The sequence below is a fragment of the Hoplias malabaricus genome, chromosome 1 (assembly GCF_029633855.1).
Source record: "Hoplias malabaricus isolate fHopMal1 chromosome 1, fHopMal1.hap1, whole genome shotgun sequence".
NCBI lineage: Eukaryota > Metazoa > Chordata > Actinopteri > Characiformes > Erythrinidae > Hoplias > Hoplias malabaricus.
Window position 1 is genome coordinate 42,034,108 of NC_089800.1, and position 72,089 is coordinate 42,106,196.

The 72,089-nt window shown below is 38.2% G+C and overlaps 2 protein-coding genes across 3 annotated transcripts in view; both read right to left on the minus strand.

Moving 5' to 3' along the window:
* Positions 1-5,585: 5,585 nt before the first annotated feature.
* Positions 5,586-24,269, minus strand: drd2a (dopamine receptor D2a). The gene is made up of 7 exons (XM_066678119.1): positions 23,966-24,269; positions 19,118-19,227; positions 14,836-14,972; positions 14,194-14,393; positions 11,378-11,461; positions 8,768-9,113; positions 5,586-8,157 (listed from the first exon to the last, which is right to left on the minus strand). The coding sequence occupies exons 1-7, from the start codon at positions 24,242-24,244 to the stop codon at positions 7,970-7,972; spliced, it is 1,344 nt and encodes a 447-aa protein (XP_066534216.1). The 5' UTR covers positions 24,245-24,269; the 3' UTR covers positions 5,586-7,969.
* A 47,137-nt stretch (positions 24,270-71,406) lies between these two features.
* scn3b (sodium channel, voltage-gated, type III, beta) overlaps positions 71,407-72,089 on the minus strand; it is a 15,176-nt gene continuing 14,493 nt past the window's right edge. For both annotated transcript variants that reach the window (XM_066662765.1, XM_066662756.1), the window contains one exon: positions 71,407-71,438. In XM_066662765.1, coding sequence (XP_066518862.1) covers positions 71,432-71,438 — 7 coding nt within the window. In that variant the 3' untranslated portion in view covers positions 71,407-71,431. The remainder of the gene's footprint in view (positions 71,439-72,089) is intronic.

Genomic DNA, 72,089 nt, shown 5'->3' on the forward strand with positions numbered 1-72,089 from the left:
GGCCAAGTTTCGACAGTTCAAACTTGACATACTTTGAATTGAGAAACAGCTCGTGCCAGTGCATGTTTGAATGGCGCGGGAAATGTTCCGGAGTTTTCCCTGCACGCGCTGTGCATCATGCCTAAATCACGTGTTTCATCTCCCGCTGGTAGAGCACGCCTGAGGTAGAAAATCTCCCGCTGTGAGCTGCATGCGTGAGTGACCGTTCCAGTACATCTCCAGACCGATATTCCGGAGTGCGTGTGTGAAGGGGGCAACTAATAGAGGAGTGAGTGAGTGATGGAGAAATTTCTGTTAAGCGGGAAGTTTCATTTCAAAACTTTGTCTAACCTTAATTTGACAAGACAAAGGTTGTTTGCATTTATTGTCAGGCTGAGTTTAGCTACTGGGTTTGATGGAGTTGGTTTTTGCATGCACTATGCATTCAGTGAGATTTCAGTATGCTTTAATACTGTAGTATGACACTACATGTCTTTAATGAAGTCCGACTTTGTGCAATTTATTTTTGTTTGCGCAGTACTGTGAAGTCCTATATGCTGTGACTGAATACAACTCCAGCAGTATCTGAACACACAGTAGTATGTGACTAGATGTCTTATATTTGAGACTACAGCTCCCTAATCTATTATAAATCCAATTTTGTGTTTTGTAGGTCCAATATTACTGCCAAGTATGTGAGTGAGTAAAGTTTCCTCTTGGCCCAGCAGGTTTTAACATAAATACATTTAGCATAAAATGTGTTCACCATTTTAATTGTAACAATTCACTTATTTTCTATAACATTTGCACACACAAATAATCACTTTTCTTTTTTTTAACTATGTGAAATTCTGAGATTAATCGCGGTAAATATATTTTATCGTTTGACAGGCCTACTTTTAAATAAACATTATGAAGCATTATGACTGTAAACATCAGAAATTCAGCATTGTATGGAAACCCTCAATACCCCTTAGGCCTCAATAATAAAACCCAGTGCAGATCGATGGATATTTTGGCATTCTGGGCAGATGAGGTAGGAATGCTATGAATCGATGCTATTTTCTGAAATGATGGTCTCACAGGCTGGACAAATTGCATGTGTTTGTAATGTGTGTCAGTGGTGAAGTGGTACATGAAGAAGCGCTGCAGTGTGGCTGGGGTGGAGTGAGGACCATGGTCAGCTGGGCGTCAAGAGTGGGTTATTAACACATTAGAAAAACAAACACAGCACCTGCCTGAGGCTCAGCTGGTCCGGACTAATTGTCTGTAAAGTTGGCCTCTGAGGGGGTGAGCCTCACTGAGCATGTGATTACAGCCACTCTTTTGCTCTTCCTACCTCCACAGGAGCAAAGTCAAGCTGTGTCCCACCTCAGGAGCTCCATCCCCTAATGCTACACTTTGCTAACTGATACTGTTCTCCAAGGAGAAGTGTCACGTGCTCCTACTCAGAAGAGTCTTGAATTGATTCTGCATGGGAGCAGCTGGAGGTGCAGTTTAAGAGCAAAAACATCACTTAATGCTAGTCGGGAAAATCAATTTAAATAAAAAGGGTTAAGTTAAATCATGAGTATTTCCAGATAATAATTCAAACATAGAATGGGAGTCCTAACAAACACGTCTAGCTGACCACCAAAGCTCTCCCCTTCAAATAAATAGCTTGCAAAGCCTTCAACCTTGGGAGAAAACAAATCAAAACAGGGGTCTGAAAAAATGTCTAGCTTTCCAGAATATGATGATGAAACTGAAAAAAGAAAATAAGTGCAAATCAATAAGAGAATCCTCTGATTATCTTAATGCCATGGGCTGGCTGTGCTAGAGCCCAGACCTCGGATATGTTTGAGATTACTTGGATTACTCCTCTTCTCCCTTGAACATCCTGCCTCAAGCTGTTGGCCATCACATAGATCCATCCTATAAATGGTACACCTCATCAACTGTTACTGTCCCCAAACTATCACATGCACCTGTTTAAACAAGGCAGGAATTAGATTTGCATTGAAACAGTTGAGCTGCAATTTATGGGCCAAAAACACCAGTTAAAACTAGTGAGATAAAACAAAATTCTTGTTCCAGCCCCCTCTCCACACCTCTTAACCATGCATGAAAACATCAACGGTAATATTATCCGAGCAATAGAATTTATCCCTTTCCCATGCCATGCTCCATTACCTGCTGTAGCTGCGTCTGGATTACTGCAATTTTCTACTCGACTGCACTCTTTCAGATTCTTTCAAACAGGAAATTCTCTGGCTTTGAAAGGTGTTCTGACAAACAGTGAAATCTCTCTTCAGTTCGTCAATTGGCTTTCCACATTGAGGAGTGCCGCAATTTAGTCAGCGATTTTGGAGTCCTGGCTTTATCAGTCAGGTCTCATATGCCCTGTCTCAAGTAGAAGCTTTGTAGCCTCATTGCTGCATTCACTAAATCATTTGGCCAGACTTTGTGGTGGCTAATTTTCAGGTGAAGGACCTCATCTTGCGATAAGCCGCTTAGTTCTCAGGTTTTGTAGTCTGCTTAAGCACTGTTCACTCTCTGTGAAACAAAGAAATGACACTAGGCAGCTTTGTGATTAATGTAGTGTCATTTTTCCTAAAGCTACATGACTCGTATATAAAATGTCAGCCAACTGAAAGCTTAAGGTAGCTTTAAGGGGGAAAAAAGGTTCAAGTTTACATGCTGACATTGATTTTTTTTTTTTGTTTTTTTTTTTTTTTGTGGCATGGGCACCATATTGGGTCTGATTTCAGAGTGCAGCAGTAATGTGTACACTTACAGCTTCCTTTAGCCATGAAGTGACCAAGGGAAAATAGATAATGTTAGATTTTACCACACCTAAAATGCCTCAGTGGCCATGAGCAGAGCTGGAGTAATACACAAGGAAATACTGGCCATGAGTTTCAAGATGGAGGCAGCTGAGAAGACTACAAGACAGATCCAAATTTAGCTAATTTGCTTCTGAAGTGGTAAACAAGTAATTTCCAAAAAAATAGAGAAGAACTGAAAAGAGAGAAAAACTATGTATAGCTATGTATGAATAGCTTTGCATGATTAACCTTTTTAAGGTGGAATGGAGAATTCAAGCTGGCGAATAACACCAATAATAGCTTTTAACTAGGGTAGGTAAATGTTTAAGTAACATGATATACATTTGATTGTGTGTCCTAAACAGATAAAGTGTGGAATAATTTTTTGCTTCGAAACAAGCTATTGCTATCTTTACCTATTGCTTCAAAAAAGATGCTAGCACTATCTTTAGGTGAGGTGGAACAGAATTCTAGTAAGAAGCTGGTGAGTAATGCCAATAAAATTCGTAAATACACCCATTTAATGTGGATTGCAAAAAGTTTTAATAAGAAGCAAAGACAAATTCTCATCTAATTGAAATCTTTAAGCTGGATTTAGACAATAAAAGCTGTGCAGGGAAAATGACACTTTTTTCCGCTTTCCATAATGTAAGTTGTTGTTTGAGTGAGATGTACAATTTTCTTTGTAAATATGTTGATTATGGCACATTCTATTTAGCTCTTATTAAACTTGTCTTACACTCATTCATGTAAGTTCAGTTATCCTCGAACTGCAACCTGGTTGAGCTTTGCGTCTGGGGAGGAGGTGGAGGGGAAACAAACCTCTCCTCTGTTTTGAATGTGTATTGTGGTTCCCATTTTGAATTCTTGCTGTCAGTATTATAGATTGCTGTTATATAGTAGTTGTCCACAAATGTTTGTCTGTAGAATGTAAATTTATAAATGGTCTAATTAAACTTAATTTGTGTTTAAACAAACACTTTCTTTTTTGTTAAACCGGTTTGTCTTAGCAGGCTGTGTTATATTATCAGTGTTATGTCACTGAGCTACAAAATCAGTGTCATTGTACCCCAGAAGGTGTCATGACACACAACCTGATGTCAAAAAAAATCACTATTACATAAAGTCAAATTAGTGTTACACCAACTTGACATCAACGCTGGCAAATGCAACCTTAATCACAAATGACACCTATTGGTGTTCATAAATGTTTTTGTAGATCTCTCAGTTGTCGTCAGTGTTGTCTCTACCTGATACATATTTTGAAAAGCTGCTTAGGAGCTTGTGGCCTTAAGGGAGCCCCTTAACAAATTTTACATTATTATCTTACCTGACAGAGTGAAATAAACAAATGGTTAATCACCAGGAACCACAAAATGGAAATGAAAGAACACACTTTTTATTAACCCCAAAGCCTTAATGTAATGTAATTTGTTTTGCCTTTTGGTCAGACAAAAATGTGTTTATCAATACCCAACTCCACTAATGTTCTTGGTACTGAACACCATTGGAATCTTAAAGAAATGTGCCAACATATAGTTTAAAGTCATCCCAGAAAAGTAGAAGATATTATTTCATCAAAAGATGGGCAAACTACTTATAAAAGGTGATGCTTATATTTATACACATTTGAGACATTGAACTGAACACATCTAGGTCTACTCAAAGGCACCTCAGTTTTTATTTTAACACTTAAAGATATAACATTGTTTTGTTCTTTACAAGTGTGATTCAGTTTGTTTGCTCCTTCATGGGTCATAGAATGAAATGACATTACTGCAGCAAACTCTTTTGGTTAAAGTAGCTGGTTCACTTGGAAAAAGCAACATGAGGGGCATTGCTGAGAGCAGTTGAATGCATTTATATGATTTAAGAATGAGACAGTTAGAACAACTGATTTAGCCTCCTAGCCTGCCTTTTCATGAACAAGAAGGGCAAAAATGCTATTGCAAGGAACATATGTCTGCATCAGAGTGGGAATGGGTTGTTGATTTATTTAAATTGACTCTAACAAATAATAAAAGCTGTTGGTTTTAGATGCCTATTGTCCATTTTTTCAAAACCTGTCATTTAAATCACTTCATTACAGTTCTTACTTTGTTCTTTCCTGTGGATGATATGCAAAATCTTACCTGACCCATTATCCCCACAGGAGTAAACATGAAACACATTTACGGGAAAGAAGGGCAAAAAAAAAAAAAAAAAAATTGGGAACATAATATGACTGCAATTTTCTTTTCATTTCTCAAGTAGGCTATCATTATTGCTGTGATTGTATTGGCAGCAGCTCAAAGCCCTCAGAAATGAGAAGAGCAGCTCTGGTGTTGTATTGCAAGATTGGTTAAGAGTTCAGGTGACTTGAGGAAATTAAAATTTTATTTTTTAAATTCCTTTTTCTTTCATGGTAGCAAAGTTACGGACTTCAATGTTTACAGTAAAGCTGGTGAAGCATATCTCATGGAGTGAAGCAGTGTATTAGTGTGTGTGTGTGTCTGTTAAGCATTATTTTTACTCCCTAGCCATCTCTCTCACCACAGATGGTTGCCATGAGGCAAATGACATTGTGCTGTCCACAGCGTACACATGCTAATCAAGCTGCTTCTTGCCACATTAGCTCGAGACCTGCCTCAGGCCCTTAGAAAACTGAAAAACCTGCCTCTGAAGCATGCCTTACGCTCCATGTGCCTTTACTATAAAGTCATCATCAAAGCAGAAACCATGCTTGGATTAGCACAATTCCACCACTGAAGCATATTAACATCTGAATAGCTTAATTTATTCATCATATGTTTATTCAGCTTTTATTTTTTTTACATTTAGTTATTTTATCAGCTTAGGTCTTAGTGCAAACATACAGCTCATGAGAACATAACATGCGCTACATTGTGACAGCAGGCTTATCACATTCAACAGATGTCAGTTAATAAAGCACAAATATAGTAAAGCTGCGTTCAACCCTGGTCTTTGAATGTCCTGTGCCTGACAAGGAAAAAAACCCAAAGAAAATGACACCTTAACAGGAAGATCCAAAAAATTGGGATTGTGTTCTCAACTCCTCTCAGATCAGCCTATAGAAGTAAAACAAAATGGCTGCTCCCTAATTGTTAGAACTCAAGTACATTTTCTCTGCTTTCAGATTACAGATTTCAGAATACTGTCAACATACAGATAGTGGGTTTAATCTGTAACATTTACCATATGTTTGGATTTGAGAAAATACAATGTCAACTTAAAGTTTTATCACACATATCACTAATGTTAGCTGGCTAGCATGGTGTTATTAATGCTTGACCTGCCATGTATTTTCATATTTTTAGCTCAAAAATGACATAATCACTGAATCACACTTCCCACTCACAAGCCAGGTCGAACACAGCTAAAGTATTTAAGTATAATCACAGATGTTTTTGCTTATGTTTTTTTCAAACTGGCTTGATGGGCTGTGCATCTGTTCCCTTGGATACTGAATGGTGTGTCGTTGTCACACAACTTCCGCACAGGGGCTCAACCTTCCAGGTGATCTGGACTTTGGAGCACAAAATCTGTTTTGCTTCTTAAAAGAAAGCAAATGAACACATCTCCATAGTGAGACTTAGAATACAATTGTTAACACTAATATATTTTTGCGATGACCAACAATTTACTGCAATATTTACGCTCTCAGAATGTGCTTTGTACTTCTGTACATATTGCTTATTTTTAAATAATGATAGAATTAGTGTTTACAGAAATGTTGTTGTGTACCTGTTACTCATAGTTGATTAAGCATAATCACTAACACTGAACCAAACAGAGACATTAAAATATGCCGTTTCAAATATTTCATTACTTGGAAACATTCATTTTGACTTTGCATGGCTGCATGTTATCATCACTATGAAAACTGCAATATTTTCATTTTGAATAAAGCTTTCTTTTTTGACTGTTTAATTAAAAAAAACAGTATACTTATTCTTAATATAGTTAATATTCTCAATCATCCAGTGAGTCTGTTTTACAAATCCTACCAGTTCCAAAAAAGTATATGAATTTCATATCAAAAAAGGAAAGCAGTGATTTGTAAATCCTCTTTGATCTGTTTTAAAATGAAAGCAGTACCAACACATTAACATAATCATTGATGCTTGTTACATGTTATATGAAATAGCTGGGACAGGGACATTAAAAAAAAAAGTCTTATTAATTTGGATATGATGTAGTCATGTTTAGGTATAAAATGATCTCACATTAATGGCTTAATCCTTTAAGAAATGGTACTGATAAAACTCAGAAAAAAAAAAGCTCACATATAATCCAACAACTTAAGATCATCCTACTACATGCAACTGTGTTCCCTGAATCAAAAAGTAAAAGATTAACAGGATAAACAAATTCCTGAGTCTGCCAGAGTGTAGTGATGTGTAAGAGCCTATGGCATGGGAAACATTTGTGATGGCACTTTTAATGCTGAAAGACACATTTGGAAAAACATATTATGTTTTTAGTCATAGCCATTTTTTCAAGGATGTCCATGCTTGTTGGCTAATGAAAATGTTACAACATGGCTGTTTCATCAGAGAGGTTGGAAGACTTGGTCTTCCTGCTGTCCAGATCTAACTTGTGTTGAAAATATATGCCTCTAAATATGACAGTGAAGAGTGTGCTTGCCTTCAAACTGGCATTCATTAGTATAAAAAAAGGGGGCAAAACATTTCCCTTTCAAAATGGAATCAAGTGCTGTCTGCAAAACATTATAAAACATTGCTAAAAGGAAGTGTTGGATGTAAAACGTGTTACATAAATGTTTATTTGTTCCAGTAGCCATCAAGTTGGGAATGAACCAAAGATAAAATCTCAAATATTCAATTTTTGTACTGTTTTCAATCTAATACAGTTAAAATAATGTTAAAATCACTGCTTTCTTTTTTTAGTTGCATTTGCGTATACTGTCCCAGCTTATTTGGAACCCAACTTTGTAGATACTGCTTAAAAAAGTGAAACACACCATTCTCCTGTGATGTGCAGTGTCTTAACTGTTGTCCTATATGACTGGAAAAATTGTTTGGTCTTATTATACATACATCACATTATTTACATTCATATCACTCTTCTTTAAAAATGAACCAGCTTTAAGTCCACCATTTTTGCAGAGTCCTAACAGAAGAGCCAAAGGCTTTCCAGAGCGGTTGTTGATAAGTCCACTCTCAGCAGTGCAGGATCTTAATGAAAGCCTTGCGGAACTCAATGTTGAAGGTGGTGTAAATGATGGGGTTGACGGCACTGTTGACGTAGCCCAGCCAGGTGAAAGCTGTGTAGAGTTCTGCTGGGACTTGGCAGTAAGTGTTCACGATGTGCGTGATGAAGAACGGTAGCCAGCAGATGATGAAAACACCTTAAGCCAACAGAAAGAATTTATAGGAAAAAAAGTATATACAACCATAAAACCATTCAATTTGAACAATGCATTTTGGTCTAGAGCTTATCAAGTTGACTACAATGTGGTTAAATTTGATTTTTAAAGTAATATGGTTATATATGTATTGTACCCAATGGGATATCTACAATCTTTTGGGTTTATTCATTGCTTTAATCATTTGTTGTAACCGCTTCATCCTGTTTAGGATCATGGCAGGTCCAGAGCCTACCTAAAATCACTGGGAGCAAGCCAAGAACACAACCTGGACAGGGCATCTGTCCACAAAAGGGCACCCCACACACTCAGACCTATGGACACTTTTGAATAGCCAATCTACCTACCAGCATGTGTTGCTGGACTGTGAGAGGAAAACGAGGACACACACCAGTGAACTGAGGAGCTGTGTGGTAGTAACACTACGTTTTGCGCCAACAATGTCACACATTTGGAATGTACAATGTACCTAATTTGTGAATTCAGATATATTAGCAGTGCATACTGCAATCTACATTGTCTAAATTCTCACACAGATACATCTGGCCCATCACATTCTCCGAAATATACATATAGTCTTAAGTCTGCTTACCAAGGACAATAGCCAGCATCTGAGTAGCTTTCTTCTCCTTCTGCTGAGAGATTTTACGCTTGTTGAAGGACTTAACAGATGTCTGCAGTTTGCCACTGGGTGAGACCTGTGTCTCAAAGGCTTTTGTCACTTTGGGACCCTCACTCGTGTTCCCGTTCCTGGCCAGTTTGAGGGGCGGCTCTGGAACTGCGGGCAGCACGTCTGTCTCGCTGTGGGTGGAACCCAGCAGCAGACCATGCTGACTAGCACCTGTCTGATCTAGTGTCCTCTGGTTTGGAGGCTCTGGGTTTGTAACTTCATCCACTTGAACATTGTCTCCATTGTTGACCACCTCCTTTATGAAAATCTGCATAGAGAAGAGATGATTAACTTAACAATGGGATGCTCAAATGATCCAAATTTTTAATTATTTATGATGGAGCACCACAGCAAGCAGAAATGTTCAGAGATTCAGCGAATTAATATGGATTGAATACAGTTTTCTGTATTGTGGTGACTGATATATAGATGAAGCTAACAGTCACACTTATTACTTTATTCTGTGTGGGGAGTCATTAATCTACTGCTTTACATACTTCTCCCAGGAGCTAATGAAGCTTCGAAGATAATTTAAATTTATTACTGAATAGCTCTGCTTAGGCTTTAGTTTACACTCAAAGTTCTCTGGCTGAACCACACAGCAATCACAGCTCTTTTTAGTCCCCCATTTTCAGTTGACCATAAGTAATTTGACAAATTTGCTACTCAGTTGTTTCTTTCCCAGCTGTGTTACTGCATCATTAATATACACACAACAGAGCTAATAAGCCTACAGCTGACTGCAGATGTGGTAGTTGCATATGTTGTTGTTTGTTTCTGTTGTCTCTAAATATAATGACCAAAATTGTCATTGCCCACAAAGGTGGAAAAATAAATAAAAATCCATCCATCCATCCATTATCTGTAACCACTTATCCAATTTAGGGTCGCGGGGGGTCCAGAGCCTACCTGGAATCATTGGGCGCAAGGCAGGAATACACCCTGGAGGGGACGCCAGTCCTTCACAGGGCAACACAGACACACACACATTCACTCACACCTACGGACACTTTCGAGTCACCAATCCACCTGCAACGTGTGTTTTTGGACTGTGGGAGGAAACCGGAGCACCCGGAGGAAACCCACGCGGACACGGGGAGAACACACCAACTCCTCACAGACAGTCACCCGGAGCGGGAATCGAACCCACAACCTCCAGGCCCCTGGAGCTGTGTGACTGTGACACTACCTGCTGCGCCACCGTGCCGCCCATAAATAAAAATGTAACCAACAATTTTTGTTGCACAAGAATGCTAAACAGACAACCTGGCAGACTACGAAGGAACAGAGTGGTAGGTAATACCATCCATTAAGTGTGTCAGAAATTCATAACAGTCAAAAGAGAAACAGCAGGTTACACGTTGTTTAGAAAGTACATAAAATGCCAGTAGAGTACTAGGACAACATGAACGGATGGGATGAAAAACAAACCAAATCTATGAAACACCATGATATGGACATGTTCTTCTGCCAGAGGAAATGGTTTCCTGGTCTTTAAAGATGATGTGCGTGCTGATGGCAACCACAGGATGAATTCTAAAATGAACAGAAGGCTGCAAAGTGCTCAGTTCTAAGCAAAAGCCTTAAAACAGTGAATGGAACATTGCAGCAAAACAACAACCCAAAACATGCATCTTAGGCAACTACTGAGTTGTTCATGGCGAAAACATGGAATATTCTTGATGGTCCAAGTCAGTCACCTGCCCGTAACACTATCAAGGATAGAGCTCCAAAGCACTCAAACCAAAACTGACAAAAAGTCCAACCTGATCGCAAGTAAAAATACCCAGCATAACATAATGCAAATGATTTAAAACATGCAACATTTAAAAGTCCCCCGTTGATACAGTCAACATAAGAAGAATGTTAATATCAATTAATGTTAATAAGCTGCAAAATAGGCCGTTTTGAACATGATACAAAAATTGATTAACTGAATCAGCCTACTTTAGTTCGCTCACACCCGTTATTGCAAAATTTATGAGGAATCTTTTAGCATGGACTACGTTTTGAATTAGTTAAAACAGAGGGCAGCCAATGAGAACAGAAGTCATTTACATATTGAGCCTCAGTTTCCTATATTGTCCAGACAATGTAGATATAAATATGAATATAGATGTAAATCGAATCAAAACTGACATTTTGCATTCATGACCTTGTAGTTAGTGCTTCATTTCTAATTCAGTGTGATGGAGTACAGAGGGAAAACAACAACAAATTGCTTTCAGAGTGCACTGTATTTCCAGCAGAGAGTAGTTTCTCTCCTCTCTGACTTTAAAAACAACACACACTGGCACTTTTCTACGAATGCCAATCTTAGCCAAAGGAAGCAAAAACAACCAACCAACCAAAAAATAAATAAACAGCAAAGTTGCTAAATTTCCTTACATTTTAATAACAACCCTCATATATCCTTTAAAGAGTCAAAGTCAGAGCTGCAGCAGGTGAATGGGATGGGATGACAGCTTCCTGTCAGAAAAGGCTTCCCTAGGGAGAGTTAATTTTTAAAAGAGACAAAAAAATGTGACACACCACATTTTTGTTATTAACGGGGAAATTCCCATTGGACTTGACGATGACAGTGCACAGCTTCACATCGTCAGGGTGAGTGCATTTCTGAAACAGAACAGAGAAAGGAGCACACGGTCACTAGTCTGAGTGATGTGTTTAAAGGACAGGGCAAAACGTCTGACATTTTCTTCTGCAGCTGGCTCTCCACCGCACACAAAAATAACCTACAGCACCTTGTCCTGCTAACGCTTCACTTTCATTTACAAACATGCTGCAGTTAGCAGTCCGCTCCTGCAATCAAAGCAACATTTCAGTGTTTTATATATAAAAGGGAGATATTAGTCCTTCATCCTGCACTGGAGAATTATAAGAGAACATGCAGTAAACTACCACTTAAGGACAATAATATTTGTCTGTAAAGGTAAATCATATCTGCACAAGTGGAGCTAGTACAAGATCACAGTGATTAACAAACATTAAGTTGAAATAATCAAACTGCAATCCATTTCATTTTATAGGAGAAATAAATGCAAATCAGATTAGACCGAACCAGCAGAATAAATCCCAGAAATATAGTGATTCAGATTAAATTTTAGAGTTTAATTAGAGCATAGCCATTTAGTAAATATTTTGAGGTTACATTTGGTCAGGAGTAAAAATAACAGAAGAAAATAAGGAGGACACCTTATCCTCTGGGTTTCTTACCTCAAGTTACCTTAATATACAACAAGAACTGACTCATTAAAGGTAGATTTTCTCATGTGATTTCTGACACTGTATGACACACTGTTATCTATGAAAATGGACAAAGCACACAGGAAAGCCATTCAGAGCAGGAGGACATTTCCATCCATTGTTATAGATAAGAGTGTCATACGTTGTCAGGAACCTACTTAAAAGAAAATCTACTTAAGATTACCTAACAACTCAGTGTGAGTAATGTGTGTGATGGTTCAGGTCAGAGACATTATAAAGGAAAAGGGGATAGATCACTGGTGTAAAATGAATAGGAAAGCTAGTAAAAATTGGGTTGGGTTATGAGCAAAGTCTTAGTTAGTACATAGAGGCAATTAGCCTTTGGTAAAGCAAGATATACCATCATTGTAGACATATACATATGTGCAGTAGACAGAATATGCAACGAATGATAAACTGTGATATATTTGAAACAAAAGCTATCCTAGAATTTGGTCCATGGGAAAAGAGAGAGAATGAACAACACTAAAAAATAGCTAATAAAAATAGACTAACTTTATTTACGGTAAGGGGGAATTATGCAGCAATCATTGAACTTTTTTTTAAAGGGGTCATACTATGAAGAAAAATAACCACAAACAAACAAACAAAATAAAAATCCTATTTAAATGCATTAGCAGCTTCATTTTGGGATCTGGAGCTCCTACCAACGTAAAAAAAAAACATAAAATAAAACAACCCAGTCTCTTTTTGTGTGTCATGGATAAACACTGGATAAAAAGAGTCATTCCTGCCCCATCGTATGAGCCTCTCCAATCACAGCGTGAGAGTGCAAAGGTGAGGTTAAATGGAGCAAAACAAACAACAGACACAGAGAAATAAGTGTACTGATGTCATATGAAGGAAAAAAGAATGGAGAAACAAGAGAATCAAGCTGCTGACCTGTCTGGCAACTGGAGTATACAGAGGCTCATTTCCATTTAAAGAAAAAGGCATGGAAAACATTTCTTTTTCTAAATAGGGCTATTTATATAGGGTGATAAATGTGCTGTGTTGTTTAAATATTGTTATTTTGGAAAATAATAAAACATGTCACAGACTTTTTATGAACGTGCCAAAGAACTGTGTTAGCTTATATCCACACGGTCATCATCTTGAAATATATATTTTCTCCACATATGTCACCCACAAAATGTAGGCTGAAATTAGACAATTGGCAGAGACAAGTAAATATCACAAACAACAGATAAGAGAAAGCAAATTTACCAATGCTGGAAAAAAGCAGCTTTCACAGAAGTGAGAAGTTTATTTATATGTTGTTATATCAATTATTATTAAATTGATATATGTATCAATTTATCTAGTCTTTCACTGTTACTGTTAGTTGTATTGTTTCTATTTTTGTTTTTATTGTACAGAGTTGGCCCCTTCATAGACCACATTCGGTCAAGATTTTAACCTTGTTAATATGCCCGTGTGGTGTTGTTTATATGCTAATAGATGGATCATGATCAAAATAAGCAGTCAACACCATGGCTGAGCATTTCCATTTCAAAACTGCAGTGTTCCAAAGACTCAAACCGACAGATTCATAAAGTAGGGGTGTCAGACATCATAAACCTAAGAAACAAATACAGTCAACTTTACGGTTAGGCATTCTGAGCTGCAAGTGAATGCCAGAATGTGGCCAAAATATTTTTTGACATTTAACAATGTGTAAAAGATAAGATAATTTAAAGGCATTTTGGGGAACTTTTGGAAACAATTGTTAATCATGCAGTTCTGATTCAGAGATGAGATTTTAGGGGTTTCATTTATGAACAGAGGGGAATTTAAATATCAGTTAGAAAAAATCTGATGATATGATAATGTAATTACATATGATATGTAATGCAATTTAAGCAAAGAAACATTAGAAGTTCCTGAGAGGAGCCATCAGTCATGCAACTGACCACAAACCATGAGAAAAGTTCAAGATAGATTTCCATTTATAAAGTAATGAATTACAGAAAATGTTTCCCTTGAGACAGTCACCACCTTTAAAACAGAGGAGATCACTGCATTGGCCTTTGTTTAGAAGTAAAAATTCAGAATCTCTAAAGTTGTGGACAAACCTCAGTGAGTGCTTAAAAGGTCAGTACCTTCAAAGTGGTGCCCGTATCCTGGTTGGTGCTGGGATACGTGCGCTTGGTGCTAACGCGTTTCCGACGTTTGCGCAGCACCACATAGATCTGCACGTACACTAGAAGAGTAATGATGAAGGGCACATAGAAGGACACAATGGAGGAGTACACTACGAAGGCAGGGTTCGCGATTACACACAGTGCATCATCACGGCTCTCTGCAAGTTCAAGAAAAAACAACATCATCAAAAATATCAATGGCACATCAACAAATTTGAGGATTCCTCTGCTTTTTCTGCTTCACTGTATCCTCTGAATAACTCTGACTGCACACAGACACCCTCAAAGTTATTCGATTATCTACTATAAAGAGCTTTTGTGACGCAGTCTTGCCAGGTGTCCAAATACTGAAGGAGATAAGAGAAGTCACTTCAAACACATGCTGAAGTGGCTTTATGATGTCGCAGTTGATTAGCAGTTCATTTTTTTTGCCATTGCTCCTTATCTCTGTTTCATTTTGCTTCTTCCCTCTTCTTGACTTCTGCACAATTCCCAAAGGTAGGAGAGAAGCAGTAAAAAATGAAGAGGAGGAAAAGGGCAGTAGCAACATTGTCTGTTTGTATCCTAACTGATCAAGCTAAGACAAAGCCTTCAGACTACCTGTGTTATTGAGTCCAAACAGCAGGGGGCATGATATGGCAAAGGAGAGGATCCACACCACGGAGATCATGAGCGTGACTCTCCTCTTGGAGCTGTAGCGTGTATTATACAGCATTGGCATGGCAACCGCTGTGTACCTGGAGGGAGATAGAGTGGACTATATCAGCAGAGTGTTGTGCTATTAATGTCAGATTCTGAAGGCTAAAATGCTCACTACCACTACCACAAATTTCCAGACCTCCACCGCTACCAAATGACTTAAACTGTCTCATATATTCAAAGTTCTCCAGAATTAGGATCCTTGTAAATAATATAGGGGTAAGTCCTCCTATATCCCTCTATCCCATGCAATATTCCAAGTACAATACTCATGTTCATTAGAGCTTCTGATATTTCTATTTTTTATTATTTTTTATTTATAAAAATATTATTTATGTTTATAGTTATTACTACATTTAGTCATCTTGTTACTTCTTTTTTATTACTGAATCCTTTACTGTCCCTTTGCTGCTGTAACACTGTGAATTTCCTCACTGTGGGACTAATAAAGGATTATCTTATCTTATATTATCTTATTGAGAGATTCTCATCCCGCAAGTACATTCTTTCATAGCTACTTATGCAAGGTTGGACAAGCTTTAGTGAACACAGGCAAAAATGGTTGCATAAGGCATCAAAATGAGAATGTGTGTTTGGATAGATATTGATGGTAACCTTATTTTAGTTAAATTATATCATTTCATAGCTTGATTTCCTTCAAAGGGCGGCACAGGGGTGCAGCAGCTAGTGTCGCAGTCACACAGCTCCAGGGACCTGGAGGTTGTGGGTTCAATTCCCGCTCTGGTTGTGTTCACCAAAAACACATGTTGGTAGGTGGATTGGTGACTCAAAAGTGTCCGTAGGTGTGAGTGTGTGTGTTGCCCTGTGAAGGACTGGTGCCCCCTCCAGGGTGTTTTCCCGCCTTGCACCCAATGATTCCAGGTAGGCTCTGATCCCACCACAACCCTGAACTGGATAAGGGTTAGAGATAATAAATGAATGAATGATTTCCTACAACAACGTAGTGTAGCTTGATAGTATAGTGTTTTATAATACAATCTTAACATTCATTCATTTTCTGTAACCACTTTATCCTGTTCTGAGTCATAGTGGGTCCAGAGCCTACCCAGAATCACTGGGACACAGGGCATGAACAATTTAATTAATCATCTAATTAAAGTGTGCTACCATTTCTGTTTAGTGAAAGGTGTCCAACAGTTTAAAGCTTGTCCATCCTGGTAACAGTTGCTATGAAAGACTTTTTTGTGGGAGGAGCAATGATTGACTAGTTACCTTCTGGAGAAACTCCAGACAATTACGCAATACACGAGAGGGAGTGCTATAACATGAGATATTGGCACAAAAATCAGTACACCAGTGCCAATATCTTATGTTATAGCATGAACCTCGAGTGTATTAATGCAATTATACCACAGTTCGTCATCGCTGTTTATTATTAGGTTTTAAGATAAAGAAGACCATGAAAACTAGTTTGTTTGTTTATCAATCTTCCATGAGGAAAAATAGTTCCATTCCGTCAAACATTCCTTTTGCTCCTTTCAACGAACTCTAACTTGTGCGATGTTGAACCAGTCTAAATCAGGACAGAAGCAGATAATGCATCAAGTCAATAAAACGTCATGAATTTACCATTGTTTACAGTGGATTCAGATTGTAGTGATATCATACACTAAATGATGACAAGTTCTCTCTGTTTAAGTTAAAAGTCAGTATTTTAGAGTATCGCTCCAAAGCCGTGCTGCTGAGTGGTGAATGAGAGCAGCTGAGAAAAAAAACGCACTTCGACTCGAGTTAAACACACTAACAGAAATCACATAGACGAAGCAATTTAGGTTTTTTTTTTTTGTTTTTTTTTTTCCGATCGTTTCTTTACAAATCAGAAAGCTGAGTCCACTGTGCCATAACTCTTTACTGTGTTCAAAAAAAGGTGCACAAACGGAAAATGAACCAGTTCCCTGTTGAGTGAAAAAGACCAAGCACAGCTCTGTCTTGTAAGCAATGGCATCGTTGCTAGGTTACATGTATTTTGTGGAGTGATACTTGAAGAACTTCGGTTGAAATATAAACACTGACTTTGTGGTACATAAACCAACAGAAATATCCCAAATATATTTCAGGGGAAAAAAAGAATAACTACAACCCAGGATTTAGGCACTTCAGGGCTCAGATAGTCCAATTTTAGGTCAAACATGTTTTAATGTGTCTGTACACAGTCAAATGAGGACACTGGGTTGATAGTACTTGCCTAGAATTTCATATAACCAAAGTAATGAAAATACATGATCCTGCAAATAAATATTCACAGCTCAGTCTCAAACTAAACACTAGGTCCTGCTGAGGCCCATTAATTTGTGTTAAAATATACAGGATATTGAACTCATCAGTGTTCATGAGGATGCTGTTTGAAAGTACAAGTAGATTTAGTCCCATGGTAATGAGCAGAAGCATTTACCCCTGCTGAGCTTTAAACTACAACTTCTTCTCTTGAAATCCTTATTAAAATATATTTATTTGTCTAGGCAGACTGGACAAGTGTGGTTTACGCAAACTGTGAAAACAGCTCATTCACCCAAATCCATCTGCAGTATTCCCATTGCACTAGTCATAAATTAGTGCTTAGCTTCCAAAATTGCGGTCTGTCTCTGTTCCGTTTATTTTTATTGATCATTATGATTTAATTATCTGCATTAACGTATATGTCCATTCTGTAATCATTTTTATGGGATATTTTATTTGGTATGATTAGCACTTTTATTGAAATTGTAAAAATAAATATCAAATGTATTATATTTTATTTGTACATTGTACATTTTTTGTATTTGATCTACTGTCAAAATCATTTATGTCAGCACCGAATATACCCCTGCATTTTTGCATATATTATTAGCAAAGTTATCTGTTTTTGGGTTGGTTTCCCAGACAGAAATTAAGCCTAGTTCTGAACTACATAGCATTTTGTATTGTGATTTGTCCATCAGAAGTAAATTGAGAATTCATGACATTCTGTATTGTACTCAGTTACCAGCCTATAGTAAAATATTTCCCCATCTCTAACTGTGACATTTGCATTTCCCAAACACATTTTCATCCCTGCTTTGTGTTTGTAAAATTCTGGAACATGATCATGTCCATGTGGAAGAAGAATATCAAAGATGTCTTTCATTCTCACTGGCTTCTTATTTGCATTTTCCATTCCACTATGTTATTGTGCTCTATGATGGCTGGGTGAAATGAAAAAGCAAATAATCCTTACCCTGTATGCCTAACTAAAAATAATTCAAGTGTTTGGCCATGAAGCTTTGAGAATGTTTTGAATTCTCACAAACTCACTGAAGCATTTTTAATAAACAAATCATATATGACATATTTGCATAACTCCGTTTAGACCATTCTCAACTCTGCAGTGACACTGATGTGGTGGTGAGTGGATCAGACACAACAGTGCCGCTGGAGGTAAACATTGTACCTGCTCACTGGCCATGCTCATCCTCTGGTCCTTCAACAGTGGTCAGGGGATGCTGTTGGCTGGATATGGTTGGTGGACTATTCTCATTTCAGCAGGGATGCTGAGGAATTTGAAAACTCCAGAAGCACTGCTGTGTCTGATCCACTCGTACCAGTGCAATACACACTAACATATCTCCACCACATCAATGTTACTGCAGTGCTGAGAATGATCAACCGCTCAAATCATACCTGCTCTGTGGTAGTCATGTAGGGGTCCTGTCTATTAAAGAGAAGGGTGAAAGTGTGCTTACAAAGTACGGAGAGCCACATATGGACTACAGTCTGTCAATGTAGAACTACAATGAGAACCAATATGGTCATGGAGCTGCTACAATGGACATAGAAACAAGAAGGTAATTTTAAAGATCTGGCTGATGGGCATATATGATCCACTAAGCTGTTCACCTCAGTTTCTGTTTATTTTCTTTGCTTGTTTTAAAGTGTTTCATTATGAAACACTGGAGGCTATCCAGCAAAAACTCAATAGAGGTTAAACCTTAATGTGCTCCAGCTGGAAAAGCAATATGCTTTGAAAAGGACGGCATGAGGCATTTCAAGCTTTAGTTTAGTCCACCTTAAAGAGATGCAAAAGGAACATTTCACTTGAAGCTTATTTATGAAGCTCTCTGGAAATCTCTAGGACCTGGTACTCATTTTTCTTCATTAATGTTGAGCCTCTAATGGTAATAAGGGAGATTATCACAAAGAAACTTACCTATCAATACTAATGGCACAAAGATTAAGGATGCTCGCTGTGCACATCATCACATCAAGGGTGACAAATATGTCGCAGTGGATTGTGCTGAATCTCCACTCTCCCACCACCTGTAGAGGAAAAAATAAAACTCTTTCACACAGGTATAGGGGCAAAAATAAGTCCAGGACCAGGGTTTACATACAGTCTACTGAGATTCTAATTCATATTAATAGGCATGTCTGTATCATTTATGTTGCATTTCTATATGTACCTAACTACTAGCAATACTAGCATGTTAATTCACACCCTGGGGCAAACAATGTGGACATTTAACATTACTGCTAGAAAGCCAAAGGTCTTATTGAAGCTGTCTCTTTGTAGTAGCTCAGTTCAAATTATCAATGGAGAGAATTTATCCTTTTCTCTGGCTGGAATGGGAAAAAAACTTGTCCCTGTTATAGGCACAAGGAAATGAAAATTTATTAGATTTATGCAGTTTCTGATATTTTAAATCTGGATATGTCCTGGATATGTTGTACTATTTTAACATGGTAAATACTGGTTGCAAATGCATTGCATACGTTTTTTTCCATATTGAGCAAATTAGACTCCCATTACCATATATATTCCCCTCCACTGAAACTGCTGAATCGAAGGTGAATGATTTCTGTGAAGGTGCCAAACACAGCAGACTCAGTGGATTTGCAACTGTGTAAGTCCGAGACTGTTTAGCTTGGCTGCAGTTATGTGCCATAAACTTGGCAGGGAAGTAATCTAGCTCAGGTCAATCTCATCCCCATATCCTGTCTCCTGAGCTGCCAGCCAGGGTTCTCTGTGGCAGCTTCTGATTAATGTGTGTCCTCAGGCAAACTGTGGGGCTCAGATCCCCACGTGATGGGCCCGCATCCTCGCCTTTGGAGTTTGCATCTCGTCCATTGATTAAAAAATTATCTGACACCTCTAATGAAAGCAGCTGTGGGTTGTCGGGATCATTTCATCTACATGTTTTTTTAACTCAACCCTAATGAGGTCCAGTATTAGCGCACCTTTCTGAGATACTGCTTCTGATATAAAGCAGTCAAAAAGGGAGTTTTATGGACTAAGAATTGAAAGAAAATCTGGAGAGGCAATGCAATGTTTGATGGAAGTCTTTGATGTAAAGCCAGCATATGGCTAGGCTTGTTATATTAGTAAAATTTTAGCTGATAATTAATTCAAATGTATATCATTCATTCATTCATCTTCTGTAACAACTTCATCCTGATCATGACTGATGTGGGTTCGGCACCTACCCAGCATCACTGACACAATGCAGGAACACAACACGCACAGGGCGCCTGTCCTTATCTATATTCATTCATTCATTCATTCATTATCTGTAACCACTTATCCAGTTCAGGGTCGCGGTGGGTCCAGAGCCTACCTGGAACCATTGAGCGCAAGGCAGGAATACACCCTGGAGTCAGTCCTTCACAGGGCAACACAGACACACACACACACACACACACACACACACACACATTCACTCACACACTCACACCTACAGACACTTTTGAGTCACCAATCCACCTACTAACGTGTGTTTTTGGACTGTGGAAGGAAACCGGAGCACCCGGAGGAAACCCACGCGGACACGTGGAGAACACACCACTCCTCACAGAGAGTCACCCGGAGCGGGAATCAAACCCACAACCTCTAGGTCCCTGGAGCTGTGTGACTGCGACACTAGCTGCTGTGCCACAGTGCCGCCCTATTTATATAATTATAATTAGCAATTGAATTATATTTGCATGAGTTATTAAAGTACACTAATAAGTGAACTAAACTCATAGGCTTCAGATTTTAGCTCCCAACTGATGACAGACACAGTTTGAACTGAAGTAAACCAATATCACTCACCACTTGCTCTCTGCAGATGTTGAAGCACCAAGACTGAAAGTCTTTTGTTGTGTCTTAATAAATGTGCTTTCTTTCATTTACATGTTTTTGCCTAAATTTAATGACTGAAAACAAACCCAGTCCACCCAGTGGGATCCTCCTTTCAATTAGTGTATTCGGTTATTCAATGTGCTCCTTCAACACACAGCTTGTTTAACTTCCATAGAAAAAGTACTGGAAATAAAATAGGACACTCTGTACTGGCTACACAAAAGCAGAAGATCACCACTCTCAATACCAAGCATGGGCTTGATGGGTACAAAGCCCCCAGCTTTCCAATCTGGAGCACTGGAAATGTGTTCTCTAGCGTAATGGTGCTCCATCCAATACCTTCGGGATGAGTTACAGTACTTCGCCTGAGTAATGCTCTTATGCAATTAAATTCTCACTGCAATATTCCAGCATCTAAAGTAAAGCTTTCCCAAAATAGGCTATAATTGCCATGAAGAGGAATATATTAGCAATCAGCTCAAATCATTTGTAATTTTGTAAGGCCTACATTTGACACAATAGAAAAACAGTGTCAAGGCACTCTGTGAATAAAATATATCAGAAATATGGTGAATGATTTGACCCATTTCAATAATTACCCTCAGTCCAGCGTAACTCAGCGTTATTTTCAGGGCCATTAGTATAATTGCTGAAATGCATTTGCATAAAATTTAATTAAAAAATCAAGTTTGCCAGGACATGTCCAAATCATGCTTGTGAAGCATTTAAAATATTTTTTTATGACCATCAAGCAAAATGTGATCAAGAGCATTGTGCTGTTTTCTACTTAGCTCGTCATGACTAGCTGTGCTGCCACACACTTAAACATAACAATGTGGGCTTCACATTATATTCAATGAAAAATAGTGTTTTTGTTGCCCTTGCTCTGCCAGCAAAACGTAGAATATTAAAACTGAGCAGACATTGCAAAAGGAGTCCTCTTTTTAACAGCACTCTGTGAAAAATACACTGTTATCATGGGTCACCCGTTGGTCACAGTGCCATCGTCAGTAAAGAAAGCTATTTCTTCTTGCTGCACTAATAAACGTGGAAGGATGCGATCTAATTTGAGCCGTTTTTCAGCCTTTTTCCCACAACGCCCCTGTAGTGTCTTCTGTGGCTGTGCCAAGCTGAACAAAGCATAAAATCTAATTTGTTTTATGTCTTGAACGACTTCCTGAAAATAAAATCACTCAGTCTGTAGCGTAAAACAGTTTACAGTAGCCACTGTGGAAGTCGTTATTGAAATGGTATCTTAAATATCATGCAAAATGCCATTTTTCTAAAGAGCTCTCAACAGTACACTCAGACACTCTGTCTTGAGATTTAAGTCACAGCAGAGGCCCCCTAACATGAATGCACCTTGCTTATGGGTTTGCCGGGTAATTTGATCACAAATCAGAAGGGCTTAGCGAGATTCACTTGGGAGGCTACTCCTCTGCAGCACCAGATCCAAAATAAACAATGTAAACCCAAGAATGGCTAAGAATGGATATCTCTCAGAAGCTCTCCTTACCACAAATAGCTACTAGGCCAGCTTACAGCCCACGGAAAGCTGATCAGGGTTAGCATACAGTTAGTATCAATGAAACACTACACTAGGTGTGCTATTGGAAGTCTATAAAGAACATAGCACAGTGATATTAAATCTCACTATATTTCATTTGGCTAGCTATTTTCTATTCTGCTGGTTTGATGCTCTGGGAGGCCAGCCATGTGATTAAGAATGAACCAGTTATAAATGACTGAAAATGAATTATACAGCGACGTTTTGCTTAGCTTTTAATAGACTATTGACTTAGGCTTTGTTCATAATCTTATGTCATGTACAAAGCAGCACCATATTAAATGAATTAATATGTAATCTAATATAAAGAATTTGTATTGGAAAAGCTTTTATTTTCCACATGTGAAAAACTACCTGTCTTTGGCTTATCAATGTGCCTGGCTTATTACAGTTTTAAAGCTTGCAGTAAAAATGTGTATTAGGGGTGTAAATCTCATATCTCACAGTGAATTGATTACCATTTCTTTGGGATATTTTAATTATTATTGACTTTTCACCAAACTGATTATTTTGGTGCAATTCAGAATTATTAAAAAATGATTAATTGAATACACAAATGTGAGTACAGAATGTATTTACAAAGTAGCATATTACACATCAAAAGTGAGAGCAAAAAAAAGATTAAATATTAGAATCAATTCTTAACAGACATATAAAGGTGTTAATATCCAGCATTTATCAGTGTAAGTTTCCAACATATAACACTGTTAATATCCAGCATATAAAACTGTTAATATCCAGCATATAAAACTGTTAACATCCAGCATGTTACACTGTTAGAATCCACAATTTAACACACATGTGCAGCATATAACACCGAAAATATCCAGCACTTTACAATAATTATACGCAGTTTAAGGTTTGTGTGTGTGCTTTTCATTATAGATTTAGAATCTAGTGTATACTACACTATACTGCCAAAGGTTCATGGACACTAACCCCAGCATATCTTTGGAAATTAAAAGTATTAACAGGTAGTTTGACCCACCACTGCTGCAGTAACAACTTCTATACTGAAAAGGTTTTAGAATCGACATTGGAACATTTTGTTTGCATTCAGTCCTTAAAAAACATTACTGAGATCCTGATGATGGATGATGACATCTGAAAAAACCACCCTTTCTCATTTCAACATTATTGGATAATGGTCCACCATTTCCGAGAACACTGCTCCACAGTCGGTTGATTTTATGTTTCTTTAGTCAACATTTGGTATTGAGCATAGATACATTAGGATCAATGCAGCTGAACTAACCACAGATTAGGCTGATAGTACAGAAAGGATTAGTTAAACAAAAAATACTTACATAATAACCGCTATTTTTTAAAAAAGATTCAATATAATAAATAATCAGCTCATTATAACCTACCTCCAGATATACCACCCAGGGCATAACCAGTGTGGCCACCAGCAGGTCTGCCACAGCCAAGCTGACAATTAGGTAGTTGGTGGTGGTCTGCAGGGCTTTCTCTCTAGACACAGCCATGCACACCAGCACGTTGCCGAAGACAATAACAAAGATGAGAAGTGTGAGGAGCATGGCATAGTAGTTGTATTGATGCCTTCTTCCTTCGTCTGTAGCATTGATGCTATGGAAACCATTCTCAAAAGTGCTCTCATTGTAGGCAAACTCTCTGAAAGTTTCCATTAGCTGAGAGGAACTGAGGCCCAGGAAAGGCCCTATAAGAACAGGGAGAAGAAAGGTTTTATATTAGGATCATTTTTGTTATATTTATTTAGTTGATGGGTCTTTTCTACCCAGTCAGTGCCTAAATTGTACACTATGTAAAGCTCTACATAAAGGTTTTAAAAGCTCCCAAAATGTGCTTCCAAAATTGACTGAAGTAATAAAAAAATTTATAACAGTCCAAAACATTCACCATAAAGTAACATCAACTTCACATTTGTTTCTGACCTGAAAAGTTCAACATGTGTTTCTGTCCATCTTTTTACTGTGAGAAATTATGGTTCTGGTATGCATTTGTAGCTAACAAGAAACTCTTACTGAAAACAAACAACAGACAAAAAGAAGAAAAATATATAAATGGATCAAACTAGATGCCGGTGCTCTTTGAACAATAAAATGGCTGTCCCAGAGTTCAGACCTCAACCTCACTAAATGTGTTTAAGATCACAGTAGCAAAAATGGCAAACAACTTTATTTAAAATAAAGGTGTGGAAAACATCCTGAGGATTTCTTTAAAAAGGCTAAACAAATTACATGAAAAGAACTACAGATGTATAATGTGGACACAAACAAAAAAATCAGCTTTTCTATTCAGTGCACTTGGACTTAAATGATTTTTCACCAGGGCACCAGAATTTCGGATCAAAAAACAGGCTTCATATTCATACTCATAGCACCACCACTCTCAAGCAGACATGCACACTGAACTCAACAGCAAAAACTCATAACTACTCCAGCCTGTCACTCATCAACAGACATGAAACACTGTTTCGCCTTGGAGTCAAACACTGAACAGAAGAAACACCAGTTCAGAACCATGCTGAAGGACTTCGGCAGGCCTTACTATGCTTTCCCACCTGATTTGTTCTGTCTAAACCATAATAGGAGGCATTAAATATGCATAAGACCATGGTCTGGACCAAAGGACTTAAATTTGGTCAGACATGAAAGAGGTGATCTCAGTCTGGACCAAACTGAAACAAAGTTCGGTTTGTGTGCCATGTGAAAACACTTTTTTTGGATGGTCCAGACTTTCAGACAGGAAGATGGAGCAGTATAAATGACAGGTATGGATGTGAATAGGTGTTTTAACTGCAGCCTTCACTTCAGAATATGTACATAATCCATTACCATAACCACACCATGCTGCCGTAAGTGGAAATTGTGTCACAAACAATCATTTGACATAGAAATGTCTCAATAGGTCTGTATTTTTTTATCATTCAGAATTGTAAATATAAAGGAGAATAAAATATAACACCACTTTCTGGTCTCACATTTTGATTGTCTGTTGTGTGTTACTGTAATAAAAATAAATAAAAGCTAAAATTTTAACAAATGTGGTTCCTGTTTTTACTTCTGCTTTATCCCAAACCACACAATAGCACACTACATTGGGCATAAAAAATACTGCATCAATATAAGAAGAACACTCAATAGCCTAGAAGGTAAAGTGCAAGCAGGTGTTATTTGGGACACACCATTATTCAGCCTTTTAAGGCGGAACCAAAAAATGTGAATAAGAAGCTAGTAAATGAGCAAACAAATACAAAGTTTGTAAATTGCAATGTGAAGCCAACACTTGTACAAAAACATGAACTTCTTTTTGAGCCTGCCTACTTTCATGTGTAAAAGCTTCACTGTTCTTCATCAATGAAAAGTCAGTCCAGTGTTGTAGTTAATTTTTTTTTTTTTTTGGAGAAGTAATATTCAACTTTAATTGGCATTTGAACTTGAAATTGTAATAGATACATTAATTATTTTGTAGTTTATTTAAGCCAAGTTTCAGTAGCCTTTGTTGTAGTGTACATGTTCCATTGCACGCCTCCTTAAAAAAAAAAAAATTAGGGACTGTATAGTTATAGCTGGAAAATTCTTTGTAGGAAAAGCCTTCAATATATATAGATTCTTTAGGTGGGGTTCTTTAAACTTTAAAAAAAATCTTTGCTCACACATTTGAGTTAGAAAAAATTCTTGGTGGATCCATGAAAGAAAGAATCAATCCATTGAAAAATGCTTTAGGGAACCTGAAGTGAAGAACCTTTTTAAGCATCCTTATTTTTAGAGTGCAGGGACTGGTTTCTTTGGCCCAGCAGAGTTTGCCCAAGCATTCAATCTCCATTTGGCTTGAATATATCCAATCTTTGCTTGGAGGCACATATCCATTCCTTTGGGCCCGTGGGTACACCTCTCTGTCTCGGTTCACCACTTCGTTTATGGTAGACTGGCCCTCATGTTGTTCTTATTGTTCTTCAAAGCTTGTTTGTGCTGTGCATGTACCTTGACTAACTAGGCCAGAAGTCTGCTCCCCGCCCACTGCACTCCTGTACCAGGTCCAAGAAACAAAGGAAAAACAAGGCTCCCCTGAATGCACCATATGCTAAATAAAAGGACAGAGCTTTGCCCCTTCATAAAGGTCTCAACAAAGCAAGCATGCTGCACATTGTGTCGGATGAGTGTAATTGATATTCAGCATGCACTTATGAATGCTGTGCAGTCAAGCACAGTTTCAATATTTGTGAGCTCAGCAAGTATTATCTTCATAATTAAGTAGTGAAAAGAGGGGAATTGCATGAGAATGGGAAGTGGTGAGAGGCTTGCTGCGCTCCCCATGCCAATTTCAATCTTAATGTGTGGTAAAAACGGCCCAAAGTAAATAGCTGTGATTACTTCATTTGACTATCTTGAGCTGAGCACACACAACAGACCATAAGCTCTTTACAGAAGTTATGCCTCGCCAAGCTGTATTTTCACTCTAGCCTCTGACAGCAGACATAAACACTGACATTGTGAAGTCCTTGAATTACATTCTTTGTCAAACTCAGAACAAATACCTTTATTTAGACAATACAAAACCTCCAACTGTGATTATACAACCTTTAGCATCTTCACATGGCAACTGACTCACGTAATTCACTCCAATCATTTAGCCAAAGGTAAGAAATGAAATCCAGCGTTAGAGTCAGATCTTTCCAGTCACACTGATCTGATCCAAAGGCTCTGCCTGCAGGCAAAAGCACTGAACTCATCTTCACTTTTTCTCTTGCATGAAAGACATGCTTTGCGGTCTGTAGACACAATTATATGAATTGGCTGTGTGCGTTCATTCACGTTACAAATCGATGCATCAATTTATGGACGCTTTCTCACCCATACAGCACCCTGGGCAAGAAATGAACCACAATGATTTCCACCAAGATGCAAATGGAAGCCTATGCGCTCACCCAGATGATCTTCTCATGTTAATGTGATAACTTTGGTCTCTAGGCAATGCAGTCTATATGTTGGGAATGCATTTTAACATCCAGATAACGATCCCAGAGAGTTTGTTGTTCTCTTGGCTCTTCTTTCAGAATTTAGCCTGCTGACAGCTTCTCAGACATAATCTTGATGGCCCCCTTTAGCAATTCATGAAGAAGCGACTTTCCATCCTTATCACTTTCAATGCTTCTCTGGATATCTTAGGAAAGTATATCATTGTTAAAGCTCAGTATTAGGTTCTGAGACGTGTTTTGTAGGCCCAAAAAAAGCACATCGTCTTCACAATGCAGTCTGGAACACATTCATTATCGAGTGCCAGTGTCCCTCAGTGATGTGAAAAATAAGCGCCCTTATAGTGAGGCAGACGATGTGACCATGCATTTTTAGTTTTATGACAGGAGGCACAAGACCACATCCTAACAACGATATTGAATCATCAATACCAAAACAAAGCTACTTTTTATTGAAATGATTCACTTATTATGAGCATATGAAGCAAATAATTTTATGGCTGATAATTGTAGTTGGATTGCACTCACAAGTTTTATTTTTTACAAACCGGATTCCAAAAAAGTTGGGACACTAAACAAATTGTAAATAAAAACTGAATGCAATGATGTGGAGATGGTAAATGTCAATATTTTATTCGTAATAGAACAGAGATGTCAGATGAAATGTTTAATCTGAGTAAATTTAACATTTTAACGGAAAAGATGTTGATTCAAAATTTCATGGTGTCAACAAATCCCAAAAAAGTTGGGACAAGGCCATTTTTTACCACTGTGTGGCATCCCCCCTTCTTTTTACAACACTCAACAGACGTCTGGGGACAGAGGAGACCAGTTTCTCAAGTTTAGAAATAGGAATGCTCTCCCATTCATGTCTAATACAGGCCTCTAACTGTTCAATCGTCTTGGGCCTTTTTTGTCGCACCTTCCTCTTTAGGATGTGCCAAATGTTCTCTATAGGTGAAAGATCTGGAATGCAGGCTGGCCATTTCAGTACCCGGGTCCTTCTCCTACGTAGCCATGATGTTGTGATTGCTGCAGAATGTGGTCTGGCATTATCTTGTTGAAAAATGCAGGGTCTTCCCTGAAAGAGATGACGTCTAGAACCTGAACAGAGTTCTCTGCATTAATGGTGCCTTTCCAGACATGCAAGCTGCCCATGCCACAAGCACTCATTCAATACTCATATCATCAGTGATGCAGGCTTCTGAACAGAGCGTTGATAACAACTTGGGTTATACTTGTCCTCTCTGGTCCGGATGACATGGCGTCCCAGTGTTCCATAAAGAACTTCAAATCGTGACTCATCTGACCACAGAACACTCTTCCATTTTGCCACACTCCATTTTAAAAGACCCCTGGCCCAGTGCAAATGTCTGAGCTTGTGGAGCTTGCTTAGAAATGGCTTCCTCTTTGCACTATAGAGATTCAGCTGGCAACGGCGGATGGCACGGTGGATTGTGTTCACTGACAATGCTTTCTGGAAGTATTCCTGAGCCCATTCTGTTATTTCTTTGACAGTGGCATTCCTGTTTGAGGTGCAGTGACGTTTAAGGGCCCGGAGATCACGAGCATCCAGTAGAGCTTTACAGCCTTGACCCTTACACACAGCAATTGTTCCAGATTCTCTGAATCTTTTGATGTTATGCACGGTTGATGATGATAACTTAAAAGTCTTTGCTATTTTACACTAGGTAACACCATTCTGGTATTGCCTCACTATCTTTCTGCGCAACAGTGGTGGAATTGGTGATCCTCTAACCATCTTGGCTTCAGAGAGACACTGAAACTCTGAGAAGCTCTTTTTACACCCAATCATGTTGTCAATTGACCTAATTAGTGTTAATTGGTCTTCCAGCTGTTTGGTATATGTTGAATTTCCTTTTTCCATCCGCTTATTGCTACTTGTCCCAACTTTTTTGGGATTTGTTGACACTGTGAAATTTTAAATCAACATATTTTTCCTTTAAAATGTTACATTTACTCAGATTAAACTTTTGATCTGTCATCTATGTTTTATTACAAATAAAATATTGAAATTTGCCATCTCCACATCATTGCATTCAGTTTTTATTCACAATTTGTTTAGTGTCCCAACTTTATTGGAATCCGGTTTGTACGTGGGCACCATATTGGGGAAAGATTATCTGGTTTCAGAGTGCAGCATTAAATTAAACCAATGGTAAAGATGGACAAAATTATCTTGTACACAGCTCTTCTCCCTGCACTGGAGAGAGTCTCATAAAAATTATGAGCACAGATACCCACTGTGTCTTTGAGAGATAAAAAGATCTCACATGGTTGCATAACTCTGTTATACAGGGTGGGCCATTTATATGGATACACCTTAATAAAATAGGAATGGTTGGTGATATTAACTTACTATTTGTGGCACATTAGTATATGGGAGGAGGAAGCTTTTCAAGATGGGTGGCGACCATGGTAGCCATTTTGGATTCAACTTTTGTTTTTTCAATGGGAAGAGGGTCATGTGACACATCAGACTTATTGGGAATTTCACAAGAAAAACAATGGTGTGCTTGGTTTTAACGTAACTTTATTCTTCTGCGAGTTATTTACAAGTTTCTGACCACTTATAAAATGTGTTCAAAGTGCTGCCCCTTGTGTTGGATTGTCAATGCAGCCCTCTTCTCTCACTCTTCACACACTGATAGCAACACTGCAGGAGAAATGCTAGCACAGGCTTCCAGTATCCATAGTTTAAGGTGCTGCTCTTGATGGTATGGTGTGGTATATGGGGTGCAAAGATAGTGGGGCCATTCTTCATCAATGGAAACCTCAAGGCCACTGGATATGCAAAATTGCTATATGATGATGTGTTTTCCTCTTTATGCACTGAAGCTAGCACGTTCCCTGAGTTTTTCCAGCAAGATGATGACCACCACATTATGGGTGTCAGGTCCAGGCATTCCTAGATGAACAGTTTCCTGGAAAGTGGATTGGTCGTCGTGGGCCAGTTGAATGGCCCCCAAGGTCTCCCGATCTGACCCCCTTAGACTTTTATCTTTGGGGTCATCTGAAGGCAATTATCTATGCTGTGAAGGTAAGAGATGTGCAGCACCTGAAACTACGGATACTGGAAGCCTGTGCTAGCATTTATCCTGCAGTGTTGCTATCAGTGTGTGAAGAGTGGGAGAAGAGGGTTGCATTGACAATCCAACACAATGGGCAGCACTTTGAACACATTTTATAAGTGGTCAGAAACTTGCAAATAACTCACGGAAGAATAAAGTTACGAAGTTACCAAGTTACCAAGCACACCATTGTTTTTCTTGTGAAATTCCCAAAAAGTTTGATGTGTCACATGACCCTCTTCCCATTGAAAAAACAAAAGTTGCATCCAAAATGGCTGACTTCAAAATGGCCACCATGGTCGCCACCCATCTTGAAAAGTTTGCCCCCTCCCATATACTAATGTGCCACAAACAGGAAGTTAATATCACCAACCATTCCCATTTTATTAAGGTGTATCTATATAATTGGCCCACCCTGTACACTGTTAGCCACATTAGCATTTTCGTCAAAGGATCTAGGGCTGGGTGATATTGCCATAAAATAATATCATTAATTTTCAGGGTATTATGGTGATAAATATATATTTTTGGCGATATGAACAAAACACTGCACTTTTTTTTATTAATTTCAAAAACACACTATTGCAATAAAATAAACATTATATTAGTATTAATTATATTAAATAAAATATATTTTTACACAATACCATGGTTATTTTGTAACCAAACCACCTCCAGATAACTGAAGTCTCTCCCCCATTTTTGGAGCAAATTCCTCCACCACAGACACACTTTTCACTGTACTTCACTGTGTCTAAATCACTCATGTAAAGAATGTAGGGCATATTATGGGTAACTGCATGATGTCATTACATAAACAAATCAGAATATCACTATTATCATGATACAAATTTTTTTATAGCATTTTAAAAATTATGACAATATTATTGCCAACGATACAATATGGCATAGCCCTAATAGGATCGTATGGAAAACAGTTGGCCTCCAGTGCATTTCTCTGCTCTTGTAATCAAATCCCTGTGACTTATTCAAACACAGATCATATACAAGTAAACACTAATCATGTTATTTCACTTGTGTTGTGTTTTAGCGTGTAAGAGACTACAGACACATACTCTTTAGTCTCATACTTTTCTCCCCGTTTACAGGATAAATAACCTGATCCCACTGTCCCTGCACTCTGAGAGTGGAAGAGATTCTAGGAGGATAATATTTATCACAACTGTCTGCACAGCATATTCACCTGTGTTAAATCAACACTGTTAGTTCTCTGATTTGGTTTAAAGTTAACTCAAGTTGTTTTCCTTGTTTGAAAATGTAAGTACTGATTGAGAGATGTTTCTACGCCACAACAAAGCCAAGGCCAAATCCCAAATGCCTCACTATACCCTGTGTAGTGAACAGTGTTGGTCATAAAATAAGTTTCTGCATTCATGTAGTGCCTTTTTAGATCAAAAACAATTTATAGTTATTTTTAAATTAACATAGAATTTAGGACTAAAAGTGTTAAAAGCATCAATAAGACCATGTAAACATTCATACATTCATTGTCTGTAACCGCTTATCCAGTTCAAAGTGAGATGAGAAAATGAACAAAAGTTTTGGATGAATAGTGCATATTTTTATTCATTCATTCATTATCTGTAAGCGCTTTTCCAGTTCAGGGTCGAGGTGGGTCCAGAGCCTACCCAGAATCATTGGGCGCAAGGCAGGAATACACCCTAGAGGGGGCACCAGTCCTTCACAGGGCAACACACACATTTACACACTCACACCTACAGACACTTTTGAGTCACCAATCCACCTACCCACATGTGTTTTTGGACCCTGGGAAGGAAACCTGGAGCACCCGAAAAAACCCACACAGACATGGGGAGAACACAACAAACTCCTAACAGACAGTCACCCGGAGTGGGACTTGAACCCACAATGTCCAGGACCTTGGAGGCTGTGTGACTGCGACATTATTTGCTGCACCACCGTGCCACCCTTTGCATATTTTTAGTCTTGGCTCATATCACACTAATCTTTGGTCTTAAATAGAAACACATCAGTAGAGGCTCCTTTCTGTTAACAAACAGAAAATATAGATCTGTTCAGAATATGCAGTGTCTTCCAATGTTATTTTCCTCAGAACAGCACTTGACCTTGACACTGCTTTTTTACAGACGTGTCTGTAGAGTGTTCTTGAATTACCTTCTCATTGGAAAGAGAGGTAGCAAAAAGAGATCACAGAGAAGAGATACAAGCACGGATGCAAGCTTCTGCATTAGCTGAGCATTAGTAGAGGCTGATTAGGAGACCATTCAGCATCCAAACAAGCTTATCACCCAGTCAATTTCAGGTTAAAGAGGGAAGGTTACAGTGTTGCTTCATTGATGTAAACTCGCATGAATTAATTATGGGAAACCACTCCAATGCCGGGCTAAATGCTGTGTCTAGCCTATTATGCATTATTAATCTACTCAATTACTCCTAATGACAAGGCAGCACAGCTACATACACCTGATAATTCAGGGTGCTTTACTTATAAGAAAACAATTTAAGTATTTAATCAAAGATTTTAAAAATCACTGCAATAAATTCTGTTCATATTTATTAATATTTTACATATATATTGATTTTAAACTCTCCAAAATGTGTAACACTACAGAAGATTACACCACAAAACACCTTTATTTCTTCCCATGTCATTTAAAAGACATTTATTTGTCCAAATTTGAGAATATAAAAGGCAGCTTGAGTTTTCAAACGATTTAAACAAGACATATGTAACAATGTATTTATTTTCAATTAACAGCTTTATTTGCTGTTTTATGCCAATAAACTGAAAAAGGAAATTCATCAAGGAGTTTAATAAAATCCACTAAACCTTAGTTATGTACAGCAGGGCATTAGCAGACCCTGCTATCAATATTCAAGACCCACATGGATTCAGGTGCCATGATATACTATTACAGTTAGCAGCAAATACTGGATTCCAGTAGGTAGTGGTGGCCAGAGTGTGCTTCTCTTAGGCTTTGTGTTCTTGGCCTGGAGTGAAGGATCACAGCACCACACAGTGTATACCGAGTGTTAAATAAAATTACTAGACCGTATTTGTTGAAACTGTTTATCAAATGTATATGTGCATACACTACTGCTCACAAGTTTGGAATCATTGCTTATAATGTTATAGTGGTATTTTATAATTAAAAGTGAAAGAATTATGGACAGCTACTCATCCAACATTCATTCATTATCTGTAACTGCTTATCGAGTACAGGGTCACGGTGGGCCTGGAGCCTACCCAGAATTACTCATCTAACATTTCTTCTGAAATCAATATTATTAATAGGAAGTTTTAATCTTTTTTGCTGCAATAACAGCTCTTACTCTTCTCCATAACTACAAAGTTTGACAACTCCAAAGCCAAACGCAGGGGGCTTTAATCTCATATCCCTCCTGCCCATGCTTGGAATTAAACATGGTGCCCTTGAACTCCTGCAGCTTCACCTGAACATTTTATTTTATTCCATGCATATCTATACAGATTATAAAATGTGTAAAAGTGTCTATGTCTACAATGAATGCACCTACAATGGGCTGAAATCAGGTGTGACATATCCTTTGAGGTTTAGTCACATATTATTATTAGTTTATTTATTTATTTTATTTATTTTTTTGTTTTGTTGCTAAGGTCACCGTTTTAGGGCTTTTCTGAAGTCACAATGCAGCTATTTAAACAGATTTATATTCTATGTTGGACATATTAGCATTTTTGTCTTAGAAACTGGGTAAAAGAAAACTGTTAGCATTTTAGCATCTAATGCATTTCTCTGCCCCTATAATCTGATCACACTGTCACTGTGGTTCTCCTTGTCTGGGAGATGATTGCTGATGTCACACCCCAGCGAAACCAAGGCTGAGTGTCAAATATTTCCTTAAACTCTATGTAGTGCAAAAAAGGTAAAAAAAATAATGGATATCTGTGAAGTGCATTATGTTTGGCCGAGCAGGGCTCTGCTCACAAACGTGATGTGGATTAATGTGTCAGGCTTTCTCACGTAAACTACTTTAATTTTAACGTCAAATGAGAACTAAATTGTTTGGCAGAAACAATAAATCACTGCAGACATCTCAGTCATTCTTGGTGTTGTGTGGTTATGTGTAAGTCCTTAAATTTATAAACCCTGGCTGCTACACATAGACAATGACATCAAGCGAAACAAAATAATAGACAGTGTAATTTGCTTTTTTAATCACCACACAGGCCTTTATTTTTACTATAATTTCATGGTCATTCAGATTTCCCATTTATTGTAGAATCACCTATGGCTCGGTAATTGAACACATGTTACATTTATTTTATTCTATAATGATTTAATATTTGACTATTTTTTAAAAATGTATTAAAGTGCACTGGACCAATTCATCTAATATATTTATTATCTTTATCTGAAAACAAATTGGTTTTACACATTTGAAAATTACATAGGCTACAGGATATACTGATTTTAACCTTTGAATAATTATCTACTGGCACTGGCATGTTTTTGTATTGTGGAACTATAATCTCAGCTGACTTCTTTGCCACAGACACATAAACACAATTTATGAACAATAGAAATAATGTAATAATCATTTTGATCTGTAGGTGGACATATATGTGCAGCCTGAGGTTTAAAACACCTTACACCTTTTTCAGGGTGAACGTGTCAGACAGACAGCCACCTAACACAGATGGCTGTTAAACATAAAATATTGTTTTAAACATACATCCAATTTAATTCAGTTATTTGTCTTAATGAAACTAAACCTTTTATGGCCTGCACTGTTGTGTACTAAAGAGCTCTTGTAGAACCATAATTTTTAAGTGTGCAGGACTTAGATTATTATATTATAAAAGGCAACTCATGCTGCCTAAATATATCGCCACCGATGAGAATAAACTACAAATGAAACTGGATACAGAACACAAGCAGTGTCCTTCCTCTGTGCACCTCTCTCTTTCTCTCTCTCTGCCACTCTCCCACTGTTTACCTCTATTTTCTCTTCCCATAAGGAAATCTGATATATGGAATTATATGCAAAAATATCTGAAAAGAATGTGCCTTCGTTTAAAAATATATGTATATAATCCTTTGAACAATATACACATCTTCGATTGGTGGGTATATAAATATATGTAGTAAAGATGTATGACAATATCAGTTATAGTACATACAGTACCAGTCAAATGTTTGTACATGCCCACTCAAGGAGGGATTCCTTTGTTTTGGGCCATTTTCCACATATTGTGAATGTACGGTATCAGTTAAAAATTTGGACACATCTTCTAATTTATTTATTTTTTTTCTTTGGTTTTTATTATTTTCTACAGAGTTAATTTTTAGAAGTTCATAATGACTGGACCAACTGAAATACTCTAAAATGTCTTTGACTAAAAGCTTTTTACACTGACTTCCATTGAAAGGCTATTTTGGAGATACACACACACACACATGTATATATTTTCCAATAATAGTGGGTGACATGATGGTCTAACAAGTGTTCCTAACCATGGAAGGGACCATATCAGGAATTTGATGAGTTCTGGGTAACACTAGGTTGACTGGCTGTGTGAAGCTGACCGTGGGAGTAAGGGTCTGTGATGTCCTAAAACAGATTAGAGCAGGGTTTGTTCTTGTCTTGCACCCAATAATTCCAAGCAGGGTCAAGACCCACCCATACATAAGCAGTTTTAAGTGTTGTCATATATCATTAAATATATGTGTCAGAAATACGATTGTAAATGGTGACATATGACTTAACTATACATCTAATATCTAAAAAAAAAAAATCTAATACATTATTCTATGGTTCCTTCTCTTTTCTGACCCTTTTTTGTCCTCCCCATCCCTTTTCTCTCTCTCATCTCAACATTTTTTATGCTTTCTTGTCTTTCTCCCATAGTTTTCCTCATCTCTACTATCTCTTTTTTCACTTTTCTTTCCCATTCATGTTTTTCATGCTCCTTTTCTCATTCTTTTCCCTTTTTATTTTATATCTCTCCACTATTTTTCTCACTTGTCACTTCTGTTTTCTTGCTTTTCTCAAACTCAAATCCAAGTGTCCCACTGAATTCTATACATTTTTTCTTTAATCCCTATCACCACTCTTCTCATCTATCTATCTATCTATCTATCTATCTATCTATCTATCTATCTATCTATCTATCTATCTATCTATCAAACACACTAAAGCTCCTTATTTTTCACTCTGAAAGACTGGAACGCTAATAATCTCACACATAGACGCTAGAGTTTCAGTGCACACACAATGCAGTTTGACCGAGCTTTTTCAAGTGAGGCTGGCTTGACTCCAGTGAATAAAAAGGTCCGAGTGAGAACTGAGTTGTTTTCGAATATGTGTAATGTCTAAAAACTCTATGTTCACCATATGACCGTTACATGGAGAAACCTCGCTCACCTTTATGACGCAAGTTTCATTAAAGGAGAAGTGGAATCCGCCTGTTTGTCTTTTCCATACAGTTTTCTGCACCTCCACTCACAGCGCCTGTCCATGTGGACCAGCTGCAGCACTCTCTTCTTTCATCCGTTCCTCTCGGCTCTCTGTACTCGTCCAGTCCGGAGAAAAACGACCTTCTCCAAAACAGCACATTTTCATCCACTAATCCCCTGCGCGGAAACGTTCTCTCCCCGTAGCGGCGGTGGCGGACTTGTGTCTCTCACCGCGGAGGCGCTCATCCTCATTCCGCGCAAGTGTCCGTCCCGCTCCGGAGCTGCTGAGCGCGCGAATACGCACTCGCCAACCTAAACAAGGCGGGGCTTCTGAATAACAATGTCTGAAAATACAAGCGCCCCTCACTTACCTTAAAGTCATATATTATCACCACTGTCCGTCGTTACTCAAGTGTGCTATTAAAATTATATCTTTGCGAGAATGGTATCAACCAAGAAGTTTTCACTCAGGACAGTAACAGAAACACACGGGCTCTACTATTCTACACGTCTTCTAGTTCTATAGATGTTGGTTCCCTTTAAGAATTGATTGTTCTGCTGATATTTGCCCGTCTAAGGCACTTAGTGACACCTAGCCTGGGTCCCCAACACTCATTTTGCCAATTAGCTTAACAAAACAAAAAACAGCTGTGAGGAGAGTATTGGAGAACTAATTTCTGTCCCTGCCTAGCACTTTGGCAGAAGCTTCCTCCCAGCTAACAGAAGCTGTGACCTACGGCTAAACACTCCCCAGTTAGCAGAGGAGGACAACTATCTGGCTTCTACTTCTAGCAGATCCAGTCACTATAGTTTTGGAATGGCTGTTTTTAATGTGATTTGTTTGTAAGTTTGTTCACCACTGACACTCGTGAACAAACAAATGTTTCTTGTGCAAATATTTATGGCAAAAAAAAAAAAAAGAAAAAGCTAACTCAATGTTTCTGGAGACTGCCTTCCAGGCAGAAGGAACGTAATTGGTTACCATCACAGGAGGGGGAGGTGAATGTGATTGGTTAAAATGGATTACCAGCCTATAGTGTGGTATTTGAGAATCTCCATTCAGTCCGTTTAACCAATCACATTTAACCCCACTTGTTTGCTGGTATCCAATAATTTTCCTTTGGCTGGAGTTCTGAATGGTTTCTACTGGTGAAAACTGAAGCTGGAGTCATTGCTGGAAAAGGAGGAGCTGGGGTTGTGGTGGCAGTGGCAGTTCCTGCCAAATCTCTCAGGAGGGGCAATTGTTGCTGTAACTGCTAAGGTGACTTGTTCACTGGACAAAGTAAGAGCTAGCCATCAAGCTAGGTATCTAAGTTAACAGTGTCATCTAACATTTAAGAGTTTTATTTCTGTGGTCACCTCATGAAGAAATACCTCCAGTAAATCATTAGGTTAAAGGCTTTGTGGTATCTTTATGATTGTCCAGAAAACAAGTAGCCTATTTAAGCGGGTAGTTACAGCTGTTATTCAGAGGAGTTTCACTTTGGCATCAAATTCAGCCTATCCATGGTGCTTTTTGCTGTTCTTCTTTGCAATAAACATTTTTGTACAATTAAGACGGTGTCAGCGGAGACCTCCTTCAACATCTTCACATCATCACTATTTAGTAAACAACACTTTCTCTTTATCTACAAACTGTACAGTATTTGTGGAGAGCTTTATCCATGAGTTCATTATAAAGGTCTTCGTTAATAAACTTACTTTGCCTCTAAAGTGAATCAACAATCAACTGTGGTCATAAACAAATAAACTGCCATTGAGTCGCCCTCAAAGATATTTTGAAGAGGGGCCATTTGGAACACGCCTGACCTTGTATATGAAGAAAGTATTTTGGGGTGAACCCTGAGAATGTACTGAAGGCTCTGCAGCTCAAGAAAAAGAGCCTTTACATGAAAATGTATGAGTCTTGACATTACCCAAAAAAGAGGTGGGACTGTATGGAAAACACTGATTGGACTCTGATACTTAGAGGCTAGACAAACCATCTGGCAGAGCTTGGTAAATACAGTGCCATGGGTTTTTACTGTAGTAGAATGAAAGAAAAAAATCCTCCCTCTTTTTCTTTTTTTTAGGTAGAGCATCGCAGCATTGCCCAACACACCAAACCGCCCCTTTGTGATGGGCTATGAATTCATTAAAAGAATGTGAGGGCAAAGGTGTGAGTAATGATGAAGAGGAGGAGCCTTCCCACAAACTTTAATTATTTTTTTAATTCTTTTATAGGTTGCAAGGTGGTGCAACAGGTAGTGTCACTGTTGCACAGATCCAGGGTTCCGGGGTTGTGGGTTTAAGCCCTGCACTTTGTGACTGTCTATGAGGAGCTTGGTGTGTTCTCCCTATGTCTGTGTGGGTTTCCTCAGAGTGCTCTGGTTTCCTTCCACGGTCTCTCCTTATAGTCTCAGGGTCAAGTTTGTATGGATGTGCATACAAATTGTATGGCACAGCATAAATTATGACATTGTTATCCTCTGTATATGTAATCTGCAAACAGATTCAGCTGACTAGTCAACTCCGTTCACTGGGAGAGGCCCAAAGTAAGATTCCATAGCCTTTTCTGGCTTACAGGTGATGCCAAGGGTGCCTGGCACAGTCTAACATATCTACTGTCTTTAGTACCATGGAGGTTATTCATAGCTGAGCAAGGACATGTCAGTAGTAGAACCACACATGCTTGAGAGAATAGTTGTCACATGTCCAGGACCCTACCAGGAGAATTCACAGTGAGTCTATGCCCCCTGGTTACTACAACCAGGTGTGTAGCCTTACATTTGTTACCATATTTCAGCTTCGACCTGATTTTCAACTGATGGCAATATAAAACAACAAGTAGCTGCACTAAAATACAGATCCAGCTAAAATGAGCACAAAAAAAGGAGCAACTGAGAAGGTAAGCAATTCTGTTCTGAGCTTTTTAAGCAGGATGGTGTTTGCATGCTAGAATTACCATTATTTGTTCAGTTGTTGCGAATGAATGGTTCATTTTCTAATGAAGTTTTTTTTTGCCCTCAGTCACATGCAGTTCTTTCTGACAGCTGGCCTCAGTTGACCATCTTGTTTAAAGATTCTTCTCTTCTTTCCTTTTGTTAATTGCCTCTTCCCAGGCTTGTGTTAACCATATGCTGATGCAAATCTTATGAACCTATTGAAAAATACCATCCTTCTTTTATGGTTGAAGTGGCAGCTATTTCGGTTTAACGAGTGTGTGGGTGGCTTAGGTCTAATTGGTAGGTGCCTTATTTATAAAAGAGTGGGGCTTTTGACCCATGCTTGCTCAGGAGTCTGCCTTTTTCTAAAATCCGAGAAATTGAACCCCTTAAGAATAAGTCACTTAAGCCGTTCGGTTGATGATGAATTCACACAGATACACGCAGTGGTCTGTGGTAATAAAACACACACACACACACACACACACACACACACACACACACAGATAATACCACAGCTGTCTATGAGAACCTATGTATGTTTTGGAATCTGAATGATTCAGCATCATGTACTGACCAGTCTGCAGTTTCTCCCTAAGGTTTTATCCCGTAAGTGACCAGTGTTGTGTTATTTATAAATGAGCAAGATGGTCAACACCATCTGTTAGGCCTTGTTTGTGTGTTGAGGCATTATCACTTGAGGCGTCTGATGTTGTAGTGGGTGTGCTGTCCTTTTTAGTCTCCTTTTTATATTTACAGTATGAGGAAACACATATTCAGACCCGTAGAAGTATCCAAAACTCTGAAATTCCAGTGAAAATTTATGGAGGGTTTTTAAATTCCACAAGAGGGACACTCCAAGAAGAATTAACTACACGGTCACAAATATCTATAGTTGTAATGAGCAACATAATCTTTCAAAGTACTGATATTATTCACTTGTAAAATCTGAACTCTGTCAGAGTCACATTTTATGTATTTTGTTGTTCATATAGACAAAGACAATACAATATGTGTGTACATCTGAAGTGGATATATGCACTGGAAGCATAACAAAATGTTCTTGTTACCTCTCAACCACGATCCTGTGAGGTGCTGCAATATTAAAGCTGCTTGCTCATTGTCCTGCAAAAGAATTCTGTACTAGAAAGTCAATATAGTCTCCCCTTATGCTATGAATTACACAGAACAGTGTGATGCTGTACAATTTCACAGAATATGACTCCTATTTATTGTGTCGTCGTTGAGGTCCATGATCCATTGTGCCTTGCACCATCTGCTGCACTCAGAAGGAATGAAATATAATGCTACTTATGAAGATCCCTGTGATGAATTCCAAATGAATACAATTGTTGTCTGGCACTTGGAATTTGCGAGAGCATTTCAGGGAGCCATTATTCCATGTGAGTATGGTGTCTGTGCTGAACATATCAAAATCCAAAAGCTTATTTACACTTATTTAGTGAATTCAGCTTATTAAGGTACACCAGTGGAGACACACAGACACACACACACAAAAAAAAAAAAAAAAAAAAACACACATACTATACCAAAAACATACAGCTTGTATAATCCCCAAATAAGAGCATGCAATAAAACTCACCATGCTCACCATGCTTAAAGGCTATAGGGTATAAAGCAGTAGAGATGTGTTCTCTGGAGTAATGGGACTTCATCCAAAACTTTGTTCAATGTTCAAATGTTGTTATGCTGTTGGCATGTCATACAACATCATAACCTGACTTTACTAGTGCTGTTGTTGTGAATGCAATCAAATCCTCACAAAACCTTTCTAGTGAAAAGCCTTCATACATGAATAAAAGATACAATTGTGTTTGAGTTTAGGGCGATACACCCGTTTAATTCTTAATATTTCTGAAGGAACCATGAATGATCAGAGTTCCAAAAAGAAACTCAAACCTGAATAAGGCAGGTATTGTACTTGAAAAACCATCCCAATCACATCTAGAAGTACATTTTTTGATGTTTGGGCATCACTGAAATTGGGTTGAATACCAAAGTTTTATAGTGACAGTGACTATAGCTAGGGACCATTCTAAACAATATCCCAAGGTTAAATGTCAGAATAATTATAAACACCTTTTTGTTATTGGTGTACTCTAGAAAAACATGTTTTAAATTCACTTCATTCAAAGATTTGTAAAGGTGTTCCCAGTGGCTAAAGTTATTGTCTGTATTTTTAATTCTGGCAGTTATTCAGCTGATGTGGTAATACGTATTCATGTGGAAAATTTGCTCAGACTGGAATTAAGTAAATGCAAAGCACTGTGTTTTTCAGTGTACATTACTGCAGTGAAACCTACCCCCTCTTTAAATTCCTGGCCAATAGCTTCAGCATATGTCTTATTAAAGACCTATTGATAGACAATTATGTCAAAACCCTGGCACCATGCCCTCTATTAAGTCCCAGTCATGAGCAAGCTGATATTGAATCCAAAGCAAATTGAAGTAGCCACAATAACAGCTATACAGCCATGAATGAACATGATTTCAGGACTTCATTTCATTGTTTTTGTAGTACTGCATTAATGCTGTCAAACTTTTTTAATGGATGAGCCAGGCTGATACAGCAAAATTGACAAAAGAAGGAATGAAACACTTGGGCAAGGCAGAGTAGAGAAAGGCTGACAGATCAGGGATCTCTTAGGAGCACAGATGTTTGATGAGAGGGGGGTTATTTGAGGGGGCTTTTTTTCAGACCCATTGGAGGATGTGCAGAGCGTATAATAAGGACCTCAAATGCATAGAGCAAACTGGTAGCAAAGACAGCATGACAAAGTTCCAAGGCTGGCCTCTTCAAAAAAAAACAACAACAACTGAATATCTCTATGAAAGTGAGTGCCAAAGCCAGTTGGTATTCTCTGCATCCCTGCAGACAAACTTTCTGCCCACTTCATCTGAATTGTGTATATCTAGGCTGTGAAATCCACCAGTGACCAGTACCAAAGCATATTTGAAGGTAAACCATACCTTATTCACCATATCAGATTTTGATAAAGTTGTAGGTGTATTGGGACAGTAAGTTTTCCAAAAATTAGGAAAGATATAAGGGGCTAAGTACAAACCTCAGTAAAAAGGTGAACAGCAAGTGAAATTCTAATACGTGTGGAAGTTTATTAGTAAATTCAGCTTTATATTTTCAAACTGTAAAAAAAATCCAAAAAGATTTTATTTGTTATAATTGATTCACATTAAAAACTTATTGCAGTCTGAAGACACCAACTGAGCCAGTTTTGAGATTGGAAGTTTTCCATGGTACAGTGGAGCTTTGGATTCTTAATTGTAACATTTTCTGCATCGCATAACTGTGGGACAGGTTTAGACAGCAGAAAGACAGTCTATTATTGTGACTATACAACCATGCTCTGCAGAATATGGCTTGGTGTTAAATAAAAAGAAAGAAAGAAAGAAAGAAAAAGTGGACATCCAGGCAGCCCAGTGGTGCAACAGGTAGTGCTGCTGTCAAACAGCTCAAGGGTCCTGGGGTTGTGGGTTCAAGCAGTTGCTGTTTGTGAGACGTTTGGTGTGTTCTCCCTGTGTCTGTTTCCTCTGGGTACAGAGCATGCTTGTATAGGGAGAATCTATGCTTAGCCATGCTTATACCATGCATGATAGACCCTGTCTTTTAAACTTTACGCTAGCAGCAGTCTTAAAAAACACTATGTACTTCAATAATCTCATCAGAAGACAATGTTTATAGACTCTCCTGAAATATGGATTTCTGGAAGCAAAGATTTAAAAGTGTGTGTTGACAATGGTTTAACAAACATTTCCTAAGAACATTGGGCTGATATTCAATTTTATTTTAATGCAGTGCCATCTGATAGATTAAAGGTTAGAGATGTATCTTTGGGCTTTTCAGACTTGCTTTTTGCATTGTTCCTAGTCTTAATTATTTTGGAACATGTTGCAGGCATTACTTTTATTACTGGCAGATATTTCCAATATCTTAATATCGTTGCAGTGGTTTTGTTTAAAAATAAGTTTTTAAACAAAAACTTGAAATTGTTTTCCAGTAGACGCAATAATTTCTTTTCTTCTAAATGTTGTGAAATAATGATAGAGAGCATAAGATCAGCATGCCTTACCTTTTTAAAGTAGCCTAAAGTATTTACTGGTTATTCACACAAGGTCATGCCACATCCGCTTTATTAAGGTGACTGCCAGTCTGAATCTCTGATGCCTGTTTAGATTCGTGCCTCGTTTTTCAAACATATTCAAATGACAGTAATTACTATCTGGTATCTGGTATCATGGATAATACACAATTTATATTTGCAAATATATGCCATCCATCATCTCAGCTTCGTTGGAGAGCGATTTATATGAGTAGGAATAAACTCCCTGTCCCTAATTCTGCCATTTATATGACCAATGTAGGATAGACGCTATCGTCCAATATTAATGATGTGGTATTTATCTTTTTCACAGGGTTCAGGGTCACAGTGCCTTGCTAGGCCTTTTGTGATTGGTAGAATGTTAGATAGGTGTAGTTTAAACCCTTACTCAGCCCATTAATCATAGAGACAATGACAGGACAGGCCCAAATTAATGCAATAGACTGAATAGGTAAGAACTGAAGGGAAAAGGCCTCAGAAATATTGATTTATGTTTTGATAAATTGCATGCTTTTGACTTTTAGCTTTTTGTTGGATCTGGATGATACCAGATAGTGTATTTCAAAACATTTTTCACTCTCCAGAGTCTGTAAAACTGCTATGATCAGAGGCAAGCTAAAATTATGTTTTGCAGTGCTCACAGTAAAGCAGAATCAAAAAAGAAATCTGCTTAATGTCTGTGTAGTTAATGCTAGACAACATCAAGATCAAGATCAGATGGAATGATTAAGGAGACTTTCCTCAAGTCGTTTGCTGCTTAATGTATTTCTACCAAAAGAAAAAAAAGCCCAGGAATCTGATTCTCCCGAATTTTAGTGAAGAGCTTAGTAAATCTAACAGTGTGCTCTGATTTGCTGAGATAATAACACTCCTGTTCACCTGCAATTCATCTAAAGAGAGAATCACAATCAATTCTCCTCTAAAAGTAAACATATTCTCAGTTTCAATATGCCATCGCAGTGCAACTTTCTAGCTACAGCACTTTTCCTTTGTGTATTACAGAGGCCTAAAATTAAAAAGCCTAACTTGGAATTTCATGCTAATTTATGTATAATCTACCAGCACCTTGAACAAAGAAACTAGACATTTGTCACCCATTTTCACAATGTGATGGGTAGTCAATTTACAGATTCATGCTATTCCATAAAATACTACCTTGAGATGTTGCTTAAAAATGTCCCTCATCCCTAACAGAGCAGGGCTAATACATTTTTCTGAATTCCACACTCTGAATAAGAGGGAGTGAGAGAGAGAAAGACTTTGGGTAAAGTTTTGATAAAATCACATTTTTCTCAGCTCCCCAAGTCCTCCTCTTCTCACTCAGGTCTTTGACCCAGAACGCTGAACTTGAGCTGGCGTCTGTCTGTTTAAGCCTGTTAAATCCAAACTGTGCTATCGGGGCAGTGAGCTTGCTGCTCTAAACGATAAGTGTGAGATGAGCAGTGACGTGCCTTTGGCTTCTACTCCTCACAGACACTTAGAGTCAGTTCACTCACCTCTTGTAAAACAAAACTGGGGATAGTGAGAACCAAAGCTAATTCTTTTTTATACGCAGTATGAGAAGTAACAGAGTCCCCTAGACGCCATGGGAAACTATTTTTTAAAATCTTGTTTTCATTATACCTTTTTTCCATACTTCCATTTTGACTGTACAATTTGTTTTCATTTGGTTTTATTTTGTCTACAATAGCATTAAGTAAATAAGCTATTACTTTGCAGTCATATCAGTGAATATCAGCATTGCAGTTTCACTAACTTGATTTTGTGCTGTTGTTTAGAAGCATCACTCAGGCAATGGTTGCCCTGTTCAGAATTCAGGTAGTTACTTTTCCAGCAGCTTAGTGGATATAATCGGTTGTGATTGACATTTATGTGATGTTTTGTTTCAAGGGAATAACACCAACTCTGCTTTTGTGTTTAAAGCTGGAGCCCCACTTGTCCATTCACAGAAATTAATACATCCTCTTAAGCCTTGAAACACACATAAAAGGATTGTGGACATCACTTCAAAGGTAATATAAGATCTGCCTCATTTAATGCAGGGTTTTGAAAATGTACAAGTAGAACTTCTGGCTCTTCACTGAATAGCAGAATCCTTCTTTTGTGATTATAAAACCTTCCAGCTGACTGACTGCTGGGTCACATGCCTTCACAAGGTCAGCCATGGGTGACTTAGAGGTGTGGCGGTCGGCCTTCATGGCAAATTGATCCGTTAAATCCAAATGAATGTACTTACGGTATGTCTTATACGGAGAGTTTGTACTGCCCACCATTGGAGCATTAAATGGTCTGAGTGGATCAGCAGCTATGTGTCTATTAAAACTGGTTTTAGGCTTATAATAGCACAGTACTGGGGCTGCCCCAAATAGAAGTTCAAATACTGTGGCATTTCTGAACAAGTATTTTCATTTCTAGGATGAAATTAATTTCAGGAATGTATTTAGATGTCATGAATAATCTTAATTTAAGTATGTTTTTTTTTTCATACATTCAGTGTTCCTTTTTTCACATGTTTTCATCCCTTTTTTTCAGTGTACTTTTATCACATAAGGAGACAAAGGATAGCAGTGATGCTACAGAAGTAAATTCAAGAGTAAAATGCTGTCTGGATCCAGTAAGCTTGGCTCTGGCTCTTTCTCTCTCACTCTCTCTCTCTCTCACTCACTCACACACACACACACACACACACAAACACACACACACACACACACATTCTGCTCATGGCAGAGGTATTTGGAGTATATTTAGACAACTAAGAGAACTCCAAACATTGAAAAGCACGGAAATGAGGATATTGCTTATTGACTTATTTTTGCTGTTTCATATCACTGTCCGAATACAGGAGACAGCTAATTTGCATTATTGAAAGTGTGAAAAACTAAACAACTCAAGTTACAAATGAGTTTCTGTAGTAATTCAGTCAGTGAATACAAACGTACAGACAAGTTAATAATTTTCAGTCATGTGCAACAAAAAAACAATTGTTTTTTCCCCCTCAATAACACCTTTCAACCTTAAAAGACGCTTAGCCTAGGAATGTAAACAACCAGAGAAAACTGTGTGTACCCACAATCATAGACATTCTAATTCTACATCATATATGTATATAGCACTTTTCGAGAACTCGGGGATTTTATTACATTGTCAAAACACAAAACAAAAAATTGGCCTGTTGGACATGTGGGGGAAGAGAGTTCCAGAGTCAGGGAGCAAGCCTGATCTCCAAACCAATATATGCTGTATGAGGAATACTGAGGAATACAGCAGTTGGTTTAAAGGGATAAGTAGATCAGTCAATTCAGAAGCTTTGTATGAGAGGAGAAGAATTTATCGGATTGTATGCAATATTGCACAGGCATCCAGTGGGGATGTTGGACATGGTGTAATATTGTAGTAGTAGTGTTCTGTACTATCTGTATTTATGTAAGAGAGAGGAGTTAGTACCAACAAATAGGGAGTTACAAGAGTCCAATCAGCTAGAAATAAACACATAAATAAGAATGAGAGACGGTCAAATAGGTGGAAAAATGACAACTACAGACTTAATGTGTATAGAGTGATGGACTCTAAGTCACTCATATGTATAGCCCCTATGTCTGAGTTGCACCTTGTTTGGTTTTGTAGTTTCTACAAGTTTGTCCCATGCTTTGTTTTTTTAGTATTTCAGTGTGGATTTCCCCTGTTTAGCTTCCTGCCCATCTTGATCTGCATGTTCTGAGAGTTTGCAAGTTCTAATTAAAAATACTTAAGAGATACTCTTTTTTTCTACCTTAGTTTTCCCACTGAAATTCCACTGGGAATGAAAAACACTATGATATGAACATACATCTAATTTAGAATTGAACTTTGGAAGTTATTTCACTGTTTTATACTACATACATTTAGGGTTACATCACTGCAACCGCCTTTAATAAATCCCTCTTAGAGCTAAGCCTAGAAAGTGCAGTTAATGAAGTCTGACTAACGGTAATTTAGAAGAATATCTGCAGCACAGAGCTAATGTAAATTATGCACATATCTGGTGGTATTCCTGGCTGCAGATGTCTAACAGGTGAATTACACATCACTGGGGGATCAGCAGATGGAGATGAAGGGGACTATGGCCCTGTAGAATTATAGCACTTTCTCACTGACCTGTAATTAAAAGTCCAGTGGACTGCAGCATGCTGAGATATTGTGTTGATTAAGCTGTGATGAAGACATGTCTGGTTTTTGCAAGGGGGGGGGGTCTTAAAGTGGGATCTAATTCATGTTTACAAGCAAATATGTTCACAAATTGGTTTCAGTTAATTCTCATTACACATATACATGCTCAACAATCTGATGAATATGTGCAGTTTTCATGCACACAAAAATTAATCCCATCCACACATGTAGCTATTACCATGGTAATGAGCATTACAGTCCAGTCTGAGTTAGTGATGCATGACAACAGGGGTCCAAAGTTTTTTCTCCTGAAGGGCTGCATTCAACCAAAAGTCTTATATTGCTTCATAAGTAAATAGAGTAGTTGGCTTATCTCTCATTATTTGATTTTACTCAACATTCAATCAGTGTGTGGAAATTAGTGTATAATGTAATTTTGTTATTGCAGGTTAACAGCAGCTAACCTCCTTACAGGCTCTTGTGTTGTCCAACTATGGACAAAGTGCAGTCAGGGATGATGGGTACAACTTTGCTCATGTCCAAGCCATTTTTATCAAGGGACCTGGCACAGTTCATTTAAAAAACCTTTTGCAAGGTGCATGCCATTATAAGATTAGTGAACAATGCAGCTCTTCCTGAAAAGATGTCCAGCAAAACAATCTCACAAACGCAAAAAGTTGTTTTATACCCAGTCTTTCATAAGAAATGTTAGTGGAGAGTGACATGAAATTTACTTCAGAGAACAGAATATATGGGCTGTCCTTCTGAGATTTTGTAGGGATCAAAGGCGTAGATTTGCTCTTAACATTGGTGGAGACCTACCACACACCACCACCCCCCACCCGCTTTGCTCCGTGAAAAAATGACAATGTAAGAGAACTGACAATTGGCAGTTTGTTGTGCAGTTAATTTCCAAACCATGTTATTCATAGCTACAGATGATTTTAGCCTGCTGTTATTATGATGGAATCATTTAATTAGCGAACTTGACTTACATGATTCTTTGAAAAATAGCTCCTTATGTCCACCTTCTTTTGTCCATTTTGCTGCCATCCTCACTAGCTTTTGACACCCATGTCTCACCAACAATGCACCTGAGTCTTGCACAGTAATGCTCGCTTATGACTGGAAAGTTTTCCTTCCAGTTTTGGCGCTGCTCACAACCAAACTACAGAGACTCACGTGACAGCAGGGAAAGGCACAGCCAATTACACTGGCCATATGTGTTACTAGGAGGTAGGGCATGATTTAACCCTTTCTGCACTTCTAGGTTAATGAGATATTGACAGATCGTGTGTTTTTTTGCAGGGGATCAAATTATTGGTGGGGGCAATTCAATAATCGCAGGATATCGATGGGGGCACATCACCTCCGTCCATGCTAATTCTACGGAATTATCCACAGGTGTGTGTGATGACCTCTAATGGACTGGTGTATTGTCCTGGGTGTGATCCTGCCTTGAATCCAAGGGGGATCTAGACCCAGCACAACTCTCTTCAGAAGAAACAGATATGTAAGAGTAATTAATGAATGGATGGATGGTTGGCAGTCAGGGTTCCCCTTAATGAATCACTCCTGAACAACTGACTAACATTCTTTCTTCCTGTGACTATTTCCACCATAAATATAAATTTAAAAATCACACCAACTATTTCAAACTTTTCCAGACTACAGGGCAATGTTCAGGAGTTTTCAGTAATTAGAGATATTTGAGCAAAGGTGACAGATTAAATATTGAACAAAGGGAAAGGTCAAGGAGTCTACTCTCATAATGCCTTAGTGTAGCAATTACAGACCCTGTGTCCCACTGCAAACGTAACCTTTCTGCAAAGAGCACTTTTAGAGCTTGTTACTCGTTCTGATGTAAGATCTGAAAAGCTAGGGCACAGTTATGATTATGAAACCTCTTACTCTGGATATAAACTGAACAGACTTAGGAAAAGGGTACCATTAAAATAAAGAGAATGGCAATCAGGAGAACTGCAAGTTGCAAGGCTACACAAATGGACAACCGTTCAGCAGTTGAAGAGGTTTGTTATTGTCTGGTAATTGTCTGCCAACTGGAAATTTACTGAAAGAAGATAAACCAATTATTACGATATGTAGTGCTGTTGTTTATTTATTGTGTAATATATTTGATCCCCATTTAATGTACAAATGTTAGAAGTCTTTACAGATATTCTATGCCCTAACATTTGTAAACACTCCTTTAAAACATGTCAAATTTAAGGTGAGATCCATAAGGAACTTGGACCTCTAACGTATGAAATGGAACAGCTGCACATAAGCTTAAGTCACCATGCTAAATGCAAAGCGTCAACTAGAGGGACATACAACGGGAACTTAAATAAGTAACAGGGGAATTGTATTCTCTGGGGAAGTGGAGCTTTATCCAGTACTTTCAGGATATCAGTTTCTGACCTCACTAATGATTTTGTGGCTGAATGCCATCAAATCCTCTCAGACATGTTCCAACCTCTAGTGTGAAGCCTTCCTACAAGAGTAAAGGTTGAACAAGCTACACAATGATACCCTTGAATTCAGAAGAGATGCTTGGAAATACAATTATGCCATAGGTATATTCATTTTCCAGAAAGGAATCCTATGAAGTGCCAGCATTATTTGCAGGTAATTGAGGATAGTTTGCTGTTAATGAATGCTCTGCATAGTTGGAAATACAAGCCAAGTGTTTTGACAGTCAGATAAGTTGTGTATTACTGGAACTGGCACATTTTTTTATAACAGCAAGCCAACACAGCAGGCCCACCAGATGCTACATACAAAGTCTTTTAATGTGCTGCTTCTTTGTTTCCACATTAAGCTAGAACCACGAGACTATGGGTCCAAGTACTCGGGCTGATAGGGGACACATGCCATCTGCCAAATGCCATAAATATAAATGTAAACTTATGAATGCATTTAGATTTAGAACCAGGGGTTTTCGGGCCAAGCTGAACCTTTGCTGAACACTGTACTACAATTTATCTCCTTCTCCTGTTCCCTCTGTTGTTTCTATGTTTATTCTATATGGTTTGTGTTTGATTTTAGATTTTCCTTGTGATGTGCCTGCCCTGTCTACAGAAGCTGGGAATACGCTGGAACTAGAGGTCAGTAGAGTAGCTTAAATCTATACTTAAATTACCTTACTTGGTTAAAATTTTGGCAGTAGGCGAAAGGCTACTAAAAAAAATAATAGAAATTAAATATGAGCCATTTCTTTACACCAAATTTAGGTAAATCTATTTATGAAAGTTATTTAGAGCATGTACCCCACATGGGGCAGACATGTTTTCAATAGATTTTCACTGGTACATTTAGTCCAATAAGTTTGCATGACATGACTGTTTCATAGAAGGTCTGTTTGAGGAAAATTGCATAGAAATATTTGCATAGATTAATTTTTTGAGGAATGTCTTAGAACAATCAGCATCTATCAGAAGTGCTGTTCTCTTCTTGGATTCTTGTGGTCTAAAATAAAATGCTAAAGCTCTGAAAAGTCAGAAGTGTGATCAGTCCAAAAACAATATATATGCTTTCACCAAAATAATAATAAGATTAAATGCAAATAAAGAATTTTTGACTAAACAAAAGTTATTTGCCAGTACTTATAATAAAATACAAATCAAATATTTTTACTTTGTGAAATGCCCCTTTACACCTCAACCCCCTACAGGACTGTGCAGTTTGTAAGAAAAGAAGTATGAGCTGTAATTTTTTACGAACCACCTAGAAGCCATAAAATAAATAAGTAAACATATAAGTACACAAAATACAAATCTCTCAAAACTCCTGTTTTTAAATATGTTAAGGATCCATTTACATTTCAATCACTAGATAATTTAGATAAATAAAAGTACTGAATAATGTTGACTCATTGCTTTTTGGGTGATAGTGGGATTTGAGACATTGAGAAGAGGGGTGTGCTTTTATATAATGATAGAGAGGAGTAGTTTGGGCATTGTCCTTCTCCCAAATTTTAGTTATTTCATGACTCATAAACACAGGAAAACCATATTTTTAGGCTGTACTGAGGAACTCTTATATAATATATAATCCATGTATGTGTTTACAGATAAACAATGATCTACTCCCTTCATTACATTTTAGCAGTATTCCATTTAATAGTTTGTTTGTGCACTTTTACCATTGCAATTTGCCACAGTTCAGCATTTGATGTAATATTCACTAACTTTGCCAAACTTTTCTTATTAGCAATTATTGATATTTATTATATTACATTTATTTATTCCAAATTTCAGTAAATTAGTCTTTTTTGCCACTTCACTGTTGTGGCTATGATATAAACATTAAGTTTTAATTGTTTCCTGGGAGGCACAACTTAATTTGTTTGTGTTTTTGCTTGTGCATCAATAGAAACTTAAAAAAGAGAAATCAAAGAAAGGGTACACATGCACCAAAATCCTAAGTTAAAATTCATTTGATGGATAATGGCTTTAATCCAGTCTAAGAAATTAGAATATACTCTTCACATGACTACTGGAATAATCTGACTGCTGAAATCTTTTAAGACTGATTTATTTCTGCCAAAGGCCTCAGCACTGAGACTGGGCGACACTGTTTGGACAGAAGAGATGACAGGGTTTCAGGGATGATTCCTGATGATAAGACAGCTGTCATGTGGAAGGTAAAGGCCTGAGCCAATGGTCTTTAGGCCCATGTTTTTTGGTGTGTGTGTGTGTGCTCAGTATGCAGTTGGGGTGAAGGCATGCTCAGTAAGGGGAAGAGACGGATCCAGAGAGCCGATCACAGACCGGCTGAGATCTGAAATCACCCGCTGTTCTCTCCGCTGGGCTGGAGTGAATCACAGTTTGTGTTTCACAGACAAATGCCATTTCTATTAAATGTCTGAGTTAAAGTTTGAGGAAAGACAGAAGTAACAGCTAAGGCTCTGAGTTTGAAAGGTATCTTTTCTGGCTTTTCTTCACAAAATCACCCTATTTTTAAGCATGATGGATGACTACTTAGCCGAGTGAAAGCACAGGACACATCGGTGTTTCAAAAGCACCTCTTACATGTGTCAGTTACATGCTGAGCTCCTGCACTCCCATATATAATTCTCTATGTGTGGCTTGACAGATGTGATCATTACTTCCTAATGGAGAAATATTATATTCTCCACTGTGACAGCCCTGTCTTCATTAAGCCTCAGGCCCAGTCTCTGTATGGTTTGATCTCACATGGGTGCATTGCAAAATCTGCAACTTACGGAGCTTTATATTGGCTTTATTCCACAGACTAGCAGATGACCAGCATGGATAGTTACACAGTCAATACATGTGTGTTTAACTACTCCTGGCAAACATGATGGAATCACCACACATTTAAATTTATAGCAAATAAACAAATCACAGATATTAAACAATTACTGACTGACTGCCTGACTGACTCCTAAAGTTGAAATGTGCATGCGTGAGTAGGAACGGTTAGTTCAGCCGTATTTCACAGAGGGAACTTAGGGTGCACTACTACACCGTCTGTTGTTAGTTCAGCCATATTTCACATTCCAGTTCGTGAGCTAAATTTGGAATCGTTCGGCACATTTCCACCGACATAAACTGGTTTGCAAACCAGAACAAATTGTTCCCAGCTGGAACCAAAGAACAGTAGGTACTTCAGTGTGAACCATGGCTGAATATTAGGAAATAAGACAGAAACACGCTCTGTTTGTTTCTGTGGCTGTGTTTGACTTGCGTTAGTTACGTTTCTCTGCTGTTCACCAGCTCAGCAGGACGACTAGGAACTCTGCAACTTTACACACGTCTCATATCTCACAGAGAGAAGAGGAATGCTGAATTTGTTTTATTTTCTGTGAGTGTGTGTCTTTGAGGTGGGGAGAATTTTTGTGGCATTGGTGTGTTTATAAACCTCCATATAGCTGCACACAGCCACATTAAACTTCATGCACTTTACTCTAACCAGTTACAATGAATAAGTTACTTATTATAATTGTTAAAATCAACAAAATGTTCAAGGGTATGTATTTTGGACTTTTATGTTTTTAAATGGTTTGTTCTCCCCATATCTGCATGGGTTTTCCTCCCACGGTCCAAAAACAGCCATTATCCAGTATGTGAATTGGCTACTTAAAAGTGTCCTTAGGTGTGAATGTGTGTCACCCTGTAAAGGACCAGCACACCATCTATGGTCTGTTCCTGTCTTGCGCATGACTCTGGGTAGGCTCCGGACCCACCGCAAGCCTGAACTGGATAAGCGTTTTCAGACAATGACTGAGTGAAAGAATGTTTTTAAAATGCCAGAAACACCTCTGTGACAATGGCTATTTGGCTAATGGTGGACTGGCAAATCTAGGCTTGCCTAGCTTCTCTTTGCTCTTGTTATTTTATAGCTGAATATTTTGGCTTTGTGAGACGTGCCTCAAACAAACTGAATTATTTTCATTAATGCCATATTTTTATCCAGATCCAGTTTTCTATCCTGATAATTTGACATCTTCCTTGTTCTAACTTCGTATAATGTTCCCATTTTGTTTATGTTTGCACAGAGTATTAGATACAGCCAATTGGGAGCAACCATATCATCTGACACACTGCATGTTGGATTTCCACCTTGAAGGACTTTTTAATCCTCTCCAAAGCTCATTTGTTTTATTTGTTATATTTATTATATATTTTGTTATATTATTATTATTTTCAATTTGCCAAGTCCAACAGCTTATTAAGATCTGTAAATACTCCCTTAAATCACCATTTTTTTCTTCAGTAGTGAGTAAGTCCCTTAATTTTTCCTCACATTTAGACTGTAATGTAATTGAACTATTTGTTCATTTGTTTTATGGAGCCAAAATGTTTAGCTTTTAAACAAAAACATATTTTGTGTCATATCTTAAATGAATGATGCCCGACCCCATAGCCCAGACATCTGCAGAGTAAAATGTATTTTGGTCACATGTATGGTATGAACCTGTTTCATATAATTGCAGGCCTAGTAATAGACTTATTAAATAAAGTTTTCTTTTTGTCCTATTATCCACTCTCTGTGCTGCCACAATTTATTCCACCTATTGATTCAGAATGAATTTGCTACAAAGTGAAAAATCACGGTGAACATCCTCTGAATTGATGATTCCATCTTTTCCAGCTTAAAAACTTATGCATTTAAAATACACTGCAGAAATGCTATACCAGCAGGACGTTTTCAAGTTAATATGTCTTATGGACGTTTTTTTTTTCTATTCCATAAAGGTGTGGATTCTCACTGGACCTTACAGAGACATTTAAAATCTTGGATGTGAAGACAGAAATTTTATAATGCTGAAAATATTTTCCTCTTCATCTTCAGCTTTCTGAGAGCGAGTGCCAAAATAACTTGTTATTTGGAGCGAGTCGTTACATTATTTTTTTTCTTTTTTGATTGATTGAAGGCTTTGATGTTCCTGTCTGATCCCATAGCCCAGACTTATGCAGAGTAAAGTGTATTTTGGTCACATGCATGGTATGAACCTGCTAGAAATTCCTCCAGATTTGTTTTTCATATTATTGCAGGCCTCTTAGTAGACGTATTAAATTAAGTTTTCTTTTTGACCTATTGTCAAGTTTTTCAGAATTTTCCTGACCTTGGCAATGTCTCTGTGCTGCCACAATTTATTCCACCTATTGATTTAGAGTCTTCACAGTGCTCTATGATATACCCGATACTTCTGATTTGTACCTTGTAACAGTACAGTTCTGTAGATGCTTTGTCAGTTCCTTATGGACTATAGTGTTCCAGAAAAATGCTTAGAATATGTCAGCAACATCTGCAAGAACAGGCTTTTATTTGGGTTTTATCAGAACTGTTTTTGGCAGGCTGCAGCACAATGGCACAGCAGGTAGTGTTGCAGTCACACAGCTCCAAGGACCTGTAGGTTGTGGGTTCAAGTCCTGCTCTGGATGACTGTCTGTGAGGAGTTTGATGTGTTCTCTGTGTGTTTGCCTGGGTTTCCTCCATGGGCTCCACTTTTCTCCCACAGTCCAAAAACACACATGCCACAGAAGATATTTTTTTATAAAAACCTGCAGTGTGCTTTAGGCACTGTGTGTGTCAATAGTAGTTTAACGGAATAAAAAAAATCATGATACACAATATATATCACAACATTTTGACCCAAATGCCACTGCCACATAGCCCAAGCGTCTTGGGGATCTGAGATTGCTCCTTGAGTTACTGTCTGTGAGGAAAATTTCTCCCTGTGTCTGTGTGGGATTCTTCCGGGTTCTCCAGTATCCTCACCACAGTCCAAAAACACATGCGTGTAGGTGGATTAGCTGTGTTAAATTGTCTGAAGGTGTGAGTGACTTTATTAGTCTGTGAACTTGTCCACAGGTGTGCGTGTGTAAGTGATTAGGTGATGGCCTACAATGGACAGCTGTCCTGTCTAGTGTTGGTCCCTGCTTTGTGTCCAATGTTTCTGAGTTGACCCTGGACCTACTTTTACTACTGATCACAATGAAGTAGTTACAGAAAATGAAAAAATGAAAAAAATAATTTACTGAATGGTAAACAACTAACTATACCCTCTTTGTAATGGAAAAAAAAACAGTTTGTCAGTGTTCTTTAAGAACATGCATTATTTGCTATATTCTCAGAATTGCATATTCTCACAATATAATAAACGATCGAAATATTGCTCGCTCTGATAAGGAAATGTACATCTTTGAAACCATTTAATGAAATGCAGTATGATACTTTAATATTGTATAAATAATACAGATATAGCCACCACAGACGCTGTTGCGTTCTCTTAGAGGATGGGTAAACAAACACACACAGATGAGGAGCACCACAATTCAAGCCCCTAAATTTCCCACTCAGGCTCATTTGCTCATATCTATAATCACATTCATCTGTATTTAAAACCCAGGCTAGTGTTGATTAGTGTATGCCTTAAACAAAAAGAACATTAACGCAGCAGCATCTGTAATGAGTGTTGAAGGAGCGGCGCAGGCTGAAGCATGTAGTGACGTCTTTGCTCTATTGTTAGTGTAATGAGCACCTGGTCATCAGCAGAGTGCTAAATCAGCCTCAATTTTGCAGCACCACGTCCAAACTCTAGTGCTGAAATGCCCTCCACAGTTCTGCTCTGGGTGTGTGAAGACCGACAGGGATTATCTTTATTTCTACTGTTAGACGAATATAAGCCGAGCAACTTTTCCTTATCCATAAACATTATATGTCCAAACAGTGTTAGACCCATATGTTGGGCACACACACCTTGTGTAAACTTCATAGAGAAACATTAAATGAAATGACTGTTATGGAGCAGCAGCACGAGTCTAAGCTCACCGTCCCTAATGCTAATTGTTGCCTGGTGAGGTATAAAACCTTATGCAATATTTTTGGGGTACTTGATATTACTATTGCTGTCCTAGCTGAATATTCTAATACTTGGTGTCAAGCCTTTCTACATGAGAAGCCTGTTACTGCAAAATGTGTTTACTGACAACTACTTGTTAATTTTCATAATTTCATGAGAAAACGTCCACAAAATTATTTTAAGTAACACTTCTCTCTTAATACACAGAAGGGGGGCAACACGGGGATCCCTTTAATACTTTATTCCAGATGTTCATTAAAGGCAAAATCTACTGTGGGGAAACATTGTTCTCTCTTTTGTTTATGTTCAGAAGCTCTATGCATTTTAAGGTGAACAAAAAATAGATTTTTTAATTTGTCTGGAAGTTTATTTTCACTGCTTGAATTACCACAGAAACTCATTTGTAACTTGAATTGTTTAGCTTTGTAGCACTTTTACTACGTGTTTACTTTCAGTCAGTGTTACCCACCTATGAAGCAGGAATAGAGCAATATTCTTTTCAATGTCTAAAAACCTCCAGATGCCATTTCTGGCAGAGAGTATACCTCCAGAGAGTAAGCCTAGCATACCCGACCAAGACCCTTTCTTTTTTTTACCCATTTAAAGACTGGGGCTAGGGCTTTGTGAACACATTAGATTGGTTTCAAGCACGCAATCTGACTGGAGAGCTAGGAAATGGTGAGAAAACATCATCAGAATTGTATTAAAAAAAGTGGGTTTTTTTTAATAAAAAATGTGAGTATTGTTTTAAGCGAAATAATGAAAATGTGTACTCCTGCTTGAGTAAGCTAATTAATTCCCAAACCTCACAGGCTCTCAGCCTCTGTCAACTGCCTTTAATTTCACCTTAAACTCAGTGAGACAAAAAAGATTCTGCTCAACCTCAAGCACCTAAACAGGGCACTATGTGGCTTAGTTTCAGCAGATGGGAATCTATATCACAAGCCACAGGGACCAATTAATCTGGAGCTTAAAAGAGATTAAAACTTCAGGCAGTCTGAGAATCATCTTCAGATTGCTCCACTGTCCACAGGTGGGGTGAGGAGGGGCGTTTTGTGTGTGTGTGTGTTGGGGGGCTCAGAGGAAAGTGCACCTTTTGATGATTATTTCATCATTCTTCATGGATTGGACTGGAAATTAGCCTGATTACCATGTGCCAGACTTCATCAAATGTGTTTTACACTATGTCCAATTTCTTTTCCAGCGCTCTTCCTATGCATGCTTCTTCTAAGTCAGCATTTCGGCAAGGTGTGATACTTAATGCATTCTCGTCAGTTCTCATATTTCTTGATGTGGCTACAGACTTCCTTTTTTCTTTTCCATCTGAGGGACTGCAGTAAGTTCAATAATAATGAAAGGCTTCTGCAGGATGCTTAAGAAGCTGTGACCTGCCTTGATTCAGTTACAGCAAGGACTCCAGCTGAAATCCTTTCATGGTACGCCTATGAAAAACAATGAACTGCATTCCATTTACAGTGCTTATTGCCATTCCCCAATACACAAGGCAGGTCAGTGAGTGGAGATGAAGAGAGATGTTAGTACTGTAGAAGGACATCTATAGAGCTTCAGCACAGTGTTATGCTTTAGAGAAACACTTAGGAGCAGAAAGTGTGAGGGTGGAAGCAAGAAAAATGAACTGATGTAAAAGGAGTAAATAAGGATGGATCTGAATTTAAATGCAGCCAGGACACACCAGCCTTACCCTCATCCCTAAGATTCAAACGGCTTCCTTCTTTCTACACTTGTAAATAATGGTAGAAATGAGATTAGAGATAGATAATATTTTCTCTTCAAATGACCCTAGTGCTCCTCCCACAAAAATTCTGGCAAGTTGTTCCAGACCTTGTTCATGCCAAACCCTAAAAACTAAACCCTGGCATGAGGGAGGAAAATCTAAATTTGGGTGCCAGAAGCAAGAAATGATTTTTGAGTTTTTATTTTTTACTGAGTTTTTAATCTTTATTTTATTCCAGTTATTATGTTCAGAACAATAACATTATTTTTAATCTCCAATTTGATCTTCGTATTATTCATAAAGGGTCAAGTCATTAATGTCAATAGGCTGCTAGGTGGAGCAGAGCTAGTGAAACTACCAATGGGCGTAACCTCTGTTTTTCTAAGTTCATTTTAAACCCAGATATGTGTCCGAACTGTTGTAGGCAATCACGCAGACAAGGAATAGTAGTGTTTATATTCACTAAATACAGAAGAATATCATCCGCATAAAGTGACATTTAATGTCCTGTGCCTTTAACTCTGAAGCCGCTAGGTGCTTCTGATGAGCTCTGCTAATGGTTCAATACAAAATGGTCTGAGCAATAAAAATTAGTAACAATAGTTGCTTTAGGGGTCTGATACAAACAGGCTGTAGTCTCTCTTGCTCTGCATATTTTGTTGATTTTTGTTTTTCCCACTGGGAATAGTCCAACCAGAATTACCCAGCCAACAGCATCCTGTAACCAATGATAAAGACCGACAAGCCCCCCACACCCAGAAACACACACAAATTCAGTACACACACACACATTCACTCATTCATTATCTGTAACAGCTTATCCAATTCAGGGTCGCAGTGGGTCCAGAGCCTACCTGGAATCATTGGGCGCAAGGCGGGGAATACACCCTGGAGTGGGCGCCAGTCCTTCACAGGGCAACTCAGAAGGACCCCCCCCCCACTAGAAGATGGCCTACACAAGCCAAAAGGAAGCTACACAGCCTCAACAGGGTATTTATACTCCATCACAGGACGTCATACAATTAGCAATTCACACATTCATGACTAGTACATGCTAATTTTTAATGTCAAGGCTAAATTGTGATTCTGAAATAACTGAATGTATCTTTTATTTGTTAACCGGAACAAAGCGGCTGTGCAACCTGCTAGGCCACTCTCGCCCACCGGAGGGAGCCGCAGAGCTTCATTGTAGTAATTAGGGACAATCAGTAGGACCTGCGCCTTCAGCAGACACTCTCGCGCTGCTCTACGCTCGGTCTTGGTGTTGTCTTTTCAGAGTGCTAACACAAGGCGAGCTGGTTATTCTTGTGTCTCCCTGTCCTGACTTCCTCAATTCTGTCTTTTTAATTTTGCCTTTGCTCGTGTGAGGTAGTCCGACTTTCCCAAAATATGGTAGTTAGCTTTAATTATTTTGTTCTTCTCTCACACACTTACCACTTTCCAGATACATGCCCCTGTCTTGCAGGCAACATCCTGTGTCCTGAGCAAAATCATGAGTTTCCAGCTTGTCAGTGCTAGCTTGAGATTTGCTAATAAGTCTCGTGTGCTTTTGTATGTTAAGTTTTAAATATTACTATCATAGTTCAGCTTCACATTTGGGTCCATCTTAATTCCCAGTTGGAGGCTTACACTGTTAAAAAAAACTCTGGCATTGAAATGTTTAATAACCACAGAGGATATGGCACTGAACTTTCACTTCGCAAAGAAAATACCTGCTCCTCTGTGATCTCTGTGTATCTAAAACATGATCCTCCTACAAAAAACCCTTAGCTTTCAGAGCAATATTTACACTCTAATTATTACTCTTGTGCAATCTGAGCAATTTTAACAATTAAATATTAAAGTGCTCTACATATCGAAGTTCTATTGCAATCGATTTGCTGCAATATGTGTTTTTCCTTCTCTGTGATGCTTCAAAATATTCTCATCTGCATATATAGAGCTCAAAAAAAAAAAAAGCAGAGAAGTGTATCAAATGGGAAAAAATATTCTCTTTGATGTGTTTGGAGAATTTATTGCCATAAACTCTTGATTATGTTTTCTTTTAATGATGTGGAAGGGGAATGCGAGGGTGGATTTATTTTGACAACATTAGTTGTGGCACTTTGAGAGTTTTAGTAATTTTCAGTGAAACTTATGAAGAGCCAAATTGATTGTATATGGACGTCCTTGTTGAACAGTGTTTTCTCTCTCTCTCTCTCACACACACACACACTCTAAAGGTGCCTAAAATGTTTCATTGGAATGATACGTAACCACATTTGGTTTCCTAAAGAACTGTGAATATAATGGTTCTATACAACACAGTATCTTTTGGAGGAATGTTTACCACTGTGTAACATCACCTTTTTATTTACACTGTTTAATCATTTGGGAACTGAGAATACTAATTGTTAATGAAGCCTGTCTGTGTCTTCCTGAAATTTACCATGGAAAATTGTCTCGATGGCAGCATATTTCTCTCTAAAAACCCAGTGTTTGCTTCGACGTTAGTGAAAACTTTTCCTTTCTCATTTCTCATATGCAAGTCACCAATGCTGAAAAACTGGCAAAAACTTTTATTTTGAACCAAACACTTTTTCAAATCACTCTAAAGAACCCCAGTCCAATTGTACAAATACAACACATCAACCCCTTTGAGCACATACAGTAGTAATTTCCAGGAAAACTCTCATTCACACAACCAGTCCACTTACCACTGTTTGTGTGATTGTGGCAGGAGATTGGATCACCCAGATTAAACCCTCACAGACACAGAGAACAGACCAAATACCACACTGCCTGAGGCAGGAATGAAACCCATGGCCCTACAGTTATGTGACACTGACATTGGTTACTTTCTTTAAATGGTGATGACAGTTTTTACACAAAGATGAATCGACATAATTCCACTTAGCACTGAATGTTTCAAAAAGGTAAAGAGGTATCAGTCTACACAACGTTAGCCCCATTTGAGCACATAGTCTAGTAAACTGTCACTCCTTGGTTCTTGGGGGCTCAAGTTTCCCTGTATACACTTGCAAGTTCCATGTATATGATACAGCATTAAAGGCAGCCCAGACCTTAATTTGGAATTTTGGAGGTTTACATTGTAGGTTCTGTGTGAAGGGACAGCTGCTTTTCTACAGTGACATTAGGGCCAGAGCTGTAAATCAGCAGAAGGAGGCCCTGTTGGCAGCTAGCTTTTCTCCCTGATGCCAAGGTAGTCTGTGGTCTTTGTAATCAAAGCGGATAATCCTGGGAATAATGTCAAATTTTCCCCAGAGGCATTGTGGCATGGAAAAATACCACATCTGTGCATCATCAAAAATGCACATTTGTGCATCCCACAGGGATTCTGTGTATCCCCCTTTGGATCTGAAAACTCCAGCGAGGTTAAGAAGCCCAAGTATGTGCATAAATGGGTTTGGCCCATTTCCTTCCACTCCACTCCATTCCTTCCAAACTCACATCTTCCCTCTAAAGTAGTACAATCCAGAATTATTTCTGGATGTCATCCAGGATGAACAGTTCAAAAGAATATTCTGTCAGCACTTGATTAACTGCCATCTGTGGTTGCATCTTTATCATACTGGGAGACCTGTGGGGTGGCCCTTTTCTTTGGGCAAGAAATACTTTCAATTTCACATTTTTGGAACATCGATACTTCTCCACTTGCTGACCGGCTGGTCCTGTTGTGGGCTGCTGATTGGCTGATCCTCTGGCTGGCTGTTAACAGGCTCATATTGGAGCTGGCTCAAGGTCAATTTAATTTTCTTTATACTCACTCGCAGACTCTGAATTGACACTTCCTCTTTGTTCAATTCCATAGGTTCTCTCTCTTAAAAATGATCTATACAGTCCCTCTGAGCAGAGAAGTCATAGTCTTGACCAACTCTGATGCAGAGCCACACAGGCAAAGCTATGTGTTCTGCCCCCAGTTTGCAGGTGGGACAGAGTAAGACAGAGAGTAAAATGTGCAGGAATGTGGGAGCAGACACTTGGGGCTTTAAATGTATCAAGGTGCAAACATGTGTGAGTAGTAATGAAGAGTAGGAGCAGTAACACGCGAACACACACACACACACTGCAGGCTATGTAGGAGCAGCAAATTAAACAAACACTGACAAGAGGGCTCTCAGACCCTAAAACTATACAAAGATTGGAGGCTGAAACAAAGCTCCAAGCCAAAAATTATTCTGGAACGTTATCTAATAGTAATGTTTAATTCAGTTGTGTTGATAAAATAAAAAATAATTAAACCATGCAAATGGTGGACCACAGTGGATCACAGAACTCTGAAGTCTACAGGGTGGGCCATTTATATGGCTAAACCTTAATAAAATGGGAATGGTTGGTGATATTAACTTCCTGTTTGTGGCACATTAGAATATGGGAGGGGGCACACAAAACCAAGCACACCATTGTTTTTCTTGTGAAATTCCCAATAAGTTTAATGTGTCACATGACCCTCTTCCCATTGAAAAAACAAAAGTTGGATCCAAAATGGCTGACTTCAAAATGGCCACCATGGTCACCCCTCATCTTGAAAAGTTTCCCCCTCCCATATACTAATGTGCCACAAACAGGAAGTTAATATCACCAACCATTCCCATTTCATTAAGGTGTATCCATATAAATGGCTTACCCTGTAGAACTCACACATTATAATTTTTTCAATGTATGTAAAACTTTAAAGTAAATTATTTATTAGAGGCCCGGGGGGCTGGCAAGGCAGGGGAGCAAGAACGGACAATGTGTATCCAAGGTTTGAGAACTACTCTTCTAATGAATTTATGAGGGCAGAAAGCAGTTGACCTTTTAAGGGAAATTCTCTTCAACATATTTGCTTCCTTGTCGATTATCGTCACTGTCCAATGTCCTTTCCTCATTTTCACCCAATGTGAAGCACAGCCACTGTGTTCAAATGATGTAGTAAACTTAAAATCAATAAAAAATAGAGATAAATGTTTTTCACTGGATTCTGTTTGTGTTCTCCAGCCATTTTGTCGAACTTTGGCTACCACCAGCTAGGATATATGAAATTGAAGTTCAATATCCACTTTAACATTTTCATTAGCACTGACCACATGCAGAAAGCCTCATTGACCCTGTACCTCACACTTACATGATTACATGCTTTTTCAGTGCTTACACATTTGGAAAATCATTAGGATTCTGCTATTGTCAGCTAAGGGCAGATTTACAGCTATGTCAAAGAGAAAGCTTTTACATTTATCCACTCTTATCAGCCACAAACACAGTACAGACATTTATTTGGGTAATTCCTCAGCATATGATAATTATTGTGCATATTCAGTTACAGCTGGAAATTTACCAAATTGGAAAATGAAATACCTTGTTTTAGGCAAAAGTTACTGTTGCAGCAAATTAAAAAAAACAAACCTTGAATATTCAATTAAGACTTTTATGGAAAATATGCAGCTTTTCATGTCGCACGGACTCAGAACCTTAATAGAGTAGTACACCGTTACTTGATTTGTAGTAGCTTGTTATGTGTTTGTGTGTGTGTATCACACTTTTTCTTGCTCTTCTTGTGGAAAGTTTCAACCCAAAGTAAAATCTTCCCTTCAGAAAAAAAAAAAACAAAAAAAAAAAGTGCAGTTGCTTCAGTCTGTGCCCATTGGCATCTATTATAACTGTGGTTTGAATCAACAAGTTTTCTGGGTCATTCTATTATAACAGTGGTAAATGGTGTCCTCAAGGTTGAAGACATAAAAATACATTCAATTCCATTGCTGTCTTGTTCTGTCCTTAAATGTAAACTAAATATTCTTTTAGGGGTTAGGAGTGTTATACATGAAACATCTATATTTTAATGTAATTTCCTGTTACAAATTTGGTGTTACTTAACATGTGATTAACACTCTTATTTGAGTTACTTCTTGTGTTGATCTTTCAAATTAAGAACTTTATGAAGTCTAAAGTCATCTTATTATCCTTTCTTCATTCATTCATTGTCTGTAATCACTTATCCAGTTCAAGGTCGCATTGGTTTTGGAGCCTACCCGGAATAATTGGGTGCAAGGCAGGATCACACCCTGGAGGGGGCACCAGTCCCGCACAGCATGACACACACACACACACACACACACACACACACACACATTCATCTATAGACACTTTTGAGTCACCAATCCACCTACCAACATGTGTTTTTGGACTGTGGGAGGAAACCAGAGCACCCGGAGGAAACCCGCACTAACACGGGGAGAACACACCAAACTCCTCACAGTCAGTTACCTGGAGCGGGACTCAAACCCACAATCTCCAGGTCCCTGGAGCTGCTCCACCGTGCCGCCCTATCTTATTATTTTCTTTATTATTATTATTATTTTGGCTAAAATAACAAACGCCTCCCAAAAACGTGATATTATTCAGGTAAAATATCTTAGTGGTTATTTGATTTAGACCCTACAAACTACATCACATTGATCATAGGGCAACACACACTCAACCAGTTGTTGAAGCATTCAGAAGATCTCTGGAAAATCTACCAACATGTGTTTTCTTCCTCAAAATAAACCCTCAGACACAAACACTACATGGTGAACCAAGGCAGGAATCAAACCCAGGAACCAAAGAGCTTGGTGAAACTGATTCTGTTTGATTTCTTTAAATGGTGAAGACAGGTTTTTTTGTTGTTTTTTTTTAGTTTTGTTTTGTTTCCCCACAAACATGATTCAACATATTTCCATTTAGCACTGAAATCTTCAAACATGTGAAGGATTGTTTAACATTCCAACTGGTTTGAGTAAAATTGTGGAACAATACTCAATGATTTAATTATGGATTTTGACCCGGACAGACAGGTTCTCAAGCCACTTGTCAGTGGAGTGTATTGTAATAATGTTCTTGCTGAAAAATGACAAAAGGTCATTTCTCTTTAGAAGACAGTGATTCAGGTTTTTGAAACGTGTTTCTGCAATGTTCAACAGTATATTGCATATGTGTTCAATATTTTGGGTAAGACTTAAAACATTCTTTTTAGCTTTGGCGTGTGTGTGTGTGAGTGCAGGCAAGCAATCTGCAGATAGATGTGCCTCACTTAAACAGCAATTTCCCTTTTCTCTTGTCTCTGTTCTGTAAGTTGAGAAGCGTGAGCAGCCTGAGTTTGTCTAGGTTAAAATCAGACTCGCAAAAATGAATGCATGCACTGAGAAGAATATTAAAGTCTTTTTCCCCCTAATCATATGCTTCATCTCTGCCTGCCTGTCCATTCTGCATTAATCTCCAGTGCTGAGCATACCACTGCAGCAGGCCAAAGGGAGGTAACTCTGTTATACGTCCCGATATCTTGCCACATGCTGGCAAGGAACATCATCACACAGCTACCAGATCCTGAGGGTAATCCATGTATTTCATATGCATGTGGTGATAATTCAACATCCCTGCTCTGCTGTTAGGAGGCTAAAACACTGTTATCACTGGAGCTAATGTAGATGAAGTAGTAGAGATTCATACCTACTGCTACATTCTATTATTAAAGCTGCTAGTGTCTGCAGGGAAGAAAACATTTGTGGACCTTGTTGTCTGAAAGAGAATACTGCCATCTAATGGTAAGTGTAGCAATGTAACTAACGAATGGAGAAGTAGAGAAGAAACACCTTTTTTGACCCCCTCAGGGAAATTGCTTCTCTGCATTTGACAGTGGCAGTGAACACACAAACACACATTAGTGAGCAATTCCTCACACACACTAGGGACAGTGAACACACAGCTGAATGCAATTAGCTTGTCATCATAAGTTGTTTATTTTTTTCCCCCCTCAACTCAAATTCTTTTTCAATTAATTTTCCTAATTCTACTCTACCCTACTTTACTGTTAATAAAAATTAATGTGTAAGTCTTGTGCTTTACTTCTATGACTGGTTTTAATTGCACAGTGGCTCAGTTACATTTCTTTACATTTGTATTTAGCCCTTCAGAATTCTGTAGAAGCCCATGAGATTTTGGCCTCCCTTTATTTGCACAACACCCTCTAGATTCTAGACATTCAAATGCATTGTTTGGTGCAAATTCATTACAACACCTAATTTAGGATTAGGGTTAAGCAAGAGTAAACTACACTACCCTCATCAGATATGCTGAATAGGACCTGTAAAAAAGAAACTGTTAACCTATTAAAGGTGTTTTGGAAATTGTGTTTAAAAAAAGTATCACAAGAATTCTTATATGCAATAGACTAGGTTTAATGGCTGGTCTAACACAGAGAAGCAGCACTGGTCTTTTGACATTATCTATTAATTTTATAGAATTAATGTTAATTTGAAGCATTAATATTAAATCAAATTTTCTGACATAATGACTTTTGGGTTTTCACTGGCTGTAAGCCATAATCATCCACATTAAAAGAAATAAATGCTTGAAATAGTTCACTCTGTTTGTATAGACTCTATATAATGATTTTCAATTGAATACATTCATTCATTGTCTGTAACCGCTTATGCAGTTCAGGATTGCGGTGGGTCCGGAGCCTACCCAGAATCACTGGTCACAAGGCGGGAACACACCCTGGAGGGGGCGCCTGTCCTTCACAGGATGACACACACACATACACATACACTCCTACGGACACTTCTGAGTTGCCGATCTACTTACCAATTTGTGTTTTTGGACTGTGGGAGGAAACCTGAGCACCCGGAGGAAACCCACACGGGGACAACACACCAACCTCCTCACAGACAGTCACCCGGAGCGGGCCTCGAACCCACAACCTCCATGTCCCTGGAGCTGTGTGACTTCGACACTACTTGCTGCGCCACTGTGCGTCCCTTTAATTGAATTACTGAAAAATGATTTATTGAGATGCACCTGAATGTGCAAAGTCAGACCATATTTATCGCTGAGGGAAATACACATATTACAGCAGTATTAAAATGGTCTAAGAGAAGTTTAACAGCAAACTGACAGCTAATATATAATCTCTACTTTAAATTGAATATTTATGCAAATTATGGCAAAATTCACTAAACATGAAAACAATACTGTACTGTGTCCAATGAAAATAATCTAAGAAGCAAAGCAGAATGGCTAGACAAGATAATACCCACTTTTCTTTATATATTTATTTTTTATGGCAGTAAGACAAGCAACTATGATAAATTCTAAAAGAGAACTTTAAGGCTTACAAAAATATTTCGCCCCCTGGTGGTGGGAAACAATGCCATATCACTTTCTGTACTTTTCCTTTCTCCCTCTCATTAATGCTCTCGTCTTCACTGCAAGTTTAAACTATGATCAAATGAAGAACCAGATAAAGAATTCACATGGGACCTGACCTATTTGTGAAGTCCACTAAAGGTGTCTCGTTAGCACTGACATCTAATTTCCACACACCGGAGTCTTCATAGCTTTTCTGCTCATTTTCCCAACTGTATAAGGCTATAGTTTTCTTGTAAAGGCCCAAGTTGTGGTTAACCATGAGATTTGCTTCCAGAGATTTACTTGCATAATTGTAGCAAAATGTTTTCTGGTTCTATCTTTAGAAAGTGAGCATTTTAATGACCAAAGCAGATTATTACAGGAAATATTACTGAATAAACGAAGCTAAGACATTTGTAAAGGGGACACTTTTTCTCTGATGCCACAGAACTCTTTCTCATCTTCCTGCTAAATATACAGCATGCATGTGAATGATATACCTGCTCAATCAATATTAATAAATATTGGCTATTCAACATTAGGATGTCGACAGATCAAATAAACTTTTCCACATGATCTTAGTGCTGCTCTATACAGTATTTTGAGTATACTTTTAAAAAGTGGTGGGGACAACATTAGCCATTTCTGAAAGAGTTAATGTCCCTTGTGTCCAGTGTCAATTACCTATAGGCCATGCCGACATCTTCATCAATCAATATCAATATTTATCTGGTGTTTAATTGAAGGATGCTACTGATGCCGTGTTCACCTGCTTCCCAAATGACTTTTTACAGCACTTGCTTTAGAGGCATGGTTTCGAGTGAATGCTGTGCCTGGATCATCAAATGTAAATCATCAGTTTCACTGATATTTATTCCAGTTCATCTGTCCTTTTTCTCAGATGTACATTCACTTCAATCCTCCTGCTTCTTTCATCTGCCTGGCACCTCCATGATCCTATGCAGAAGAGCAAGCTGAAGAGGAGAACAGGCGCTTTGTTTCTGGAGGTAGCCTTAGTAATCATTAACGATGATGCAAGAGCTCAGTGTTATGGAGTGTTCCCATGTAGTGTAACCTTTTGGGCAGTAGAGGGAGATCTAGACCACTACTTTCGGTAAAACTGAAGAGTACAGTCAGGAAAAAAAGGCATTAAATGGGTTGAATGTTGGCTCTCATTTTTACTCGCTGTGCAGTCATCCTCAAACTCAGATAATACACTTCTGTTTTTGAGCTCAGGATCAGGAGAAAAGACCAACCAAGTTAACAGAGCAGTCGGAGCGAAGAAGCAGATGATTGTAGGGCTTCCCTTTAATACCAGATGACAAGCTTTCACAAGAGTTAAATATCTCATATTGGACATGGCATGAAATTAAGCCACATTTGCCATTTTGTACTGTCAGCTTCTTATAAAACGGTGCAAATGCAATAGCAAAAGTTCTAGAGGAAAAGAAAATAATTAAGCCATTATTGCACACTGACTGTAAAAATAGATAGCAACTGTATGCAATGACAAGTCCACTTTCACCCAGCCATATTGATTGTGTTTCTATACATGTACAGAGAGACTGAACAGTTTATGTAGGTAGTTCATAGCCTGTGAAACTGTCTATTCATGTGTGGAGATAAAAAGGTGTTCAAAGTTTACAGACAAGATACCGCACACAACTTATCAACAGTAAATAAGCAGTGAGTATAAAGTTAGCAAAGAGTATTACTGACAAATTATAACAATGAATAGAATTCACCATGGTTACAGTACACATTACCACTGTTGATATTGAGACTTTAATGGAAGAAGAAAAAGATTGCGCAGTGTTTCTTTCCCTCTTTTTCACAAGTGCACAATCTCGACTCCAAAAGCTCACGGTCAAGCGGCTGAGAAATTAAAGGTGCAGTGTGTAAAATTTAGGAAGATATTTCAGCAAAAATGTAATATAGTGTACAAAGCCATTGTTGCATTAGTGTATAATCACCTGTAACTACTATCATTGTGCTTTCGTTAGCTTAGAATGAGCCCTTCATATCTACAGAGGGAGGCTGCTATGTTGCACTGCCTTCTTTCTACAGTAGCCCTGAATTGACTAACCAAAAACTGGCTCTAGTGATTGCCTTTCGCGTTTTTATGTTGAAGTGGCAGCTTGGAAAGGGAGGGTTGAGAGTTATTCAGTTAGTTGCAATATGCTGTCACACAGCTAGATGTCAATCTTGCACACTGCACCTTTTTTAAAGAGGCAAGTTACTGGCAGTGATTAACAATTAAGATGTAAACACATTACTTGTAGTTTCATTCACCCATGAAATATGTGTAGGATATTGCATGAGAAATATACACTAAAATAGAATAACCCTAGTCTTTTTTTTTCTTTTTTTTTTTTTTTTAAATAAGAGACAGTCTGATAACACCCCCACCCCTGCCCAACCCACCCTTTTAAATAAAAATCTATCAAAACAGTAAGAACAGAGTATATCAAAGAAATTGAAAGGCTTATCTGGGTATTTTGAAGACCATGAGAAATATCAAAATCAGGCAAATATGTTGGTTGTCAATAACAAGCATGTGAGCGTTATAGTTCCAATTGCCTTTCTGGATTCATTTCTAAGGCAAGAAAGCTGAGAAAACATCAAGACCTCGTTTGTGTGTGTGTGTGTGTGTGTGTGCGTGTGTGTGTGTGTGTGTGTGTGTGTGTGTGTGTGTGTGTGTGTGTGTGTGTGTGTGAGAGAGAGAGAGAGAGAGAGAGAGAGAGAAATAATAAAGCAGTCTAGGGTTTGCCTCACATCTCGTAAAATGACAGGGATTTGATTTGGCAGGTTTTCTGTTCTCATGGCAGCTCTCACGCCAGCAGTGTGCCTTCAGAGATGAGTTGTCGCACCCTTTTTGTTGCTCTTTTTTTGCCGCTTCCCAATCACCATGACAAATCATCAGTATCTGAAAAAGAAATGTGTCAATATTCAAACTAATGAATTACTTTTAATATTACAGGTCTGGCTGCCATGTTTTCCACACTGAAAAAAAGGAATCCACAGAATTTACTACATGTTACAGTAACACAATTACTGATGTATTCATTTGACCATAATGTACAAATTATGAACAGTTAAATGCAATTCATCTCTCCAAGTACCATTTAATGTTGAACTGCATTACTTGTATGAAGTACAAATGAGCAAAATGCAAATACAATTTTGCCTACTTTAATGTATTAAGAAAGTATATTCATTTTTTAAAACTAGTATGTTAATAGGATGTCAGTATAATGCCAAATGCCTAATCTCTGATGCTACCGATTTTGTTTCAAGAACACAAGCCACTCCATGCACGTCCAACAAACAAACAAACAAATAAAAAGTAGAGCCCTACTGATGTGCCAGCTACAACTTTTGCTTTAACCCCATTTCCAGACAAATTGGGGCATTTTGTAATATACAATAAAAAGAATCATTTGTAATTTTTTTGGTTAATTCTCTAAGTTGTATTTAATTGACAAAAGCACAAAGAACAGATATCCATTGTTTTCACTGGAAGCATGGGTTCATATTTAATAAATACAATCATTTAGAATTTGACACCTGCAACACA

Coding starts and splice junctions, on each gene's coding strand:
- drd2a (XM_066678119.1), bottom strand. CDS start 24,244: ATGGAAACTTTCAGAGAGTTTGCCTACAATGAGAGCACTTTTGAGAAT. Junction 14,973..19,117: donor TGTGCCATTAGTATTGATAG/GTAAGTTTCTTT, acceptor ATCTCCCTCCAG/GTACACAGCGGTTGCCATGC. Junction 11,462..14,193: donor ATACGGGCACCACTTTGAAG/GTACTGACCTTT, acceptor GTTCTGTTTCAG/AAATGCACTCACCCTGACGA.